Raw genomic sequence first — 72,089 nt, forward strand, 5'->3', positions numbered from 1 at the left:
ATCCAGGACCTTTTCTCCTGCTCTCTAAGTATCAAGCCAGATTTAGAGGAATAAGGGCAACTTAGGCAGTTCTGAATAAGGAAGCCTGCTTCCTTCCTTTATGGCATGAATTTTCAACATATTTCTCTGGATGAGGGAGGAGTCTTAGATAAGAGATATAATTGTAGAGCATTTGGGTAAGTTAAAAGACTTTGAAGACACCTGAAACAATCAGAGCTCACAATATTTCTTAGTGTGGCTGGGTTTTAAGATTGGGAATATGGTTCTTGAAACCACATTAAGATTGGGAATTGTGGTTCTAGTGAAAAGGCTCAAAACATCATTACAACATCAGGTACAACATTCCATAAGCTTGATGGTCTCTAAGTTTATTTTCTTTTTTTTTTCTTCAGTTTTTATTTTACGTCTAGTTAACATACAGTGCGATATTGGCTTCAGGAGTAGAATTCAGTGATTCCTCACTTACATACAACACCCAGTGCTCAACACCACAAGTGCCCTCCTTAATACCCATCAACCATTTAGTCCATTCCCCACCCACCTCCCTCCATCAACACTCAGTTTGTTCTCTTTGAGTCTCTTATGGTTTGTTTCCTTCTCTCCTTATTTTTTTCTTTCCCCCCATCTCGTATGTTCATCTGTATTGTTTCTTAAATTCCACATATGAATGAAATCATATGGTATTTGTCTTTCTCTGACTGACTTATTTCGCTTAACATCATACACCCTAGCTCCATCCACATCATTGCAAATGGCAAAATTTCATTCTTTTTGATGGACGAATAATATTCCATTATGTATATATACCATATTTTCTTTATCCATTCATCAGTCAATGGACATTTGGGCTCTTTCCATAATTTAGCTATTGTTGATAATGAACACTGGGGAGCAGATACTCTTTTGAATCTGTATTTTTGTATCCCTTGGGAAAATACCTAGTAGTACAATTGCTGGGTCATAGGGTAGTTCTATGATTGATTCATTCCTCTGATTCATCCATTCTCATATTATGGCATCCATTCAGGTTTCCAATTCAGTTGTAGCATTTTTAATATTGGTCTGACTAGATTTTAGTTCTTTTATCTCTGCAGTAAGGGATTCTCTAGTGTTTCTATGCTTTTATCAAGCCCAGCTAGTATCCTTATAATTGTTGTTTTAAAAATTCTCATTAAGACATCTTACTTATATCTGTATTGATTAAATCCCTGTTAGTTCTACTTCCTGTTCTTTTTGTGGTGAATTCCTCTGTCTTGTCATTTTGTCCAGAAAATCAAAATAAAACAAAAGAATAGCAACAACAAAAAGCAAAACACCAGATCCTGGGTGTGTTTTGGTCTGCCTGTGAAAAGAAGCTAGATCCAAAAATATAAATAAAATAAAATAATAATAAAATAAAAATAATATATAAAAGATATACATAAAATAAAAAAGAATTAAAAATAAGAAAAAATAGGGCGCCTGGGTGGCTCAGTTGGTTAAGCGACTGCCTTCGGCTCAGGTCATGATCCTGGAGTCCCTGGATCGAGTCCTGCATTGGGCTCCCTGCTCGGCAGGGAGCCTGCTTCTCCCTCTGACCCTCCCCCCTCTCATGTGCTCTCTGTCTCTGTCATTCTCTCTGTCTCAAATAAATAAATAAAATCTTTAAAATAAATAAATAAATAAAAATAAGAAAAAATAAAGATTAATAATAAAAATAAAAAAAAAATTAAAGCTAGATCCTATTTCCCCTACAGCTGAAGCTTTGCAGCACTCTATGATCAGTGGACTTGGTGTGTGGGAGGTGTTTATGCCTGTTATCTGGGGGAGGGGCCTATTGCACTGATTCTCTGGTGGACTTGCCCTAGTGGAGATGTGCCTGTAGGGCACAGGAGGGCAAAGCTTGGTGTATGGGGCTCTGGCTTCCACTAGGTGGCACTGTTTTGCTCCCTGAAGTCTTTCAGTGCTGATGGGTTGGGTGAAAGCGGTGGTGCCGAGTCTTTAGCCCCAGAGCTGTGAGTTCACCCCTGCCATTCTTCAGGAAGCCCTCACCAGAGCAAAAAATCACCCCTCTTGTGTCCTCTGGTTTCTTGCGTCCCTGCTTTCACCCTGCCTGTGTCTGAGCTGTTTTATCACAGGCATGAGACTGGGTTTCAAAACTCCAAATTTAAGGGACTCCCGAAGTGTACACTCATGCTGATCCTCTGGGGGAGGGTCTCACCATGCTTTTGCCATTTGCTGGCCTGTGCCAGGAAAGCAGCCTTATGACCACACAGTGGTTCTGAGTTTATGGCAAGGTGGAGCAGAGAGCCAGCACCCAGGCTTGCAGCCGTCAGCTAGAGTCCCCACTCCTATGCCTGGAAACAGTGCAGCATGTTGGTGCCACCCATTCTTCCTGTGACCTGGGGGTCCTCAGACCACGCTGTCCACTCCCTGAGTCTCCACCCCCTTCCCCACCTGAGCCCCTTTAAGCCAGGTACCACCCTGGTGGTGACAGATTTCTAAAACCCCATGTTATGCACTCTGCTGATTATAATACCTTTCAGTAGTCTCTATACATAGGGACCCCTCCCCTTCACAGCACCCACAGTTCTTATCTACCCAAAATCAACTCACCACACCTCCTACTTTTCAGAAGGTGGTCGCTTTTCTACTCGTAGACTTGCAGTTTTGTTCTCTCAGTCGTCAGATTGATTTCTTGGGTGTTCCAGATGATTTGATAATTATCTAGCAGTGCTTGAGGAATGAGGAAAGTTTAGGGTCCACCACTCCTCTGCCATCTTAACTCCTCCAAGATTGTTATTTTCCTACTTGAAGTATGCTTCCAGCTCTTCTGTTAACATCTGCATTTGATATTTCCAGTATTTAATTTTGTTTCTTATTTCTTTTCTCAGTTTCTGCTTCAGTTCTCAGTTCTTTTTGTAGTTTTTCTGTTTTGTTTTTTACTTGGTCTTATCCTAGTTCTTTTTTTTTTTAATTTTATTATGTTATGTTAGTCACCAAACAATACATCATTAGTTTTTGATGTAGTGATCCACGATCCACTGTTTTCGTGTAACACCCAGTCCTCCATGCAGTACGTGCCCTCCTTAATACCCATCACCGGGCTAATCAATCTCCCCTCCCCCCGCCCCTCTAAAACCCTGTTTGTTTCTCAGAGTCCATAGTCTCTCATGGTTCATCTCTCCCTACGATTTCCCTCCCTTCATTTTCCCTTCCTTCTCCTAATTTCCTCCATGCTATTCCTTATGTTCCACAAATACATGAAACCATATGATAATTGACTTTCTCTGCTTGACTTATTTCACTTAACATAATCTCCTCCAGTCCCATCCATGTTGATGTAAAAGTTGGGTATTCATCCTTTCTGATGGCTGAGTCATATTCCATTGTATATATGGACCACATCTTCTTTATCCATTCATCTGTTGAAGGGCATCTCAGCTCTTTCCACAGTTGGCTATTGCAGACATTGCTGCTATGAACATTGGGGTGCATATGGCCCTTCTTTTCACTACATCTGCGTCTTTGGGGTAAATACCCAGGAATGTAATTGCTGGGTCAGAGGGTAGTTCTATTTTTAATTTTTTGAGGAACTTCCACACTGTTTTCCAAAGTGGCTGTACAAACTTGCATTCCCACCAACAGTGTAAGAGGGTTCCCCTTTCTCCACAACCTCTCCAACATTTGTTGTTTCTTTCCCTGTCCATTTTGGCCATTCTAACTGGTGTAAGGTGGTATCTCAATGTGGTTTTGATTTGAATTTCCCTGATGGCTAATGATGATGAACATTTTTTCATGTGTCATCCATTTGTATGTGATCTTCAGAGAAGTGTCTTTTCATATCTTCTGCCCATTTTTTGACTTGATTATTTGTTTTTTGGGCGTTGAGTTTGAGAAGTTTTTTATAGATCTTGGATACCAGCCCTTTATCTGTAGTGTCATTTGCAAATATCTTCTCCCATTCTGTGGGTTGCCTCTTTGTTTTGTTGACTGTTTCCTTTGCTGTGCAGAAGCTTTTTATCTTGATGAAGTCCCAAAAGTTCATTTTTGCTTTTGTTTCACTAGCTTTTGATGTATCTTGAAAGAAGTTGCTGTGGCCGATGTCAAAGACGTTACTGCCTATGTTCTCCTCTAGGATTTTGATGGATTCCTGTCTCACATTTAGGTCTTTCATCCATTTTGAGTTTATTTTTGTGTACGGTGTAAGAAAGTGGTCCAGTTTCATTCTTCTACATGTCGTTGTCCATTTTTCCAAACACCATTTGTTGAAGAGACTGTCTTTTTTCCATTGAATATTCTTTCCTGCTTTGTCAAAGATCAGTTGACCATAAAATATTATCTCTTAAGTGTAGGTTGTCTTTTATTTTTTATTGTTTCTTTTGCTGTGTAGTTGTTTATTTATCTGTTTGTTTAGTTTTATGTTGTCCCACTTGTTTATTTTTGCTTTTGTTGCATGATTTTTTGCTGTCATATCAAAAAGCTATGCTAAGGTCAATGTCAAGGAGGTTTTTGGCAATGTTTTCTTCTAGGAGTTTTATGGTGTCAGGTCTTACATTTAAATGTTTAATCTATTTTGAGTTGATTTTTGTGTAATCCAATATGAGCTTATTTTGTGCAAGATAAGGGTTAAATTGTATTCCTTTGAATGTAGATATCCAGTTTCCCAGACCCTTTGTTGAAGAGACTAGCCATTCCCTAATTCTGTATTCCCTGCATCTTTACTAAGGTTAGTGGAATATATATATAGTTTCACTTCTGGGCTCTCTATTCTGTTAAGTTGGTCTATGTGTCTATGTGTCTAATTTTATGCCAACAACATGCTATTTTAATTACTATAACTTTATAATACAGTTTAAGATCAGGAAGTATGTTGTGTCTAGTTTTGGTCTTTTTGCTCAAGATCACTTTGGCTATAGAAGACTTTTGTAGTACCATACAAACTTCAGAATTTTCTTTTCTTTTTTTTTAAGATTTTATTTATTTATTTGACAGAGAGAGACACAGCAAGAGAGGGAACAGAAGTGGGGGAGAGGTAGAGGGAGAAGCAGGCTTCCCACTGAGCAGAGAGCACAATGCAGGGCTCGATCCCAGGACCCTGGGATTCTGACCTGAGCCCAAGGCAGACACTTAACAACTGAGCCACCCAGGCACCCCTAGAATTTTGTCTTCTATTGCTGTGCAAAAGCCAAAGTTGTTACATTGAGGTTTGTGATCATGAATTAAAGTGAGACCTGCCAACCCAATTATGTGATTTCTATTTACCAAGGTTCTTTGGCTTAAGTTCTCACACAGAGAAGTCCTGAGATTGAGTTCAACCAGGATTGGGACTTTCCCAGGGAGAAATAGAGAGGGAAACAGGGGTAAGTGAGCCACATATATTTGTATCAAACTGATTATAATGAGTAAAGATGTATTTCACATTGGAAAAGGAAGAAAATAAAGATATTGAGGAGGAGGATTATCTTAGTTTAGGTTACCCCAGAAGCAAAGTATGAGACTAACACTTGTGTTCAAGCAGTTTTTTTTGGCCGATAATCCCAACAAACAAATGCCCAGGACTAGATGGCTTCATAGGTGAATTCTACCAAACATTTAAAAAAGAGTTAATACCTATTCTTCTCAAACTATTCCTAAAAACAGAATAAAAAGGAAAACTTCCAAATTCATTCTATGAGGCAAACATTACTCTGATTTCAAAACCAGATAAAGACACCACAAAAAAGAGCATTACAGGCAAATATCTCTGATGAACATAGATGTAAAAATCCTCAACAAAATACTAGCAAACAGAATCCAACAAGGCATTTAAAAAAATTATTCACTGCAATCAGGTGGGAATTATTCCTGTGTTGGAAGGGTAGTTCCATATTTTCAAACCAATTGTGAAACATCACACCAATAAGAAAAAGGATAAAAACTGCATGATACTTTCCATAGATGCAGAAAAAGGGTTTGCCAAAGTACAACATCTATTCATGATAAAAACCCTCAACAAAGTAGGTTTAAAGGGAACATACCTCAACATAATAAAGGCCACAGATTAAAAATACTCACAGCTGGAGGGGGGAAAGATGGCGGAGGAGTAGGGGACCCTATTTCAACTGGTCCCCGGAATTGAACTGGATACCTACCAGACCACTCTGAGCACCCATGAAACCAGCCTGAGATGTAAGAAGATCTGGATCTCTACAAGCAGAATATCGCAGGCGGTTGGTTTTGAGGTACGAAGCGGAGAGCCGTGATTCTGCGGGCAGATATCGGAGGATAAACGGCGGCGGGAGGGTGCCTGGATGTGGGGATCCTACACTGCCAGTGAGTGACAGCCTTGCGCACTGGGGACGGGCACAGACTCACAGACCAGTAGCATCGGGAAAGGACTTTAGGGCAGCCCCCAGGGTGGAAAACCAGACCAGCGGGGTCGCACGCACGCGAACCGCAGCCCCCCACCACCCCGGACAGACACCGGAGCAACGGTTGCACGCATGTGTACTGCAGCCTCCGAGACGGAAACCCGGTGCTCCAGGGTTGTGCCGGTGAACTGCAACCTCCAGGGTGGAAACCCCGAGCAGCGGGGTTGAGCACACACGAACTACAGTCCCCGGGACAGGACCCCAAGTGGCGGAGTCTCACGCGTGCACGCGAACTGCGAGTGGTTGGTGGTTTTAGAAGCAGAAAGGGCAGAGACGTGCCCCGACATGGAGGCAGGACTTGGGGCACTGCGGAGGGGCACACAACCCAGGAGGCTGCAGTTTATAGCAGCATGGACAGAAACGGAGATGGTGTGGCCTGAAGAGCTCACTGAAGAACAAACTGCGGTCTCTTTGCTCTGAGGCAGAGGGTTGGAAACGGTCTCTTCTGCTCTGACTCATGGAAGAGACACGGAAAGCCACCAGGGAAAGGCGCCAGAGAACAAAAGCCCCAAAGACTGATTCCCACTGAGCCCATTCCCCGCCACATGGGTGCAGGGCAACTCCACCCAAACAGGGTTGCCTGAGTAACAGCGCGCCAGGCCCCTCCCCCAGAAGACAGGCTGGGAAAACAAGAGGCCAGCAACCCTAAGGTCCCAAGAAAACAGGTGCATCTTGCTTGGGTTCTGGTCAATAATTTGGACTCTATACATTCCCTCAAACACCCATCAACAGAATGACTAGGAGGAGGAGCCCCCAAAACAGAAAAGACTTAGAGATTATGACTTATGCTGCAGATTTACAAATGGATGCAGATATAACCAAGATGTCAGAGATGGAATTCAGGCTGGCAATTGTGAAGACAATGGCTAGAATGGAGAAATCAATTAATGGCAACATAGAGTCTCTAAGGGCAGAAATGAACGCTGAATTGGCAGAATTTAAAAATGCGATCAATGAGATCCAATCCAATCTAGATAATCTAATAGGGTAACTGAGACAGAAGAGAGAATAAGTGATCTGGAAGACAGTATAATAGATAAAAAGGGAAAAGAGGAGGCCAGGGAAAAACAACTCAGAATCCATGAAAATAGAATCAGAGAAATAAGTGACACCATGAGGTGTTCCAATGTCAGAATCACTGGAATCCCAGAGGGAGTGGAGAGAGAGAGAGGACTAGAAGATGTATTTGAGGGGCGCCTGGGTGGCTCAGTTGGTTAAGCGACTGCCTTCGGCTCAGGTCATGATCCTGGAGTCCCGGGATCGAGTCCCGCATCAGGCTCCCTGCTCGGCGGGGAGTCTGCTTCTCCCTCTGACCCTCCTCCCTCTCATGCTCTCTGTATCTCATTCTCTCTGTCTCAAATAAATAAATAAAATCTTAAAAAAAAAAAGAAGTTGTATTTGAGCAAATCATAGCTGAGAATTTCCCTAATCCGGGGAATGAAACAAACATTCGAGTCCTAGAGGCAGAGAGGACCCCCCCTAAGATCAAGGAAAACAGGCCAACACCCCAACATGTAATAGTAAAACTTGCAAATCTTAGAACCAAGGAAACCATCTTAAGGGCAGTTAGCGGGAAGAGATTCCTTACCTACAGAGGGAGGAACATCAGAATAACGTCAGACCTATCCACAGAGACCTGGCAAGCCAGAAAGGCCTGGCAAGACATCTTCAGGGTACTAAATGAGAAGAACATGCAGCCAAGAATACTTTATCCGGCAAGGCTTTCATTTAGAATAGATGGAGTGATGCAGAGCTTCCACGACTGGCAGAAGTTGAAAGAATATGTGACCACTAAGCTGGCCCTGCAAGAAATATGAAGGGGGGTTCTATAAAAGGAGAAAGACCCCAAGAGTGATATACAACAGAAATTTACAGGGACAATCTATAAAAACAACGTCTTCACAGGCAACATGATGACAATTAATTCATATCTTTCAATAGTCACTCTCAACGTGAATGGCCTAAACGTTCCCATAAAACGGCACAGGGTTGCAGATTGGATTAAAAGATAGGACCCATCCATATGCTGTCTACAAGAGACTCATTTGGAACCTAAAGATACATCCAGACTGAAAGTGAAGGGGTGGAGATCCATCTTCCATGCCAGCAGACCTCAAAAGAAAGCTGGGGTAGCAATTCTTATATCGGACAAATTAGATTTTAAATTTAAAGTCTGTAATAAGAGACACAGAAGGACACTATATCATTCTTAAAGGGTCTATCCAACAAGAAGATCTAACAATTGTAAATATCTATGCCCCCAACATGGGAGCAGCCATCTACATAAGCCAACTGTTAACCAAAATAAAGAGTCATATTGATAACAATACGTTAATTGTAGGAGACCTCAGTACTCCACTCTCAGCAATGGACAGATCATCTAAGCAGAAAATCAACAAGGAAACAAGAGCTTTGAATGATACATTGGGCCAAATGGACCTCATAGATATTTACAGAACATTCCACCCTAAAACAACAGAATACTCATTCTTCTTGAGTGCACATGGAACTTTCTCCAGAATAGACCATATACTGGGTCACATATCAGGTCTCAACTGATACCAAAAGATTGAGATTATTTGCTGCATATTCTCAGACCACAATGCTCTGAAACTGGAACTCAATCACAAGAAAAAATTTGGCAGAAATTCAAACACTTGGAAGCTAAAGACCACTCTGCTCAAGAATGTTTGGGTCAACCAAGAAATCAAAGAAGAACTTAAACAATTCATGGAAATCAATGAGAACGAAAACACATTGGTCCAAAACCTATGGGATACTGCAAAGGCGGTCTTAAGGGGGAAATATATAGCCATCCAAGCCTCACTCAAAAAAAATAGAAAAATCCCGAATTCACCAACTAACTCTACACCTTAAAGAACTAGAGAAAAAGCAACAAATGATGCCTAAGCCACACATTAGAAGAGAAATAATTAAAATTAGAGCAGAAATCAATGAATTAGAAACCAGAAACACAGTAGATCAGATCAATGAAACTAGAAGTTGGTTCTTTGAAAGAATTAATAAGATTGATAAACCACTGGCCAGACTTATCCAAAAGAAGAGAGAAAGGACCCAAATTAATAAAATTATGAATGAAAGGGGAGAGATCACAACCAACACCAAGGAAATACAAACAATTATTAGAAATTATTATCAACAACTATATGCCAATAAACTGAGCAATCTGGATGAAATGGAGGCCTTCCTGGAAACCCATAAGCTGCCAAGACTGAAACAGGGAGAAATTGACAACCTGAATAGGCCAAGAACCAGTAACGAGATTGGAGCAGTGATCAAAAACCTCCCAAAAAACAGGAGTCCAGGGCCTGATTGATTCCCTGGGGAATTCTCCCAAACATTCAAAGAAGAAATAATACCTATTCTCCTGAAGCTGTTTCAAAAAATAGAAACAGAAGGAAAACTTCCAAACTCATTCTATGAGGCCAGCATTACCTTAATCCCCAAACCAGGCAAAGACCCCATCAAAAAGGAGAATTTCAGACCGATATCCCCAATGAATATGGATTCCAAAATCCTCAACAAAATCCTAGCTAATAGGATCCAACAATACATTAAAAGGATCATCTACCATGACCAAGTAGGATTTATCCCCGGGATGCAAGGGTGGTTCAACATTTGCAAATCAATCAATGTGATAGAACACATTAATAAGAGGAGGGAGAAGAACCATATGGTCCTCTCAATGGATGCAGAAAAAGCATTTGACAAAATATAACATCCTTTCCTGATTAAAACTCTCCAGAGTATAGGGATAGAAGGAACATTCCTCAAGCTCATAAAATCCATCTATGAAAAACCCACAGCGGATATCATCCTCAATGGGGAAAAGCTGAGAGCCTTTCCCTTAAGATCAGGAACACATCAAGTGTGCCCACTTTCACCACTGTTTTTCAACATAGTACTAGAAATCCTAGCAACAGCAATCAGACAACAAAAAGAAATAAAAGGTATTCAAATTGGCAAAGAACACGTCAAACTCTCTCTTTTCACAGACGACATGATACTTTCTGTGGAAAACCCAAAAGACTCCACCCCCAAATTACTAGAACTCATCCAGCAATTCAGTAATGTGGCAGGATACAAAATCAATGCACAGAAATCCGTTGCTTTCTTATACACTAACAACGCAACTGTAGAAAGAGAAATTAAAGAAACGATTCCATTTACAATAGCACCAAAAAACATAAGATACCTCGGAATAAACCTAACCAAAGAAGTAAAGGATCTATACTCTAGGAACTACAAAACACTCATGAAAGAAATTGAAGAAGACACAAAAAGATGGAAAAATATTCCATGCTCATGGATCGGAAGAATAAACATTGTTAAAATGTCTATGCTACCCAGAGCAATTTATACCTTCACTGCCATCCCGATCAAAATTCCAATGACATTTTTCAAAGTGCCGGAACAAACAATCCTCAAATTTGTATGGAATCAGAAAAGACCCCGAATCACCAAGGAGATGTTGAAAAAGAAAAACAAAGCTGGGGGCATCACGTTGCCCGATTTCAAGCTATATTACAAAGCAGTAATCACCAAGACAGCATGGTACTGGCACAAAAACAGACATACAGACCAATGGAACAGAATAGAGAACCCAGATATGGACCCTCAACTCTATGGTCAAATAATCTTTGACAAAGCAGGAAAAAACATGCAATGGAAAAAAGACAGTCTCTTCAATAAATGGTGCTGGGAAAATTGGACAGCCACATGCAGAAGAATGAAACTCGACCATTCTCTAACACTGTTCACAAAGATAAACTCAAAGTGGATGAAAGATCTCAATGTGAGACAGGAATCCATCAAAATCCTAGAGGAGAACATAGGCAGTAACGTCTTTGACATCGGCCACAGCAACTTCTTTCAAGATACATCAAAAGCTAGTGAAACAAAAGCAAAAATGAACTTTTGGGACTTCATCAAGATAAAAAGCTTCTGCACAGCAAAGGAAACAGTCAACAAAACAAAGAGGCAACCCACAGAATGGGAGAAGATATTTGCAAATGACACTACAGATAAAGGGCTGGTATCCAAGATCTATAAAGAACTTCTCAACTCAACGCCCAAAAAACAAATAATCAAGTCAAAAAATGGGCAGAAGATATGAAAAGACACTTCTCTGAAGAAGACATACAAATGGCTAACAGACACATGAAAAAATGTTCATCATCATTAGCCATCAGGGAAATCCAAATCAAAACCACATTGAGATACCACCTTACACCAGTTAGAATGGCCAAAATGGACAGGGAAAGAAACAACAAATGTTGGAGAGGTTGTGGAGAAAGGGGAACCCTCTTACACTGTTGGTGGGAATGCAAGTTGGTACAGCCACTTTGGAAAACAGTGTGGAGGTTCCTCAAAATTTTAAAAATAGAGCTACCCTATGACCCAGCAATTGCACTCCTGGGTATTTACCCCAAAGACACAGATTTAGTGAAAAGAAGGGCCATATGCACCCCAATGTTCATAGCAGCAATGTCCGCAATAGCCAAACTGTGGAAAGAGCTGAGATGCCCTTCAACAGATGAATGGATAAAGAAGATATATTTAAAGAAGTAATATATATATAAAGAAGTAATATTCCATATATACAATGGAATATTACTCAGCCATCAGAAAAGATGAATACCCAACTTTTACATCAACATGGATGGGACTGGAGGAGATTATGTTAAGTGAAATAAGTCAAGCAGAGAAAGTCAATTATCATATGGTTTCTTATTTGTGGAACATAAGGAATAACATGGAGGACATTAAGAGAAGGAAGGGAAAAATGGGCGGGGGGAATTGGAGGGAGAGATGAACCATGAGAGACTATGGACCTGAGAAACAAACAGGGTTTTAGAGGGGAGGGGGGAGGGGGGATTGGTTAGCCCGGTGATGGGTATTAAGGAGGGCACGTACTGCATGGAGCACTGGGTGTTATACGAAAACAATGGATTGTGGATCACTACATGAAAAACTAATGATGTATTGTTTGGTGACTAACATAACATAATAAAATTAAAAAAAAAAATACTCACAGCTAACATCGTCCTTAATGGGGAAAAACAGAGATTTTCCTCTGTGGTCCGGACCAAGACAAGAATGTCCACTCTCACCAATGTTCTTTAACATAGTACTGGAAATCCTAACCACAGAAATCAGACAAGGAAATAAAAGACATCCAAATTGGTAAGGAAGAAGTAAAATTTTCACTCTTTGCAGATGACATGATAGTATATATGGAAAACCTGAAAGACTCCACCAAAAAAAAAAAAAATGCTAGAATTGATAAACAAATTCAATTAAGTTGCAGGATGCAAAATCAATGTACAGAAATCTGCTGTATCTCTATACACCAATAATGAAGCTGCTGAAAATGAAAGTCATTCCATGGTTTTTTCAAGCCAGCTGCTTCAGAATGGAAGAAAACATGCCTAACAGATGAAGGAGCATACCTCCAATAGAGAAATTTAGTATACTGTTTAAGCTCTAGAGTGTTTATTAAAATAAAGTTACCAGTACAATACTACCAAATACGTTTGACCCTTGAATAATATAGGGGTTAGGGATACTAACCTCCTGTGAACTAAAAAATCCTTGTGTAACTTTTGACTTCCCCAAACCATAACTGCAAATAGCCTACAGGTGAGCAGAAGCCTTACCAATAACATAAAGTAAATTAACACATATTTTGTATGTTATATATTATATAAAATTTATCTTACAATAAAGTAAGGAAGAAATAAGAAAATGTTATCAGGAAAATTGGAAAGAAAATAAATTTACAGTATTGTATAGTATTTATCAATATTAGAAATGTATATTGTTTACAAAATAAATCATCTGTCAGTACCTACATTGATATCATCTTATATGATAGAAAAAATGTAGACATTACATGTAGTACTAACAGTAGACATCAAAAATGTAAAGACAATGTGAAAAATTCATAGTTATTCATATATATAATGACTTATACAATTAAAGGATTATGGTTGCTTTATGATAGCCTAGAGTAGTTGATACAATTGCTGCAGGATGGTCTAGCCTAGACACCAATGAATTAATCATTATAACATTTTACCGCATATAGAATTACAATAATATCCATAATCAATTATTGGAAATATTGTTACACACACAAAAAACACCTGTTATAACAGGCTGATATGCAGTTTCTCCAGCTGTGAGAGAGGCATACTATATGGAAATGTATTGTCATACACTGGTTTTTTGTTTGTTGGTTTGTCTTTGTTTTTACTTTGGCTTTTGTTTCTTCTTTCAAGTTGTTCTTTAAATTCCAGTTAGTAAACATACAGTGTAATATTAGTTTCAGGTATAGGATTTAGTGATTCATCATTTACATACAACACCCAGTGCTCATCACAATATGTGCCATACTTAATACCCATAACCACTCAACCCATTCCCCTGCCCCCCTCCAGCAATCCTCAGTGTTTTCTATAGATAAGGGTCTGGTTTATGGTTTGTCTCTCTTTTTCCCCTATGTTCATCTGTTTTGTTTTTTAAATTCCACATATGAGTGAAGTCATATGGTATTTGCCTTTCTCTGACAGATTTTGCATAGCATAATACATTCTAGGTCCACCCACGTCATTGCAAATGGCAAGATTTCATTCTTTTTCAAGGCAGAGTAATATTCCATTATATGTGTGTGTGTGTGTGTGTGTAGGTGTTACATGTAGTACTAACAATAGACATCAAAAAAGTAAAGATGTGAAAAATTCATATTTACTCACATATATAATGACTTACACAATTAAAGGATTATGGTTGCTTTATGATAGCCTAGAGTAATTGATACAATTGCTGCATGATAGCCTAGCCTAGACACCAATGAATTAATCATTATAATATTTTGTTATATTATATATATAATATATATATAAATATAAAATATATATAAATATAAATATATAAAATATATATATAAATATATGAATATATAATATGTTATATATATAACACATTTTCTTTATCCATTAATCAATCGATGGACCTTTGGGCTTTTTCCATAGTTTAACTATTGCTGATAATGCTGCTATGAACATCAGGGTACAAGTATCCCTTTGAATCAGTATTTTTGTATCCTCTGTAAATACCTAGTAGTGCAATTTTTAGGTTGAAGGGTACTTCTATTTTTAACTTTTTGAGGAACTTCCATACTGTTTTCCAGAGCAGCTGCACCAGTTTGCATTCCCACCAACAGTGTAAGAGGGCTTCCCTTCCTCTGCATCCTTGCCAACACCTGTTGTTTCCTCTGTTGTTAATTTTAGACATTCTCAAAGGTATAAGATTTCATCACGATTTTGATTTGTATTTCCCTGATGATGAGTGATGTTGAGCATCTTTTCATGTGTCTGTTAGCCATCTGACTGCCTTCTTTGGAAAAATGTCTATTTAAGTCTTCTGCTCATTTCTTAACTGGATTTTTTGGTTTTGGGGTGTTGAGTTTGATAAGTCCGTTATAGATTTTGCATACTAATGCTTTATCAGATAAATCATTTGCAAATATCTTCTCCCATCCCATAGGCTGCCTTTCAGTTTTGTTGATTGTTACCTTCACTGTGTGCAGAAGATTTTTATCCTGATGAAGTCCAATCATTCATTTTTGCTTTTGTTTCCCTTGCTTCTGGTGACATGTCTAGTAAGAAGTTGCTACAGCCGAGGTCAAAGAGGTTGCTGCCTGTGTTCTTCTCTAGGATTTTGATGGATTCCTGTCTCACATTTAGGTCTTTCATCCATTTTGAGTTTATTTTTGTGTATGGTGTAAGAAAGTGGTCTAGTTTCATTCTTCTGCACATTGTTGTCCAGTTTCCCCAACACAATTTGCTGAACATACTGTCTTTTTTCCACTGGATGTTCGTTCCTTTTTGTCAAAGATTAATTGACCTTATAGTTGTGGGGTTCTTTTCTGGGTTTTCTATTCTGTCCCATTGACTTATGTGTGTTTTTGTGCCAGTACCATACTGTCTTGATGATTACAGCTTTGTCATATAGCTTGAAGTCTGGAATCATATCACCTGCTTTGCTTTTCTTTTTCAAGATTACTTTGGCTATTCAGGGTCTTTCGTGGTTCCATACAAATTCTAGGATTCTTTGTTCCAGCACTGTGAAAAATGCTGGTGCTATTTTCATAGGAATTGCATCAAATGTGTAGAATGCTTCAGGTAGTATAGACATTTTAGCAATGTTTGTTCTTTTTCCATTTCTTTATGTCTTCTTCAGTTTATTTCATAAGTGTTCTATAGTTTCAGAGTACAGATCTTTTACCTCTTTTGTTAGGTTTACTCCTAGTTGTCTTATGGTTTTTTGTGCAATTACAAATGGGATCAATTCCTTGATTTATTTTTCTGCTGCTTCATTATTGGTGTATAGAAATGCCACAGATTTACATATGTTGATTTTATATCATGCAACTTTGCTGAACTCATGCATTGGTTCTAGGGATTTTTTTTTTTTTTTTTTTTGGTGGAGGCTTTCATGTTTTCTACATAGAGCATCATTTCGTATGCAAATAGTGAATGTTTGACTTCTTCCTTCCTGTTTTGGATACCTTTTATTTCTTTTTGTTGTCTGATTACTGAGGCTAGGATTACCAGCACTATGTTAAATAGGAATGGTGAGAGGACATCCCTGTCTGTTCCTAACCATAGAGGAAAAGCTCTCAGTTTTTCCCCATTGAGCATATTAGCAGTGGGTCTTTCATATATGGCCTTCATGATGTTGAGGTATGTTCTATCTGTACCTACTTCATTGAAGGTTTTTGTTAAGAATGGATGCTGTACTTTGCCAAACGCTTTTTCTGCATCAATTGAAGAGAAACATATGGTTCTTACCCCCTGTCTTTTATTAATGCAATGCATTCATGTTGAATGATTTGCAAACATTGAAGCACACTTGCAGCCCAGGAATAAATCCCAATTGATGGTGGTGAATAATTATTTTAATGTACTGTTGGATTCAGTTTGCTAGTATCTTCTTGAGAATTTTTGCATCCATGTTCATCAGCAATATTGGTCTGCATTTTCCTTATAGTGGGGTCTTTTTCTGGTTTTGGGACCAAGGTAATGGTGGTGTAGTGGAATGAGTTTGTAAGTTTTACTTCCATTTCTTTTTTTTTTTTCCTTTTTTTTTTTTTTTTTGGAATAGTTTGAGAAAGATAGGTATTAACTCTTCTTTAAATGTCTGATAGAGGGATGCCTGGGTGGCTCAGTTGGTTAAGCAGCTCAGGTCATGACCCCAGGGTTCTGTGATCGAGTCCCCCATCAGGCTCCTTGCTCAGCAGGGAGACTGATTCTCCCTCTGCCTGCTGCTCCCCCTGCTTGTGCTTGTTCTTTCTCTCTCGCTGACAAATAATTAATTAACTAATTATTTAAAGTTTAAAAAAAAATAAATGTCTGGTAGAATTCCCCTGGGAGGCCATCTGGTCCTGGACTTTTGTTTGTTGGGAGATTTTTGATTTTTTTTTTAAGATTTTATTTATTTTTTGACAGAGAGAGAGACAGTGAGAGAGGGAACACAAGCAGGGGGAGTGGGAGAGGGAGAAGCAGACTTCCCGCTGAGCAGGGAGCCCGATGCGGAGCTCGATCACAGGACCCTGGGATCATGACCTGAGCTGAAGGCAGACACTTAACGACTGAGCCACCCAGGCGCCCCGGGAGATTTTTGATTATTGATTCAATTTTGTTGGTAGGTATGGATCCATTTAAATTTTCTATGTCTTCCTGTTTAATTTTTGGTAGTTTCTAAGTTTCTAGGAATTTATCCATTTCTTCCAGACTACCCAGTTTTTTGGCATATATATTTTCCTAATATTCTCTTATGATTGTATTTCTGTGCTGTTAGTTGTAATCTCTCCTCTTTCATGAGATTTTGTTTATTTGGGTCCTTTCTCATTTTTTTTAATAAGTCTGACTAGGGATATATATATATGTATATATGTATATATAATTTTTTCAAAGAACCTTCTCTTAGTTTCATTGATCTATTGTTATTTTTGTGTGTGTGTATGTGTGTATTTCTATATCATTTATTTCTCATTTATTATTTCTCTTTTCTACTGGCTTTATGTTTTATTTGTTTCCTTTTTCTAGCTGTTTTTGATGTAAGGTTTTATTGTGTATTTGAGATCTTCTTGCTTTTTGAGGTAGGCCTGTATGTCTATATACTTCCCTTTTAGGACCACCTTTGTTGCATCCCAAAGGTTTTGGACCATCATGTTTCCATTTTCATTTCTTTCCGTGTATTTTTTATTTCTTCATTTATTCTTTGGTAGGATGTTCTTTAACCTCCATGTATTTATTGTATTTCCAATTTTATTCTTTTTTTTATAGATTTTATTTATTTATTTGACAGAGAGAGACACAGCAAGAGAGGGAATACAAGCAGGGGAAGTGGGAGAGGGAGAAGCAGGCTACCAGCTGAGCAGGGAGCCTGATGTGGGGCTTGATCCCTGGACCCTGGGATCATTACCTGAGCCCAAGGCAGATGTTTAATGACTGAGCCACCCAGGCGCCCCTCCCATTTTATTCTTTTGGTTGACTTCAAGTTTCATAGCATTGTGATCTGGAAATATGCATGGTATGGTCTCATTTTTTCTGAAATGGTTGAGGCCTGATTTGTGGGCCAGTTTGTGATATATCCTGGAGAATGTTCCATGCACACTTGAAAAGAATGTGTATTCTGGTGTTTTAGGATAAAATGTTTGGAATATGTGTTAAGTCCATCTGGCCCAGTGTTTCATTGAAAGCTGTTGTTTCTTTGTTGATTTTCTGCTTAAATGATCTCTCCATTGCTGTAAGTAGAGTGTTAAAGCCCCTACTTTTATTGTATCATTATCAATGAGTTTCTTTATGTTTGTTATTAATTGATTTATATATTTGGGTGCTCCCAAGTTGGGGCCCAAAATAATTGAAATTGTTAGATCTTGAGGGATAGACCCCTTAATTATGATATCATGCCCTTCTTCATCTCTTATTACAGTATTTCATTTAAAATCTAGTTTGCCTGATATAAGAATGGGTACTTAAACTTTCTTTTAATGTCTATTAGCAGGATAGAGCATTCTCCTCCCCTCACTTTCAATCTTCAGGTGTATTTACAGTTAAAAATGAGCCTCTTGTAGGCAGCATATAGATGGATCTTGTTTTTTTTTTTTTTTTTCATCCATTCTGATACTCTGTGTCTTTTGACTGGGCCTTTAGTTCACTTATATTCAGAGTGCTTATTGATAGATATGAATTTAGTGCCATTGTGTTACCTGTAGAGTTGGTGTTTCTGGTGATGTGGTCTTTTCCTTTCTAGTCTTTGTTGTTTTTCATCTTTGTTTCCCACTCAAAGAGTCCCCTTTAATATTTCTTGCAAGGCTTCTTTAGTGGTCAAAACCCCTTTAGTATTTGTTTGTCATGGAAATTCTTTATCTCTCCTTCGATTCTGAATGACAAACTTGTTTGATAAAATACTTCTGGCTGCATATTTTTCCCACTCAGCATGTTGAATATATCATTCCACTCCCTGCCAAGTTTCTGTGTACCAATATACTGTAAACCTGATTTGTCTTCCCTTGTGGTTAAGGACTTTTCCCCATTACTGCTTAGAACTATTTTCTTGTCTGTGTATTTTGTGAATTTGACTATAATAGGTCTTGGTGTGGGCCAGCTTTTGTTGAATTTGACAGGAGTTCCTGTGCCTCTTGAATTTTGATGTCTGTTTCTTTCCCAAGTTGTGGGGCATTTTCAGCTATAATTTGCTCAAATAAACCTTCTGCCCTCTTTTCTTTCTCTTTTTCTTCTGGGACTCCTTTGATATGAATGTTATTATGTTTTAAGGAGTCGCTGAGTTCCCTGTGTCTACATTCATGATCCAATACTTTTCTTTTCCTCTTCTTTTTAGCTTCATTATTTCCATAATTTTATCTTCTATATCACTGATTCATTTATCTGCTTTGTTTATCCTCATTGTCATTGCATCCAGTCAGTTTTACATGTCAGTTACAGCATTTTTTATTTTGGCTTGAATAGTTTTTAGTTCTTTCATCTCTGCCATAGGGATTCTCTAGTGTCTTCTCTGCTTTTCTCAAACCCAGGTAGTATACTCATGGTTGCTGTTTTAAACTCTGGTTCATGCATCTTACTTATATCAGCTTTGATTAAATCCCTGGAAATAATTTCTTCCTGTTCTTTTGGTGTGAATTCCTCTGTCTTGTCATTGTCTAGTTCACTGTTTTTGTTGTTGTTGTTGTTGTTTTTCTTTTTGTGTGTGAGTGATTGTTAGGAAAGCCTGTTATATTCCTGCTCCTGAGGGTAATGGCTATATTAAGAAAAGGTCCTACACTGTCTTGGGCCTGGTGCTTCAGGAGGTGTTTCGGAGTGTGCACTGTGCTGTTGTGTTTTGGCTGCATTTTGCCTCCAGTCAATCCTCTGCAGAGTTTCTTCTTGCCTGTAGTGGGGGGTTTATGGACCTTGTCAACTGGGTGGCAAGTTTTAACTAGGTGTATTTTGGTCTGCTTGTTAAAATAAGCTATATCCTTCCACAATGTGGCCATTTTCTACCTGTAGCTGTGTAGTTTGTTCTCTCAGTCCTTGGGTCGATTTCTTGGGTGTTCAGAATGATTTATGTTAATCTAGTTGTGTTTGAGGGACAAGGCAACATTAGGGCCCCCCTACTCCTCTGCCATCTTAACTCTTCCCTCCAGAACATTTCACCCTACAGCCACAGAACACATTCTTTTCAAGTGGACATGGAACATTCTCCAGAATAGATCACATCCTGAAATCACAAATCAGCCCTCAAAAAGAACTAAAAGATTAAGATCATACCATGCATATTTGCAGTCCTCAACACTATGAAACTTGAAGTCAACCACAAGAAAAGTTTGGAAAAACCACAAAAACATGGAGGTTAAAGAACATCTTACTAAAGAATTAGTGGGTTAACTTGGAAATTAAAGAGAAATTAAAAAAAAAAACAATGGAAACAAATGAAAATGAAAACATGATGGTCCAAAACCTTTGGGAAGCAGCAAAGGCAGTCCTAAGATGGAAGTATATAGCAATATAGGTGTACCTCAAGAAGCAAGAAAAATCTCAAATACACAGTCTAACATTACACCTAAAGGATATAGAAGAAGAACAGCAAATGAAGCCTGAAACCAACAGAAGAAAGGAAATAATAATTAGAGCAGAAATAAATAATATAGAAACAACCACAACAACAAAAAACCACAATGAGAAACAGTAGAACAGATCAATGAAACTACGAGTTTCTTCTTGGAAGGAATTAATAAAATTGATAACCCCCTAGCCAGACTTATCAAAAAGAAAAGAGAAAGGACCCAAATAAATGAAATGAGGAATGAGAGAGGAGAGATCACAACGAATACCACAGAAATACAAACAATTATAAGAGAATATTATGAAAAATTATATGCCAAAAAATGGGGCAATCTGGAAGAAATGGATAAATTCCTAGAAACTTAGAAACAACCAAAACTGAAACAGGATGAAATAGAAAATTTGAACAGACCACTAACCAGCAAAGAAACTGAATTAGAATGAAAAATTTTCCCAAAAAACAAAATTCCAGGACCAGATGGCTTCCCAGGGCAATACTACCAGACATTTAAAGAAGATTTAATACCTACCTTTCTCAAACTATTCCAAAAAATAGAAATGGACTGAAAAACTTCCAAACTCCTTCTATGAAGCCACCATTACCTTGATCCTAAAAACTGACAAAGACCTTCACTAAAAAGGAGAATTACAGGCCAATATCTCTCATGCACATGGATGCAAAAATTTTCGAGAAGATACTAACAAATTGAATCCAACAGTACATTAAGAGAACTATTCACTCAAATCAAGTGGGATTTATTCCTGGGCTGCAAGTGTGCTTCAATATTTGTAAATCATTCAACGTGATGCACCACATTAATAAAATAAAGGATAGGAACCATATGTTCTTCTCAATAGATTCAGAAAAGATTCAAGTATAGCATCATTTCTTGATAAAAACCCTCAACAACGTAGGTATAGATGGAACATACCTCAACATCATAAAGGCTGTATATGAAAGACCCACAGCTAATATCATCCTCAATGGGGAAAAACAAAGAGCTTTTCCCCTAAGGTCAGGAACATGACAGGGATGTCCACTCTCACCACTGTTATTCAGCATAGTACTGGAGGTCCTAGCCTCAATAATCATACATCAAAAAGCAATAAAAAGATATCCAAATCAGGAAGGAAGAATTCAAATTTTCACTATTTGCAGATGATGTGATACTGTATATAGAAAACCAGAGGGTTGTCTGCATGGCACAGTTGGTTAAGTGTCTGGCTCTTAGTTTTGGCTCAGATCATGATCTTAAGGTTGTGAGATCAAGCCCTGCATTGGGCTCCAAACTCAGCATGGAATCTGCTTGAGATTCTCTCTCCCTTTCCCTTTGCCCCTTTCCCCACCCGTGCTCTCTCTCAAATAAATAAATAAGTAAATACTTTAAAAAAAGAGAAAAAAAAAGAAAACCAGAAAGACTCCACCAAAAAGTGCTACAACTGATACATGAATTCATTAAAGTCACAAGTTACAAAATCAACTTATAAAAATCTGTTGCATTTGGGAAAAAAAAATACTCTGTTGCATTTCTATACACCAGTAATGAAGCAGCAGAACGAGAGGTCAAGGAATTGATCCAATTTATGATTACACCAAAAACCATAAGTTACCTAGGAATAAACCTAACCAAAGATATAAAAGATCTGTACTCTGAGACCTATAGAATACTTATGGAAGAAATTGAAGAGGACACAAAGAAATGGTAAAGAATGCTATGCTAATAGATTGGAAGTACAAATGTTGTTGAAATGTCTATGCTATCCAAAGTGATCCACACATTTAGTGCAATTCCTATCAAAATACCACCAGCATTTTTCACAGAGCTAGAACAATTTTCACATTTGAATGGAATCACAAAAGATCCCCAATAACCATAGCAGTCTTGAAAAAGAAAATCAAAGCTGGAGGCATCAGAATTCTGGATTTCAAACTATATTACAAAGCTGTAGTCATCAAGGCAATATGGTATGGCACAAATACAGACATATAGATCAATGGAACAGAATAGAAAAACCAGAAATGGACTCACAACTATATGACCTACTAACCTTTGACAAAGCAGGAAAAAATATACAGTGAAGAAGAGAGAGTTCTTCAGCAAATGGTGTTGGGAAAACTGGACAGCCACATGCAGAAGAATGAAACTGGACCACTTTCTTACACCATACACAAAAATAAATTCAAAATGGATGAAAGACCTTAATGTGAGATAGGAATCTATAAAAATTCTAGAGGAGAACAAAGGCAGCAATCTTTTTGAACTTAGCCATAGCAACTTTTTACTAGACATGTCACCAGAGGCAAGGGAAACAAAAACAAAAATGAATGATTGGGACTTCATCAAAATTAAAAGCTTCTGCACAGTGAAGGAAACAATCAACAAGACTAAAAGGCTTCCTGTGGGATGGGAGAAGATATTTGCAAATGACATATCTGATAAAAAGTTAGTATTCAAAATCTATAATGAACTTTTCAAAGTCAACACCCAAAAAACAAATAATCCAGCTAAGAAATGACAGAAGATACAAATTTTTCCAAAGAAGGCAGTCAGATGGCTAACAGACACATGAAAAATGCTCAACATCACTCATCATCAGGGAAATACAAATAAAAAGTACAATGAGATACCGTCTCACACCTTTGTGAGGCTAAAATTAACAGCACAGGACACAGATGTTGGCAAGGATGCAGAGAAAGGGGAACCCTCTTACACTGTTGGTGAGAATGCAAACTGGTGCAGCTACTCTGGAAAACAATAGGGAGGTTCCTCAAAAAGTTAAAAATAGAAATACCCTATGACCTACAATTGCACTACTAGTTATTTATCCAAAGGACACAAACATTAATTTGAAGGGGCACATGCACCCCTATGTTTATAGCAGCAATGTCCACAATTGCCAAAATATGGAAAGAGCCCAGATGGCCATCCACAGATGAATGGATAAAGAGGAGGTGAGATATATATATATATACACACATATATACACTCAGCCATCAAAAGAATGAAATCTTGCCATTTTCAACAACATGGATGAACTAGAGTGTATTATTCTAAATGAAATAAGTCAGTCAGAGAAAGACAAATACCATATGATTTCATTCATATGTAGAATTTAAGAAACAAAACAGATGAACACAGGGAAAGTGAAGAAAAAAAAAAGATGAAAGCAGAGAGGGAAGAAAACCATAAGAGACTCTTAACTACAGGGAATAAACTAGTGTTGTTGGACGGGAGGTGGGTAAGGAAGGGGCTGGGGTAACTGGGTATCGGGCATTAAAGAGTGCACTTGAAGAAATGAGCACTGGGTGTTGTACGCAACTGATGAACATACAGTATATGTTAATTAAATTGAATTTAAATAAAAAATTAAAACCTCAATAATAGGAAAACAAACAACTCAATTAAAAATGGCAAAAGATCTGAACTTCACCAAACACATAAAGGTGGCAAACAAGCATGTGAAGATATGCTTGCCATTATATGTCATTAGGAAAATGGAAGTCAAAACTATAGTAGATATTACTACATATCTATCGGGATGATTTTTTATTTCTTAATTTTTTTAAAGATTTTATTTATTTATTTGACAGAAAGATAGAGAGCACAAGTAGGCAGAGCAGCAGGCAGAGGGAGAGGGAGAAGCAGGCTCCCTGCGAAGTAAGGAGCCCGATGCGGGGCTCGATCCCAAGACCTTGGGATCATGACCTGAACTGAAGGCAGACACTTAACCGACCGAGCCACCTAGGCGCCCCCAGGATGATTTTTTTAAATCAAGATAATACTGCACACCTATTCACATGGCTGACATTTTAAAAAAAAAATGACAATGCTAACTTCTGTAAGGATGCATTACAGAAGGAAATCTTATTTATTTTGGGTGAGAATTAAAAATGTTCAACCAGTTTGGAAAATATTTTGGCAGTTTCTTATAAAGCTAAACACAAACTTGCCATAGGTGCCACAATCATGCTCCTGGGTAAACTTACCCAACTGATTTGAAAACTTCTGTCCATATCAAATACCTTCATGCAAAAGTTTTTACAATTTTCACTCATGACCATCCAAAATTGGAAAAAACAAAGGTTGTTTTTTTAACAGGTGAAAAGATAAACCAAGAAAGAACAAATATTCAGCAATAAAAATAAATGTTATTAATAAATACAATGTGCATGACACTTAAATGCATATTGATAAATGAAAGAAGCCAGTCTAAAGTTACATGCCATATGTTTACATTTATACAACTCTTTAGAAACATCAAAACTAGAGAAGGAAAAAAGATTAATGTTTGCCAGGAATTTGGGGAGGGAAGGGAGTTTGACTACATGAAACATAGGGAATATTTTAGAGCTGGGAATCTAGTTTGTGTGGTATGTGATGATGGGTTCATTACTCTGTACATTTGTTAAATACATAGAACTTTATAGCAAAATTAATGAACATAAGTGAATATATTTTTTACAAATAAACTCAGAGGTTAGAAGTACCCAAGATAGAATACAGACTGTGAAAACTCTATCTATATTACAAATGTAAGGCATAACCTCTGAAGGGGGTAGGACAAAAGAAGTGTTGATTTAAATAACTTTCAAAATGACTAGATTTTGTAAGTCTAAAAAGAAAATTAACTAGCTGCACATAAGTAGTTGATAAAATTGTTTCTCACAGAGGTACAAATTAATAATTCTGAAATTATGGTTACTTGTCACTGGAACTGAACAAATATGTAAAAGGATGGCAGGCAGTATGAAATAGATTTCTCATTTTTGGAGTGGGAGGTTATAGAAATACAGGAGTTAAAGCTAGAAAGAACCATGTGATATTGGATTAAAGTTGGAGATATCATTAGATAAATGAATATAGACTTCTTATATTTAACTTAATACAGATACAAATGAATGCATTCATACACATGCATGTATACAGATGTAGGGAATGTGCAGTATAATCCTGGAGCATATTGTAGAGCTAGAAAGTAAGAAAAAGCTTAAAAAAATACCACAATTATAAGGGCATATTAAAGGGACAAAGGAGTCAACAGGAAAAACTCATAATAACCAAAGCTGGAAACATTTGAGCAAGAATATTAAAAAATAATATAATAATACATAACTCCAAATAATTTATGTATATCCTTCTTTCAAGGAAGTGGAGCATAATTCTGAACCCCTTAAATATGAGTTACATTTACTGACTTGTTGACAAAGATTAGAGTGTGAAAAAAGGGGGAAGGAAAGAAAACAAGAAGGAAGGTAGATGGGTGGGAGGGAGCAAGAGAAGTAAATTCATAGTAGGAATAACCTAGCCATGTGGTCAAGGTAACATCACCAGTGATGAAAATGGGTCTTTATCTGTGGTTTTCCTCCAAAAAATCCTAATCTCAATTTATCATGAGAAAAAATCTTCAGACAAATCTCAATTGAGGAAAAGCATGCAGCTGGAGTTATATGGACTAAAAGGACACATAGATGAGTGAAAACAGTAGAGAAGTGGAATTACTTGGGCCATTTAGTCTCCAGACAAGCTGCTTTAGATACATCCTATGCAGTAATTGAATTGCAATAGATGTAAGGTCTGGAATATTTTTGTAATTTCCATATATAAACATATTTCTGTAAGCTCCGTTATGTAAACATAATAGACAACTTTTGATTCAGTGTCTTCTCTAACTTTATTATACTCCAAAGAGTATTTCTATGCATTCTTTAAGTGATTACCATATACCAACAAATTCAATTTGCTGAATGGCAAGAGCATTCACTTTTCTTAGGTGTATTCAACTATTCAAAAAGAAAAAACAAAATGAATGCCAATAAGTGATACCTAAAGTCTTTAGGTTCTTTTCAGTCTTAAGAAACATCCTGGAAGAGGCATATAGGTATTTGCACAATTATCTTATTACATAAAGTCACTTCATATTTGTTCAAATAATATTTGAAAAAATACATGTAGGGCACGTAATTTATAAAACGATTAAAAAAAATAAAAACCTTCCAGTTAGCAAATGTTTCCATATGGTATAAATGCATTTTCCGTATAATGAAAAAAATAATTTTATGCTGTTATTTCTTTTCTTAATTATAGAATGTTTGATCAGATAAATGTGTCTGGTTGGAGCTATAGATAAAACAGGTCCAGAGAAATCCATCTGGCAAGAAAGCAAAACTCTTTCACAACAGAGAAGCTCAACTGTAGACCTGCATTTTATGAGCCTATGGCCTTCATGCTAAATCCTGCCTTTGTTTTCACTTACTTATTTTCACTTATACTTTGGTGACTATTGTACAAATGATCTATACACTTAAACTTTTTAAAAATTTAATTGCCATGGAAATTTGATAATTTTATCCTAAAGAAGGGTTGAGGAAAACTCAGGAAGAGCTCCAATTACTGAAAACTGGAAAAAATTAATCTTGATTAAAGCACTTCCCCTACAAAAATAGAACCTCCTGAACTTTGTAAGGGCTGATTACAGGAAGCTGTTCTTTGGGGAATGAATTACTGTACTTATTCCAGGATTTTCCAGGAATGTTAAAGTGAAATAGTGGAAACATCAAAAAAGATCTTTAAAGGTGTAATTTAGTGGAATGTTGGCAACAACTTACATCAGTTCCTTTCTAGAATAAAGTGCCAAAATATGCAAACTACTTTCCAAAACAATAATGGTTGTTAGGAATGCCTGTCAACTGTCATCACCAATAAGGCTTTCCATGTGAGGGAAAAAAAAAAGAAACTGGAAGACTACAGGAGATTTATTGTTCCCTTAAATATCATATATTTATCATTAGGAATCTGGTGGGTTCCTTTCCTTTACTTAATTTCAAACTAAGACCTGGAAGGAATTTGCAAAGATTGGATTCCTTGTAATTTCTGTTTTTTATGACTTATTATCTTTACTACATAAATCAGCTTATGTAACCTCAAATGTCTTATTATTTTAACCCAGTATTATAAACGTGCTTTTCATGTGACAAAAAAATGTTAATCTATTGCAGCTCTCAATGCTGAAATGATCTGAATAAATTTAATTTGATTGTAAATGTCTCCTCTTCACTTTATAGAGCAATGAAAATACAAGGAGTAAACATTTTCAATGTCTGAAGTTATTTTAAATGATTCTGCAGTGGTTTAAACCTGTATGTGCATTGAGTCCTTTAATTTCAGCATGTGACACGAATGACAGGAAGATTTTCTATTTCAATGCCATTTATATCATTTCCTACCGTGTTCTTCCCAGAAAATTGGAAGCTCTACATCACCTTCATTAAGTTTAAATAATAAATGTAAATATTAAGTATATTGTAAACATTTGGTATACAGAGGATGGACACTATAATACTGTTTGGATATATCAATTATTATTGACTCTACTTCCTTGATAAGTGGAAAGTATTTTTGTATAAATCCATTATTGGTAGTCAATGCAGGAGAAGGAATGGCAGTCTGACCCAGGGTGTTTTCACATTGCCAGTTTCCATGAAAGATTTCAAAAAGATTTCAAAAGTTACTTTGGAACATGCAACTAATAATGTACACAATGCTACTAGAGCAAACTGAGCAGTTAAGTATTTGAACCAAGCTCTATCCTACTGGAAAAGAGAATTTAAGAAGACTCAAGAAGTGTTTTTCTTCTATCATGTGATATCAGAAAGCCTATGCCTCTCCAGGACACAAACACACACACACACACACACACACACAGATTCAACATCTCTATACATTATGCTATGCTCATCGTAGTGTCCCTATCATCTGTCACCATACAACTCTATTAAAATATCATTGAGTATATTCCCTATGCTCTATTTTTATCCCTATGATTTATTCATTCAATAACTGGAAACCTGCATCTCCCACGTCCCTTATTTTGCTCATCCTTCCAACCCCTTCCCTCTGGCAACTATGGAATAAAAAAAAATAATAAACAAAAAACAGAATCAGACCATCTGTCTTTGCAGAGAAAACTGCTGAAGTCAAAGAGGGTATGAGAAAAGCAGAAATCTCTGATCTTCACATTTCACTGCAGTGAGATTATATACAGAACACAAAAATGTAGGGAAGAGGTCCAACTTCAGAATTTCTGAGAGTCACATCCTTATTTCAACTATGTAAAAGTAGAAATTGATTTCTCTTGAATGTTTCTTAGTCACTAGGTGTTAGAAAGAACAAGTGATATTTAGATAGGAAAATGCCCTAGGTTGTGGGAATAGCAAGAGCAAAGGTATTAAGTAGAGAATGTGCTTTGAAGACCCAGCTTGGTTGGAGAGAGTCTAAGTGGGAAAGTATGATCAGAAACAGAAGTTAAGAGCAGATTGTGGAAGGCCATATGCCAGAGTAAAGATTTTAGACAATTACCTGTACTTTAAGGGACCAAAATTTTCTTAGATCTAAATCATGAAAAATCTGCCTGCTGAGGGTATGTAATAGTAATTCTATATACTGCCTATCACATAATTTCCTTCCTTTTCTCTTCAGCCAGGTCCTTTGTGGACTTGCCAAACATGAGAGCTTTCTCTCTTCTTTACCACAACTTTCCAACAGCAACCTGAGATCAACTTTATAGTATCAGAGGATAATATGGGGCAAATGGAAATGTCAACAGAAGTGGGGCAGATCGCATTTATCTGCTAAGTTTACATATATTCTAAAAGTCATTGACTTAACCAACAGGAAAAAAAAAAGAGCATAGAGATGGAGAAGATGAAGAAAGCAAATTCCAGAGATGTTGATGACTTGGTCAAATTACACAGTCGCTACTGGAGGTAGCTGAAGAGGGGAAATATCTGGGCTCAGCTTTCTTTGAACTATATAAGATTGACTCCTCTTGATGAAGACATTCAGTAATGGCAAAAATAAGCCCAAAGAAGAAACAAAAATTCTCAGTATTTCCTTCATCTCTTCTTTTTTGATATGCCAATCCAAAATATATCATGGGGTGGGGCTAAAGACTATAACAGATTGTCACATACTATATTAAGCCAAGTCTACACAGGTGCAATGGAACCAGATAATGAATATTGCCATTCTGAATCACAATAGAGAGCTGGCATTGGACATGAGTTTTTCTTTATTGCTTTGCGGAATATGTGGTAAACAAAGGTATGAACATAGTTTCTGGCAAAGCGAAATAACAAAACATTAAACTGTGCTTAATTATAGCTCAGTCTCTTGAGTCTGTTTAAAAAGATGACAATGGGTGGCCATTGTGTTAAAGTCCATGCCAAACACTTTTGTTTCTCAAGGCAGGGACAGCTGTGGGGTTGTTTCTACCTATTTTATCATGGTTCTGTACATAAGCAACCTAGGATTAAAATAAGCTGGTGAAAATCAAACATTTTTAGAGACCATGATAACTATTTGGGGCAGTGGTAATACTGTGCTGGAAGATATTTTTGTCACACTGATTAATTTATTTCTGTTAGCCTTTAACTTTTATTGTATGGAAGTTATTCAGCAAAAAGAGAGTGGTCTCATTAGTTTGTAGGAGATATATACATTTGGTATTTTAAAGGCATGGTATCTGTTCAAACCCTCAATTAGACTCCACCCCATGTGGAATTTCATCAAAAGTGGCCATTACTTATGAGGCATTTCATTAATTTTAAGAGGCTATTTTATCTCAGCATGCTGCTAAATGCATTACATAGACATTTTAAAAATAAAGGCATCTATTTTAGTTTGACTTGAGGTTATTTGTCAATTAAAAACTGACGTTAAATATTACTCATTAAGATAACTTATCAATCAAGATTTCTCATCATTGGGTTTGTCTCTTTTTAAACACTCAATGTTGTTCATCAATGGATTAATTCCCATAAACATGACTTGTATGTTGCAGCCTCTTCAAAAAGTAGACCATTTACCTTAAATAAAAGATAAATGATAATATAAAAACAAATCACAACTTAAAAAATATTGATCAACTTAAATGATAATGACATTGGGACAGAAACAGTATTATCTAGTAGTTATTTAAAAACTACCATTTGTCATTTGGTCAAAATGTAATCATCTATAAAATTGAACCTATTGCACTAGATTAGATCATATCTAAAGTGATTTCCAATTGTAGTATATGATACTAAAAAAATAAATAGGTAAATTGAATCTTATACAAGATTGTATTACTTTTTTTTTTAAGATTTTATTAACTTATTTGACAGAGAGATACACAACGAGAGAGGGAACACAAGCAGGGGAAGTGGGAAAGGGAGAAGCAGGCTTCCAGCTGAGCAGGAAGCCCGATGCGGGGCTCCATCCCAGGACCCTGAGATCATGACCTGAGCCGAAGGCAGACGCTTAATGACTGAGCCACCCAGGCACCCCTATCCTATATTTCTTTTCTTAGTACTAGTTAATAAACCAACTTTCGCCATGATCCTTTCTTTGTGTTCTTTATAATATGGTAGAGCTTTTCTTGCCAATAAACAGTATTCACCTGATCCAGGATAGGATAAAATATAATGTATATTCTTAATACTGTTGAGCTATTCCTCTTTAACTACTGTTGAAGTCTGTCATAAACAGTTACTATTCTTAAGCCAGAAAACAATAACAATCCTTTGTATTTCCATATGATTTCAACTTTCCAAAGGACCTTTGTTTACCTATATGTTATCCTCACAACCATCAATCTTAAGGAAGGAGAAATAATATTAGCTCCATTTGCCAGATGTCTGAACTGAAGTGTAGAGCAGTTTAATGACTTTTCTCCAGCACGTAGTTAATGAGAGAAACAAGTCTGGAACCCAGCCCTATTTATTTCCATCCCTTTGTACTTTTCACTGTATTATTACCCAGCCGTTGATAATTGATAATTCTGCTGCTTTTAAAAAAAAATTATTTATTTATTTATTTTTATTTTTTTATTCTTATGTTAATCCCCATACATTACATCATTAGTTTTAGATGAAGTGTTCCATGATTCATTGTTTGTGCATAACACCCAGTGCTCCATGATAATTCTGCTGCTTTTAACTAAATCAGTCAGGATAGGTTATGTTATGCTGCCCAGCAACTACCCCCAAATCTTAGTGGTTCAAAACAAGTTGGTTTGTCACCCATGCTACATATCTAACATGGATCAGCAGGGAGCTCTGTTTCTTATTCAGTTCATTCATTGACCAAACTGGCAGAGGCTCTACCATATTATAACTATATTATCTAGAACACATGGCCTCCTTGATCAACAGGGCAGAGAAGCAGAAGAGCATGAATAATTCATCTCTACCTTTCTAGGTTTTGATCCAGAAGTTAAACACATTACTTTCACTTACAGTTTATGGGCCAAAACATTTAATACAATACAGCTTCACCTAACTATAATGGGACTGGGAAATGTGGAATAGTACATAGATTTTTGGTAAACAGTAAATGACTCTGCCAATGATAGCTAATATTTATTGAGTTCTAGTACATGCCAGGCACTGTGCTAAGCATGTTGTGTCACTACTTCATTCAATTCCCATTTAGTCCTGTACTCTAAATACAACCATTATACTGATGAAAAAACAGAGTTTGAGAGTGATAATCTACACAACGTTTCACAGACAGTAAATAACAGAGCCAGGATTAAAACCCAGATTGTTCAGATTCTAGAGCCAACTGCAAGTTAATTTATACGAGTCCAAATCTGTTTCATATGTCTTTCCTTTAGCCATCTTAAGATCTTTTAAGGTAAAGTATAGTTCTTACCTACTTCCTCCCTCACTTGACTTTTATTTTCACTTTTATTTTCATTCTAAATATATAAAGTATGATGAATGAGATAAGGTAGATGGATGAATGATAAAGAGATCCCTTTTGTTGTGTTTTTCATCCTTCCCTACAGTAGTACAATTTTTTCTTTCTTTTTTTATTAAAGATTTTATTTATTTATTTATTTATTTGAGAGAGAGAGCATGAGAAGAGGTAGGGGCAGAGGGAGAAGCAGACTCCCCGCTGAGCAGGGAGTAAGATGTGGGGCTCAATCCTGGGACTCCAGGATCATGACCTGAACTGAAGGCAGATGCTTAATCGACAGAGTCACCCAGGTGCCCCAGTACAATTTTTTTTTCTTTGAGGCCTTCAAAACTAGTCAGCAAGGGTATTTAATTACTTGTACCTGCTTACTTTTGCCCCAATACATACCAGTCATCCCTCTTTTTGACTTTTCCTTAAATATAAAACAATGCCTATTATCTGCTTTGTATCTTCTATAGGAAGACAGTCTTTATAATGTAGAATATGTCTTATATAAGACACCTCCTTTTGTAGCTATTTACAACTAAAGCCACTAAACTATCCTTGAAATTAAAGAGAGGTCAACTCAGTTATATATAAAATGATAATTTTCCACAGAAAGAATTAAAATGAAAGTTTTTAGATAGTTCTCTTGTCCCAAAACTCAATTATCCAGAAATTCACATATCTTTCTAGAAAATTCCAGATAAATTTGTGAATTGAAATTTAACACACTTACAAGGTTCTAGCTAATGTGGAAAGTATTAACTTAATAGATACATTTTACTAAATAGTATCTTATTAGTGTCTCATAGACTCATTTAATTTGGAAACTGAAAGTGACCTTCCTCATTTTGCCAACGAAGAAATAGGAGTCTGAGAGATGTTATTTATTTACAATCAGGCAAATAGTTAGAAGCAACACAAAGGTAAGAATCTAGGCCTCCTCTGATTCTCAGTCTAGGCTGATTTAAAATAGTAGCCATAGTTATAAAATCTTGCTTCTGGAAAGTTAAAATCCCTCTTTTTATTGAATTATAGTTAACACACAATATTATATTAGTTTCAGGTGTACAACATAGTGATTTGACAACTCTAGATGTTATGCTATGCTCACCACAAGTGTAGTTACCATCTGTCACCATACACTATTATAATACTATTAACTATATCCCCTATGCTGTACTTCTCATCCCTGTAACTTACTCATTATGTAACTGGAAGTCTGTATCTCCTATTTCCCTTTACCCAGTTTTCCCATCCCTCTCTCCCCAAGCAACCATCAGTTTGTTCTTATATTTATGGGTCTGTTTCTGCTCATTGTTATTGTTGTTGTTAAAATCACTCTTAGAACATTATAAATGTTTATATTAAGTAAGGTAATACATTTCTATGAACTTATTTATAACTTGTACCTTAGAAAATACATTAAAATTTTGTCATTGGTTACTAGGAAATAGCTGAGGATCTATTCAAAACCGGTTTAGAAAGACAACAGGTACAGAAATATAATTAGAATATCTGCATCATTAATTGGTAACATATGTGTTTACTGGGGTATCAGCGATTTTTAAATATATCTCTGTGCCATTTGACTTATATAATGAGCATGGATTGCTTTTATAATTTAAAAACTACAAGTTATTTTTAATTTGCTTTTATTTGAGTATAGTTGATATAAAATGTTACATTAGTTTCAGGTGTACAACATAGTAATTCAACTTCTCTATATGTTATGCTATGCTCACTACTAGCGTAGCTAACATCTATCATGATACAATACTATTACAATATCACTATAAATTCTACAAATGAGCAATTTAACTTGTTTTTTAAAATCTGACTGTAGTTGACACACAGTGTTACATAAGTTTCAGGTGTACAACATAGTGATTCAACAAGTTCATGTTATTCTACTCTCACCACAACTATCATATGTCACCATACAATGCTATTACAATATCATTGACTATATTCCCAATGCTGTGTCTTTCTTTCCTGTGACTTATTTCATAAGTGGAAGCCTGTGTCTCCCACTCCCCTTCACCCATTTTGCACATCACCCACCCCCTTCCCTCTGCCAATCATCAGTTTGTTCTCTGTATTTACAGGTGAAATTCTGCTTTTTGTTTGTTAGTTTATTATCTGTTTTCATTTCATTTGCAACAATCTGGATGGAATTAGAGGGTATTATGCTAAGTGAAATAAGTCAGACTGAGAAAGACAAATATCACATTATTTCACCTATATGTGGAATCAAAAAATTTTATAAGGTTTTAAAACACAATAGTACTTTGTGTTTGTTTAAAATCTTTCACCTGGTAATCTCAATGTACTTTCTTGAATTGCAAGGACAAAAATAGTAATTTTATGCAAAGCCAAAAAGATGCTGTGTGGAGTATAAGAAAGCATCACACATTTAAGATGTGTCACTTTGTTATAATAAAGCAGTAGATTACCTGAATTATTGTCTTAGTTGTATGAACTTGGGCAAGCAGGAAATAAGCAATTCAATACTTTTCTTCATTTGGCAAATAGGGATAAAAATGCCTGCCCTGCAAACATCACAGGTTTGTTGTGTGGAATACATAATTTAAAGTTTGTGAAAGCTCTTGGGAAAATGAAAATTAATTTATAAATTTAAGGTTCAATATTGTGTTAATATACATAAACTAATATTTCCTTCATGTGCATCAGTATACTTATATCAATATTTACTCCAGTCCATAGATTGCTATTTTATTCACTTTCACAGAAGACAAACAAAGGCCAAGAAGTTTGATTATTTGTGCTAAGATGAATAACAAATTTTAAGAGTTATTAGTCTTTGGGCCATCCATGTGCTTGTATGCCAGGCACCACAGCACTAGATACCTTACATATATGTTGTTATTCCCTCATTTTTGGTCTAACCCTGTGGGATAAGGGAAATATATTTAATATATATATAAAACAAAGACCATGAAGCTTGAGTAAACTGTTCAAGGTCACACAGCTGGTGAGTAGCAGAGCCAGAATTTATATCCAAGTTTGTCAGACTCAAAAGCTCTCCTTTATTTTGTGTTATCTTTCAGAGATAGTCACCTATCTCTCATAGTCACCAGCTTAGAAACATTTACTTTCTTTTGGCATGTATACATGTTCTCCAGACATTGGAAGTGGTACAGAATAGTAGTTTCCTTTTTCTTTTTTTTAACTCACTTGCATTCTCTAACAAAAATAAATGGTTCTGTTCTAACGTCTGATCTCTTGATTTTGTGCCTCTCTGTTGAAAATCTTTTTTTCTAACTTGCCCTTTCTGAAAGACTGAAATGTGTCTGATTGGATTTATCACAGTTCAGAAATATGGGGACTTTCTAAGTTTAAAGTGTTTACAAGGATAGCATTTTTCCCTGGATTTGATTATATCATTGACAGCAGTTGATATCTTCATGCATAGGAATGTATTTACTTATAAGCACGTAAGTAATTCATTTATAAAATTGAATTATATGACTAGGAGATTGTGTGTTTTGATTGTGTAGCAGTTCTTCTAAACCTGACTTACAATTGATAAAAGCCAGATGGAAAGCGGAAACTGTCCATTTCATGACTCTTTAAATGTTTAAGTTTGTTAACCCTTGAACTTCACATTTTTTGAAGTTCAGTGGTAGGGTGGAAACAATTTGTTGGTGAGTTTTTAATATGCAAAATGGCCAGTAAGCGCTTATAACATTCTGTATCAGGGGAAAGAGTTTGGGCTTTAGAAGAGTTTCAAGGACAACATTAATGGCTTGTCATTAAATTCATTTCTTGCTCCTTATTTTCTTTTTTATATTTTTATCAAAATTATTTATTTTTCATATGTATATTGTCTGCTAGTCCCTCTTAGGTGAGCAAGAATTGATTCTTAGTATCTCCAAAATATCTGTAGTATTATATAATTATTTAAATGTTAGTTAATATCATAAGCAGTCTTATAGATTATAACTTAATCCTTGTGGCAACATTCTGAGGTAGGTACTATTATTTTCAACACTCATTTTTCAGACTGAGGAAACCAAAACTTGGAGAGTTTGCACAACTTTCCTATGATCACAAAACTAGGAAGCAGTGGAACAAGGATTTGACCCCAGACAATCCGACTTCAGAGTCCATGCTATTAACTACTACCCTATATTGTTTATTTATTAAGAAACTAGTCAAGCATGATGGTATAATAAGCACCATAAAAAGAAAACAGACTGTACCCTTTTTTTTTTATTCTTAATAATAGCACCACCATGGGCGCCTGGGTGGCTCAGTTGGTTAAGCAACTGCCTTCGGCTCAGGTCACGATCCTGGAGTCCCGGGATCGAGTCCCGCATTGGGCTCCCTGCTCAGCAGGGAGTCTGCTTCTCCCTCTGACCCTCCCCCTCTCATGCTCTCTCTCTCTATCTCATTCTCTCTCTCAAATAAATAAATAAATAAATAAAATCTTAAAAAAAAAATAATAGCACCACCATTCCCCGACCTTCTCTAGCACAAAATGAGAGCATCTCTCACTCACTCATTCCTCACATGGAATAACTTGTCAAGATCCACAAATTCTACATCTACAATGACTAAGTTCATCATCTCTGCTACCATACCAGTTCAAGCTTTAATCCTGTGTCACCTCTAGACTATTACTGCTTCTCTCTGTGTTTAATTATCTCCCAGAGATGTTTTACATATCACTACCAGAGACATCTTCTTAGTGTAGTTATAATTATGACACTGTTCAAAAACACTCTCATTATTTTCATAATTAAGTCCTAAATATTCAGTTTGACATTCAGAGTGTTTAATAATCTGGACTCAGTGTTTCTTTCTATGCTCATTTCTTAGCTTTCATACACATGCCCTATGCTCCAAGATAAAAGAAACTACTCCCAATTCCCTAAGCACAGCATTTTTTTTTCTGTTTCCATGCTTTTGTTTAATAGTGTCTCCTCTACAACAATTCCCTTCCTTGTCATTTTTGCCTGTTGATATTCTACTCAATATTTAAAAGCCCATCTAAAATTGTACTTCATCTATAATTTTATTCTCAGTCCCCAAATATACAATCTTTATTTACTTCCCTCAGTTGAAGACTCATCAGATTGTTTTGTACCGTCCCTTGGCTCTCTTCATAGTATGATATGATAGTTATTTCTGCCCTTTCTTTACTTTCCTTTTTAGATGGTAAATTATTAAGGTCAAGAGATATGCCCACTTTGTCTTCATATACTACACAGACCTAATTAAATTCATGGGACTTAGTAGGTACGTAATATTTATTGAAGTGCATAGAGATGCCCCAAATATTTCCTAATGATTTTTCATCTCTGAACAAAAATTATTATGATGGCATGTTCTAAATCAGTACAGAATGCAGCGATATAAGCTTAAAATGCAAGTATTTCTGGAAGTAGATCATCAGGGAGTGGAAAAGAAAATAGTATCCCAGTATACAATAATTCAAATGAGGAATAATCCTTCTATTCCTGTGGAACTTCTGGGAAATATTGTCTGTCTGTCACTTGGCTACTATAGAATTAGTTCATGTATGAAGCCCAGAGTAATTATATGACTCCACCAACAAAGCATTGGCTTTCTCTTTTATCAAGCGTGCAAGAGAAAGGATGAAGTAGATTCAGGTTTAGCAAAGTTTCTGTCTGGCTTAAGATTTGAAAGTTACTCCATTCCACATCCAGAAGAGCCTATATCTTCTAAGTCCAAAATGCAATAGAATCTGATACAAAATTGAACACTCACTGAAGAACTGGGGTAATTATTTGGGAAGAGCATTATTATGACAATCAATAGACCTTGTGAACTAGACTTGGTTTATTACCAACTAGGTGCTTGAGACTGAGTCTCCTTATCTTTTCGTGAAATGAGTGATTAGACTAAAAATATTTCTTTCTTAAATAAATCTCTTATGAGTCAAACTGTATGTATTAATGCCTATCAGAAAGATGACACACTGATGCAAGTTATTCCTGGGAGAGGTATTTAAAATATTTGTAATAAGGAGTGCCTGCATAGCTCAGACATTTAAGCATTCATCTCTTGATTTTGGATCAGGTCATGATCTCAGGGTCATGGGATCAAGTCCCATTTTGGGCTCTACACTGGGCATAGAGCCTGATTGAGATTCTCTCTCCCTCTACCCCTCCCCATCCCAACTCATGCTCTCTCTCAAAAACAATTAAAATATTTGTAATAATAGTTACTAATACTTACTATGTGCCAGGTATTTTCATAAATGTTTTATGCAAAAATACCTTTATATAAGATATCTTTACATAAATTCCATGAAGTAAGTATTATTACAATCATCCTCATTTTACAGATGAGGAAACTAAAGTACAGAAAGGTTATGTAACTTGCCAGAAGTGCCACAGATAGTAAGTTTGGCAGAAATGGAATTTGACCCATGGAGTTTGACTCCAGTCTGTGGTCTCAACCACCACTTTTTATTGTTTCTTCTGCTATTCTTCCATTCTTTCTATATATTCTAGACACTCAAACCTTTTCTCTGTTGCTCAGTTAAGTACTCGATTATCACCTCAGTGTCTCTGGACATAATGTTAATCTTCCTGGAATGTTATGACCATCTAACTCTACTTATTTTTCAGGTCTCAACATATATATCACTTTTACAGAAAGACCTTTTATCATATCTCAATCTTGACTAGGTGTCCCTCTCATATAAATACAGTCAAAAGACTGTATTTAATTCCTTCCTAGCATATCACATAGTTATAATATGAATTATTATAATTAATTCTATATATATGTGCATATATGTTTATATACTTATTTTCAGTTTCTTCTTCTAGAATTTCAGCTTTATGAGCCCAAGAACTTTGATTTGTTTACAGCTATATCCATTGTGCATAGAATGGTTCCAGACACAAAATGGGTGCTCATAACACTTGTTGAATATATCAATAAATATATAAATACATGCTTGTAGACACTACGTTTATGTTTAGAGGAAAAAAATCACTACTTTTTGTTTGAGGAAAATATTTCTTGTGGTAATAATTATCTGCATTCACAGACAGACCTGGCATATAGAGAGAGAAAGAAGGAAAATGCAATTCTGGCCAGACCTCATTACTAAAAACATTCCCCATATCTTCTACAGTGGGTTCAATACTTATACAAGGAAATTTCATTCTATTTTGTCTTGAAGGACTTTTAACCCCCAGAGAACTGTAACTACTTGCTAAGAACAAGGTCTTTGATGAAGGAGGTATAGGATGGAATCATGCCAGTAAGGAAGGAGAAAAAGGAAAAAGGTGAGAGAAGAGCAAAAATAAAAATAATCATCCCAAGGACAAACAGAACCATCCTGTGACAAGCCACAGACATGGCACTTTTTATTTATTTTATTTTTTTATTTTTTAAAGATTTTATTTAATTATTTGATGGAGAGAGACACAGTGAGAGAGGGAACACAAGCAGAGGGACTGGGAGAGGGAGAAGCAGGCTTCCCACTGAGCAGGGAGCCTGATGTGGGACTCGAACCCAAGACCCCAAGATCATGACCTGAGCCGAAGGCAGATGCTTAATGACTGAGCCACCCAGGCGCCCCAACATGGCACTTTTTAAATCCCCCTTATTAGAGTAAATCCTACAATTCCCCGTATAGCAATTCCTGAGGAAGCAAACAACTTGATTGCCTCCATCAAAAGTGTAGTATCAAGGTCATAGCTCCATCAACTTGGATTTAATTATAAAATTGTTATGAAGAGAATATAATTATTCATAATACATTTAAGGTAGAAAATTTATCATTTATTCTCATATTTATAATTATTTATGAGTTAACTTCCTATTATATTTTCAGCAAGTTTAGGTTTTTCTAAATGTCAGAATATGTTTATAAGTGGGAAAGTATTAGAGTTGTTCTCCAAAGAAGTTCTTCTGAGGGTAAGTTACTGAAAATAATGACTAAAATAGATAACTGAATTACAGAAAAGTGGTCAAATACTTCATAATGTTGAAGAAAGCAGACACTGAGTTCTGGTACATTTTTTTGTAAATGACCTAAGGCTGAGCTTCCTAAAATAATCCTACGTTTAATCCTGAAACCTGATACGAGTTGTCAAAATTTTTAATTAAATAGTTAGATAGAATTTATAGGGTATTCTACGATTCATAAAGTGCTTTGATATACATTGACTAGTTTAATTTAATTTAAAATGTCATCAAGTGCCAGGAGCACCAAGAATATTCAACTTATATTTTCATTTCCTCATTTCCTTAATGCCAACCATTTAGGGAAAGCTATACTTGCAGAGTCCACTATTCAAAAGAAAAGTATTGATGTGATTTTTTAAATTATACACATATCTTATTAATGTCCCAAAATAAATTTGGGCAGTTTAATAGATGTGTGAGGAAAGCAGATACTTTTACACTGTGGGATGGTTGAGGCAAATGTAAATTCAAGCAAAATAGCCAAATTAAGAGAGGCACTGAAATAAAAATCAAATCATAAGGTATATCCAAAAGCAGAAGGGACTAAATTGATTAATTAGATAATACAGAATTTTAAAAAATTCAATGGAAAAATCCCAGCCTAAACCAAATAAAAACAGAGAGGGAGGCAAATGTTAAGAGAGTCTTAACTATAAGGAACAAACTGAGGGTGGTTGGAGGGAAGGTGGGTGGGGAGATGGAATAATTAGGTGATGGGCATTGAGGAGGGCACTTGATGTAATGAGCACTGGATATTACATGCAGCTGATGAATCACTAAGTTTTACCCCTGAAACTAATAATCCCCACTATATGTTAACTAAATTGAAATTAAACATATTTCTTAAAGGCAATACCAAAAAATATCACAAGCCCCCCCCAAAAAAAAATACAACCTAAGGGAAATATTTGTACTCCATTAATTTATGAAGAGCTATTTCAACTAAATAAGATATATTTAAAAAACACAGAAAAATAGGCAAACCAATGGAGAGGAAATTCACAGAACAAAAGACAATATAGCTAATAAGCCTGTAAAAATGCTCAGTTTCACTTATAATTATAAATAAATTATAATTTAAAACAGCTAAAGGATAATATCCAACGTTTGTGAGGTTGTGGAGAAATAAGCTGCTTGAGTCACTCAAGGCCTGTGTTATATTTCCTTTATCCATTTTGCTCCCATAATGTTTGCTTTACTTGTGTTCTTTCAAAGTGATCTTTATTCACTATGACATAATTGAAGAAATCAAGAAGGTAAATATCCAAATATGTCATTTTCAAACAAATTTTCCCATACTCCTTGAAAAACAGTTTCTGAAAATATAGAACTAAAAAAGATATCTTTGGTACTATTCAAGTTTGTTCAATCCTTGATAGGTGTGTTAGTGTGATCCCTGGAATGGAATCCTTTGGAATCACACAGTGGAACAGTTTTTATTCTTTATAGACAGCCACAGTTAGAATATATCAAAAAGTAGAAAGTGGGTTTAATATTTTATCTCACTACTTTTTTATTCTATGATCATTGTTTTCTTGAAATAAACAGAATGTGAAATAGAGCTTTAGAGAAGGAATCTGTAAACTTTTGTTTACCTTTCTTCCCTCTTCTTCCATTTTTCCTTTCTTCCAAAATCCACTCTGATATAATTTATTTTAATGATTCCAAGTCTTTTAGATTTTAAAACTTAGCAATATTTTGGGGAATCTGGGTGTGCTCAGTCAGTTAAGTATCTGACTCTTGATTTCGGCTCAGGTCATGATCTCAGAGTTGTGAGATAGAGCCCCACATTGGGCTCTGCACTGGGCATGGACCCTGCTTAAGATTCTCTCTCCCTCTCCCTCTGCCCCTCCCTCTCTGCTCATGCTCTCTTTCTCTAAAAAAAAAAAAAAAAAGGAAAGTTTAGCAACATTTAAAAAAATACATTGTAGAGAATAACATAATGACGCCAACTTTCTATTTTGTCAAGAAAATAGAATTTTAAAACACCAACTACCAAGTACTATCCCCATAATTTCATAAAAGGAATGACCATATTTTGTTGTTGGCACTATGTTTTAAAACTTTTGATTTTAAAATAATTACAGATTTATAGGAAGTTTTTTTTTTTAATACAGAGATTCTATATATCCTTCAACAAATTCCACCTAATGGTAAGATCTTGCAAAAATATAATATAATAGTAAAACCATAAAACCAACATTGATGAAACCCACTGACCTTATTTAGATATCATTAGCTTTACATACTGTCACTTGTGTGTGTGTGTGTGATTTTATCACAATTTTAATCACAATTTTATCACTATTGTAAGTTTGTATAACTAACACCACAATCAATATATTAACACTACCATCGCCTTAAGGATCCCTTGTGTTGCCCATTTTTAAACACAGCCAACCCTCTACTGCATCTGTAACCCCTGGCAACCATTAATCTGTACTCCACATCCATAATTTTGATACTTTGAATCATTATATAAATTTAAGGATATAGTTTGTGACCTATTGTCTTTGGCTTTTTTCATACAACATAATGTCCTTAAGATCCATCCAAGTTCTTGTGTGTAGCAATATTTTGTTATTTTCCATTTTTGAGTATGGATGTACCACAGTTTATGTAACCACTCACTTATTGAAGTATATTTTGGTAGTTTTCAGTTTGGGGCTACTACAAATAAAGCTTCTATAAAGGTTTGTGTAAGGTTTTTGTGTGAACAGGTTTTAATTTATCAAGGATAAATGCCCATGAGTGCAATTCTTAGGTCATATGGTAGTTGTAGATTTAGTTTTTCTGTTTGTTTGCTTGATTTTATTATTTTTTTTGTAATTCCTGAAGAATATTTTTGCTGGATATAAATTTATAGTTGGCAGTGCTTTTATTTCAGTACTTGAAAAATGTTCTTTCTGGTCTTCAGGGTTTTGTATGAGAAATCTCCTGTTAATAAAATTTGTGTTTCCAGGGCGCCTGGGTGGCTCAGTTGGTTAAGCCTTCAGCTCAGGTCATGATCCTGGAGTCCCGGGATCGAGTCCCACATCGGGCTCCCTGCTCGGCGGGGAGTCTGCTTCTCCCTCTGACCCTCCTCCCTCTCATGCTGTCTCTCATTCTGTCTCTCTCAAATAAATAAATAAAATCTTAAAAAAAAAATTGTGTTTCCAGATAAGTAATGCATTAATCCTCCCAGGCTGCTTACAAGATATTTTCTATATTTTGGTGTTTCAGAAGTTTAATTCTGATGTGTTTTGGCATAGATTTATTTTGGTTTATCCTAGTTAGGGCTTTCTCAACTTCTTGAGTCAGTATGTTTATGACTTTTGCCAAATTAGAAATGTTTTCAGCCATTGTTTTTTTTTTTTTTTTGAAAAATTTTTAAGTTTTATTTTCTCTTTCTTCTTCTGAGATTCAGATGATATAAATTTTACCTCTTTCATGGTATTCCCATTAGTCCCCTAGATTCTGTTTTTTTCCCCCACTTTATTTTCTCTCTGTTGTTCACACTGGGTAAATTCTATTGCTCTGTCTTAAAATTTACTGATTTTATCCTCTGTTGTTTTCACTGTACTATTAGTCCCATTCAGTGATTTTTAAAAAATATTCAGTTACCTTATTTCTACTTTTGTAATTTACTTCTCATATTTTTTATATCTTCTAATTATTTGCTAATTTTCTATGTTTTCATTTGTTTTGAATTTGTTCATCATTACTCATGAAAACTGTTTTTTAAACAAATGGATTAAATTCCTTGTCAGAAAATTTTAACATCTGCCATGTAAGTATCAGCATCTACTGACATTCTTTTCTTTTTCAAGTTGCTATTGTCCTAGTTCTTAATAAACCAAGTGGTTTCTATTGTATCCTGGGTGTTTTGGGTATTTTTTTTTGAGACTTTGGGTCTTATTTAATCTTTTTTTAGCAGGGGTTCATCTTATTTAGGTGTAGCACACAGGTCTGGGGAGGGCGGATAGAAGCTGTTTTCACTTGGACTCCACTGATAACACACCATAAAAAAGTGTAGTGCTCACTCACACCATCTCACTGAAGATTTGTGAGTTATATGTTCAGTTCCCTTGCCTAAACCAGGGACTAGAGTAGTAGTATATCACCCAGCCCACTTCCCACAGCCTTTTCCACCTTGTTGGTGTTGGGTGATAATGAAAGTTCAGCTCACACCTGGACTATGCTGACAGAATAGAGGCATGAAATCGAGTGCCAGCTACCAGTCCTTAATAGCACTTTATTCACTTCCACTGATGCTGAATGTGGGTGGAGACTCATCTCCTTTTAATACCCTGCTGACACTGGGGAAGTGAGGAAGCACAAAGCCAACTAGCCGGCCTTATCTTAAGTTTTATTGTGGGGTTGATGTGAAGGCCAAAGTTCATTGCTAGATCCCATTGAGATTACCAAGATGAGGGAATTGAAGCACTGCTTGCTACAATCACGTGGTGGATGGAAAATTAACTTCCTGCTCAGTCCTGCCAACATTACTTTGGTGGGAAATTTGAGAGAGGCATGGGATGGGGATGGAAATCAGATCCTTGCTTGGCCCCCTCAACACCACCAGGCAGGGGAAATAAAACACCAGCCCTTGTTTCTACAGGAAAGATGAGGCAGGCAGATAAGGTCTTCACTCACCCTACCTTGATTTGTGTGGGTGGGGGGGAATGACATTTTCTCCATTGGTGTTTGGCAGGAGTAAGTTGTACTAAAAAAAGTTTTTTTTCTGTTCTGTTAGGCTACCCTTTTACCAGTATTTTGGCTAAAAGTAACAGGCTTTTTAATTTTTTTCAACTATGCTAATTGGTGGTTTTGGGATGGGGGTTTATCCATCTTTCCATTCAAAATATATAAAAAGCAAAAGGAAATCTACCACATGCTTATTAAAGCCTTATGTCCCTACCCACCTTAACCTCTTCTTCTCATCATTCAGTCTTCTTATAATTCTTGTCTTTTTTTACAACCAGGAAATTTTAGTTGTAAAAGGGAGGACTGAGAGAAATAGGATTCCATATAGGCAAAACTGGAAGTTAGAAAGGAAAAAAAAAGGAATAAGGAAGTAGAACATACTCTCAAAATAAGAATTAGTCATTCTGATGAAGATAGCAAGAAATCTTATACTAAAATATAAAATTAACATGTTCTATATTTTTTTTAAAGATTTTATTTATTTGTGAGAGAGAGAATGAGAGAGAGCACATGAGAGGGGGGAGGGTCAGAGGGAGAAGCAGACTCCCTGCCGAGCAGGGAGCCTGATGCGGGACTCGATCCAGGGACTCCGGGATCATGACCTGAGCCGAAGGCAGTTGCTTAACCAACTGAGCCACCCAGGCACCCTACTTTTTTACATTATCAAGGACTACCAAAATTCAAGTAACTTACCAGCAAGCAGCTTTATGATTGACAAGATTGACACAAAATATATCACATGTGTTTATATAAGTTTATCTTTTAAGCTGTTTAAATGGGTTAGATGATTTGTGGATTGTAGCTAAAAGGACTATCTATGTAAAAATGTTTCCCCTGCTAACTGCAGAGTGGGAACCTGGATGATAGATAGATACATTGATAAATTGTAAATATATATACACCCAAAATGGGAGCACCTGAATACATAAAACAGTTAATAACAAACAAAAAGGAATTAATTGATAGTAATACAATAATAGTATGGGACTTTAACACCCCACTTACATCAATGGACAGCTCATACAAACAAAATCAATAAGGAAAAAGGGGCTTTGAGTGACACACTTGACCAGATAGATTTAAGTGATATATTCAGAACATTCCATCCTAAAACAGCAGAATCAGTTGTTTCAAGTGCACATGGAACATTCTTTGGGACAGATCACATATTAAGGCACAACACAAGTCTCAACATATTCAGAAAAATTGAAGTCATACCATAAATCTTTTCTGACCACAATGCAATGAAACTAGAAACCAACCACAAGAAAAAATCTGGAAAGAACCACAAATATATGGAGGTTAAATAACATACTACTAAACAATGAATGGGTCAAACAAGAAATAAAAGAATTAAGAAAGTAGATGGAAACAAATGAAAATGAAAACCCAACAGGCTAAAATCTTTATGATGCAATAAAGCAGTACTCAGAGAGAACTTATAGCAATACTGGTCCACCTCAAGAAGTGAGAAAAATCTCAGAAACAAAACTAATTAACCTTATGCCTAAAGGAGGTAGAAAAGGAAGAATAAACAAAGCCCAAAACCAGCAAAAGGAAGGAAATAATAAAGATTACAGCAGGGAAAAAAAAGTATGAAAGCTAAAAAAAAAAAAAAAAAAAGAAATAATAATAGAACAGACTAATGAAACCAGAAGCTGTTTCTTTGAAATAATAAACAAAATTGATAAAGCCCGACTAACCTAAATAAATAAATAAATAAATAAATAAATAAATAAATAAATAAATAAATAATAAGGGAGAGAGACAGAGGGAGAAAGAGAGGGAGAGAGAAAAGACTCAAAATGACAAATGAAAGAGGAGAAATAATAACCAACAGCACAGATTAAAAAAAATTGTAAGAGAATATTATGAAAAATTATATGCCAACAAATTGGACAAGCTAGAAGTAATGGATAAACTCCTAGACACATATAACCTACCAAAACAGAAGCAGGAAGAGTCAGAAAATTTTAACAGACCAATTACCAGCAAGGGAATTCAATCAGTAATCAAAAAACTCCCAGCAAAGAAATGTCTAGGACCAGAGAGTTTCACAGGTGAATTCTACCAAACATGTAAAGAAGAGTTAATACATATTCTTCTCAAACTATTCCAAAAAATAGAAGAAGGAAAACCTCCCAATTTATTCTATGAGGTCAGAATTACTCTGATACTAAACCAGATGAAGACACCACAAAAAGAGAACTACAGGCCAATAATTCTGATGAACATAGATTCAAAAATCCTCAGCAAAATGCTAGCAAACTGAATAGAGCATACATAAAAAAATCATTCATCATGATCAAATGGAATATATTCCCAGGATTAAAGAGTGATCTAACATTCTCAAATCAATCAACATGATACATCACACCAATAGGAGTATAAAAGCCACATGATCATTTCAATAGATGCCAAAAAAGCATTGACAAAGTATAACATCCACTCATGATAAAAACCCTCAATGAAGTAGATTAAGAGGGAATATAACTCAACATAATAAAGGCAATATATGGAAACCTCACAATAAATATATTCAATGGAGAAAAACAGAGAATTTCCCCTAAGGTCAGGAGCAAAACAAGGATGTCCACTCTCACCACTTTTACTCAACATAGTACTGGAAATCCCAGGCACAAGCAATCAGACAAAAGAAAAAAAAAAAGAAAAAGAAAGAAAAAGAAAGAGATAAAAGGCATCCAAATCAGTAAGGAAGAAGTAAAACTTTCACTATTTTCAGGTGACATGATACAATATTTAGAAAACCTGAAAGACTCCATGAGAAAACTACTAGAAATGATAAACAAATTCAGTAAAATCACAGGATAGAGTCAATGTACAGAAATCTGATGCATTTCTATACACTAATAAAGATGCAGGAGAAAGAAAAATCAAGAAAATAATCCCATTTACAACTGCACTAAACAGAATAAAGTACCTAGGAATAAATCTAACCAAAGAGGTGAAAGAGCTGTACTCTGAAATCTATAAAACATAGATGGAAGAAATTTAAGATGACACAAGGAAATGAAAAGACACTCCATGCTAATGAATTGGAAGGATAAACACTGTTAAAGTGTCTATACTACCCAAAGCAATCTACACATTTAATGCAATCCCTAACAAAACACCAACAGTATTTTTTACATAAATGGAAAAAAAAATCATAAAATTCATATGGAACCACACAAGACCCCAAATAGCCAAAGCAATCTTGAAATAGAAGTACAAAACTGGAAGTATCACAATTCCAGACTTCAAGTTTTATTACAAAGCTATAGTAATCAAAACAGTTTGGGGTATCTGGGTGGCTCAGTGGGTTGAGTATCTGCCTTTGACTTGGGTCATGATCCCAGGGACCTGGTATGGAGCACCACATCAGGCTCCCTGCTCAGCAGGGAATCTGCTTCTCCCTCTCCTTCCTCTCCTCCCCATGCTCATTTTCTCTTTTTCCCTTGCTCTCTCTCGCTCTCTCTTAAATAAATAAATAAAACAAAAACAGTTTGGTACTGGCACAAAAATAGATGCATAGATCAATAAAACAGAATAAAAAACCCATAAATAAACCCACCCACAATTATATGGTCAATTAATCTTTGACAAAGGAGGAAAGAATATGCAATGATAAAAGGAGAGTTTCTTCAAAAAATGATGTTGGGAAAACCAGACAGCTACATGCAAAACAATGAAACTGGACCATTTTCTTACACCATATACAAATATAAATTCAAAGTGGATTAGAGTACTAAATTACATTTAGTACTCTTGAATTTCCCTGATGGCTAATGATGATGAACATTTTTTCATGTGTCTGTTAGCCATTTGTATGTCTTCTTTGGAGAAGTGTCTGTTCATGTCTTCTGCCCATTTTTTTACTTGATTATTTGTTTTTTGGGCGTTGAGTTTGAGAAGTTCTTTATAGATCTTGGAAATCAGCCCTTTGTCTGTAGTGTCATTTGGAAATATCTTCTCCCATTCTGTGGGTTGCCTCTTTGTTTTGTTGACTGTTTCCTTTGCTGTGCAGAAGCTTTTTATCTTAATGAAGTCCCAAAAGTTCATTTTTGCTTTAGTTTCACTAGACTTTGGAGATGAATCTTGAAAGAAGTTGCTGTGGCTGACGTCAAAGAGGTTACTGCTTATGTTCTCCCCTAGGATTTTGATGGATTCCTGTCTCACATTGAGTCTTTCATCCATTTTGAGTTTATCTTTGTGTATTGTGTTAGAGAATGGTCGAGTTTCATTCTTCTGTATATAACTGTCCAATTTTCCCAGCACCATTTATTGAAGAGACTTTTTTCCATTGCATATTTTTCCTGCTTTGTTGAAGATTAGTTGACCATAAAGTTGAGGGTCCATATCTGGGCTGTCTGCAATAGCCAAACTGTGGAAAGAGCCGAGATGCCGTTCAATGGATGAATGGATAAAGAAGATGTGGTCCATATATACAATGGAATATTACTCAGCCATCAGAAAGGATGAATACCCAACTTTTGCATCAACATGGACGGGACGAGAGGAGATTATGCTAAGTGAAATAAGTCAAGCAGAAAAAGTCAATTGTCATACGGTTTCACTTATTTGTGGAACATAAGGGATAGCATGGAGGCTATTAGGAGAAGGAAGGGAAAAATGAAGTGGGGGAATTGGAGGGGGAGATGAACTATGAGAGACTATGGATTCCGATAACAAACTGAGGGTTTTAGAGAGGTGGGGTGTGGGGGGATGGGTTAGCCTGGTGATGGGTATTAAGGAGGGCACATACTACATGGAGCACTGGGTGTTATATGAAAACAATAAATCGTGGATCACTACATCAAAAACTAATGATGTATTATATCATGACTAACATAACATAATAAAATTAAATTAAATTGAAAAAATGTAACACCTGAAATCATAAAAATCCTAAAATAGAGCACAGGCAGTAATGTCTCTGACATTGGTCATAGCAACATTTTTCTTTCTTTTAATCTCAATTCAATTAACATATGGTGTATTATTAGTTTCAGAGATAGAGTTCAGTGAATCATCAGTTGTATAGAACACTCAGTGCTCATTACATCACAGATCCCTCTTAATTCCCATCACCCTGTTACCATATCTTATAACCCGCTCCCCTCCAGCTACCCTCATTTTGTTTCCTATGTTTAAAAGACTCTATGGTTTGTCTCCCTCTTTGATTACATCTTGTTTTATTTTTCCCTCCATTCCACTATGCTCCTCTGTTTTGATTTTTCAAGTCCACATATGAGTGAAATCATATGATAATTGTTTTTCTCTGATTGACTTTGCTTAGCATAATACTAGTTCCATCCATGTCTTTTCAAATGGAAAGATTTCGTTTTTCTTTTGATGTCTGAGTAATATTCAATTGTATATGTATATATATAATTATTCTCACATTATATATATAATATATAGAGTCAATTATATATATATATATATATAATATATATATATATATATATATATATATATATATATATAATCTTTATCCATTCATCTGTTGATGGAAATCTGGGCTCTTTCCATAGTTTGGCTATTGTAGACCTTGTTGCTATAAACATTGGGATGCAGGTGCCCCTTCGGATCACTACATTTGTATCTTTGGGGTAAATACCTAATAGTGTAATTGCTGGGCCCTAGGGTAACTCTATATTTAACTTTTTGAGGAACCTCCATACTGTTTTCCAGAGTTGCTGCATCAGCTTGCATTCCCACCAACAGTTTAAGAGGGTTCCCCTTTCTCCATATCCTCACCAATATTTGTTGTTTTCAACATTGTTAATTTTAGTAATTCTGAAACATGTGAGGTGGTATTTCATTGTGGTTTTGATTTGAATTTCCCTGATGCCAAGTGATATGGACCATTTTATCATGTGTCTGTTGGCCATTTGTAGGTCTTCTTTGGAGAAGTGTCTTTTCATGTCTTCTGCCCATTTCTTGACTGGAATATTTGTTCTTAGGGTGTTGAGTTTGATAAGTTCTTTATACATCTTGGATACCAGCCCTTTATCTGTAAGTCATTTGTGAATGTATTCTCCCATTCTGTAGGTTGTCTTTTGATTTTGTCAACTGTTTCCTTTGCTGTGGAAAAGGTTTTTATCTTGATGGAGTCCCAAAAGCTCATTTTTGCCTTTGTTTCCCTTGTCTTTGGAGATGTATCTAGCCAGAAGTTGCTGCAGCCAAGGAAGAAGAGGTTGCTGCCTGTGTTCTCTTCAAGGATTTTGATGGATTCCTGTCTTATATTTAGGGCTTTCATCCATTTTGAGTTTGTTTTTGTGTATGGTGTAAGAAAATGATCCAGCTTCATTGTTCTGCATGTGGCTGTCCAAATTTCTCAATACCATTTGTTGAAGAGAATGTCTTTTTTCCATTGGATATTCTTTCATGCTTTGACGAGGATTAGTTGACCATTGAGTTCAGGGTCCATTTCTGGGTTCTCTATTCTTTTCCATTGATCTATGTGTCTATTTTTGTGCCAGTACCACACTGTCTTGATGATTACAGCCTTGTTATATAGCTTGAATTCTGACATTGTAATGCCACCAGCTGTGTTTTCTTTCTTTCTTTTTCAAATTTCCTTTGGCTATTCGGTGTCTTTTCTTGTTCCATAAACTTTTAGGTTTACTTGTCCCAGCTCTGCGAACAATGTTGATGGTATTTTGATAGGTATTGCATTGAATGTATAGACTGTTCTGAAAAGCATAACATTTTTACAATATTTGGTTTTCAAATCTGTGAGCAAGGAAAGTTTTTCTATGTCTTTCTTTCTTCCTCAAATTCTGTCATGAGTGTTGTAGTTTTCAGAGTATAGATCCTTTACCTATTTCATTAGGTTTACTCCTAGGGATCTCATGGTTTTGGGTGCAATTGTAAATGGGATCAGTTCCTTAATTTCTCCTTCTTCTCTCTCGTTGCTAATGTATAGAAATGCAACTGATTTCTGTGCATTGGTTTTGTATCTTGCCACATTGCTGAATTCCTGTATGAGTTCTGGCAATTTTTTGGTGTAGTCTTTGGATTTTCCACGTAGAGTATCATGTCATCTGTGAAGAGTCAGAGTTTGACTTCTTTGCCTATTCAGATGCCTTTTATTTCTTTTTGTTGTCGGTTTGCTGTGGCTAGGACTTCTAGTACTTTGCTGAACAACAGTGATAAGAGTGGAAATCCCTGTGGTGTTCCTGATCTTAGGGAAAAAGCTCTCAGTTTTTCCCCATTGAGAATGATATTCACTGTGAGCTTTTTGTATATGGCTTTTGTGATATTGAGGTATGTTCCTTAAATTTATACACTGTGAAGAGTTTTAATCAAAAAAGGATGCTGTATTTTGTCAATTGCTTTTTCTGCAACTATTTAGAGGATCATGTGGGTCCTGTCCCTTCTTTTATTGAAGTAACATATCACATCGATTGCTTTGTGACTGTTGAACCAACCCTACAGCCCAGTAATAAATCCCACTTGGTTGTGGTGAATAATCCTTTCAATGTACTGTTGGAGCCTATTGGCTAGCATCTTGGGGAGAATTTTGTCATTCATGTTCATCAGGGATATTGGTCTGTAATTCTTTTTGGTGGGGTCTTTGGTTTTGGGATCAAGGTAATGTTGGCCTCATAGAATGAGTTTGGAAGTTTTCCTTCCATTTCTATTTTTTTGGAAACAGCTTCAGAAGAGTAGGTATTAATTTTTCCTTAAATGTTTGGCAGAATTCCCCTGGGAAGCCATCTGGTCCTGTACTCTTGTTTTTAGGAGATTTTTGATTACTGCTTCATTATCCTTCCTGGTTATGGGTCTGTTCGGGTTTTCTATTTCTTCCTGTTTGTTTTGGTACTTTATGTTTCTAGGAATTCATACATTTCTTTCAGATTGCTTAATTTGTTGGCATATAGTTGATTATGATATGTTCTTATAATTGTTTGTATTTCTTTAGTGTCACTGTGATCTCTCCTCTTTCATTCATGATTTTGTTAATTTGGGTCTTTTTTCTTTTTGATAAGTTTGGCTATGGCTTTATCGATCTTATTCTTTCAAAGGAATAGCTCCTAGTTTCATTGATGTTCTGTTCTTTTTGTTTCTATTTCATAGATTTCTGCTCTAAGCTTTATTAATTCTCATCTCCTGCTTAGTTTAGCCTTTATTTGCTGTTCTTTCTCCAGCTCCTTTAAGTGTATGGTTAGGTTGTATATTTGAGACTTTTCTTGTTTCTTGAGAAAGTCTTGTATTGCTATGTAATTACCTTTAGGACTGCCTTTGCTGCATCTCAAAGTTTTGAACAGTCGTGTTTTCATTTTCATTTGTTTCCATGAATTTTTAAAATTCTTCATTAATTTCCTGGTTGACCCATTCATTCTTTACTGAGATGCTCTTTAACATCCTAGTATTTGAGTTCCTTCCAAAATTCCTCTTGTGATTGAGTTCAAGTTCTAAAGCACTGTAGTCTGAAAATATGCAGGGAATATTCTCAAACTTTTAGTTTTAGTTGAGACCTGATTTGTGACCCAGTATATGATCTATTCTGGAGAATTTTCCATGTGCACTAGAGAAGAATGTTTATTCTGCGCTTTCAGATGAAATGCTCTGAATAGATCTGTGAAGTCCATCAGGTCCAGTGTGTCATTCAAGGCCCTTGTTTCCTTGTTGATCTTCTGCTTAGATCATCTGTCCATTGCTATGAGTGGGGTGTTAAAGTCCCCTAATATTATTGTATTATTTTCAATTTGTTTATTTAATTTTGTTATTAATTGGTTTATATAATTGGCTGCTCCCAAGTTGGGGGCATAAATATTTACAATTGCTAGATCTTGTTGGATAGACCTTTTAAACTATAATATAATGTCCTTTCTCTTATTACAGTCTTTGGTTTAAAATCTAATTTGTCTGATATAAAGATGGCTACCCCAGCTTACTTTTGATGTCCATTAGCATGATAAATTTTTCTCCACCACCTCACTTTTAATCTGGAGGTGACTTTGGGTCTGAAATTAGTCTCTTGTAGACAGCATATCGATGGTTCTTGCTTTTTTTTAATCCAATCTGATACCCTGTGCCTTTTGATAGGAGCATTTAGCCCATTTACATTCAGAGTAACTATTGAATGATATGAATTTAGTGCCATTGTTTTACTGGTAAAGTCACTGTTTCTGTATATAGTCTCTGTTCCTTTCTAGTCTGTTACTTATGGGCTCTCTCTTTGCTTAAAGGATCCCCCTTAATATTTCTTGCAGAGCTGGTTTAGTGATCACAAATTCTTTTAGTTTCTCTTTTACCTGGAAGCTCTTTATCTCTCCTATTCTGAATGATAGCCTTGCAAGATAAAGTATTCTTGGCTGCATATTTTTGTCATTTAGCATCCAGAATATATCATCCCAGTCCTTTCTGGCCTGCCAGGTATCTGTGGATTAGTCTGCTGCCAGCCTTATGTTTCTACTCTGTAGTTTAAGGACCTCTTGTCCTGAGGTGCTTTCAGGATTTTCTCTTTGTCTCTGAAATTTGCAAGCTTTACTATTATATGTTAAGGTGTTGACTTATTTTTTATTGATCCATAGGGGTGTTCTCTGTGCCTCATGGACTTGAATGCTTGTTTCCTTTCCCAGATTAGGGACTTCTCAGCTATAATTTGCTCAAATACCTTCCTCCCCCTCTTTTTCTCTTTCCTCTTCCTCTGGGGCCCCCATTATTATTATATTGTTTTGTTTTATGGTATTGCTGATCTCTCAAATCCTCCCTTTTTGATCCAGTAGTTGTTTATATCTCTTTTCCTCAGTTTCTTTATTCTCCTTCATTTTGTCTTCTATGTCACTGATTCTCTCTTCTGACTCACTTATCCTAGCAGTGAGAGCCTCCATTTTTATTGCATCTCAGTAATACCTTTTTTGATTCAAACTGAATAGATTTTAGTTCTTTTATTTCTCCAGAAAGGGATTCTCTAGTTTGTTCTATGCTTTTTTTCTAGCTCAGCTAGTATCTTTATAATCATTATTCTGAATCCTAGCTCCAACATTTTACTATTATCCATATTTATTAAGTCTCTGGTTGTTAGTACTACCTCTTGTTCTTTTTTCTGGGGTGAGTTTTTACATCTTATCATTTTGTCCAGAGAAGAATAGATGAATTAGAGAACAAAATACAAAAATATCAACCACAACCCCAGGAAAATATACACTAAACAAATCAGAAGAGATCACAAACCGAAAAAGAAAAAAAAAAATGGAGAAAAAGAGAATATAATCAAACAGGTGGACAGAAAAGGGCAATACACTATGTGCTGGGTGTATTTCGGTCTGCTTGTTAGAACAAACTAGATCCCAAAATTGTAAAGAAAGAAAAAAACATGTATATATGTACAAAAATAAAATTGAATACAATGAAAAATGAAGAATATATATATAATACATATATATAATGTAAATATATATAATATAAATGTAAAAATGAAAATTGAAAAGACTTAAAAATGTTGCTAAAATAAGAAACTAGTTGAAAAGGAAAAAAAGAAAAATGAAAACTGAATTAGATTTTAAACTGAAGGACTAAAAAATCACAAGAAAAAAACCTCAAATTCTATATACTATTTTCCCCTAGCACTGAAGTTTTTAAGTTTTGTGTGATCAGTAAACTTGGTATTAGCTGGATGTTCCTGCTGGTCTTTTGGTGGAGGGGCCTGTTGCACTGATTCTCAGGTGTCTTTGCCTGGATGAAGTTACACCACCCTTGCCAGAGGGCTGGGCTCAGTGTAAGCTACTCCGGATTGCTCTATGTGGCTTTTGTTCCTTGAAGGCTTTCTGCACTGCTTCAGAGGATAAAAATAAAAATGGAAGGGCCTGTTCTCCAGCCCTGGAGCTGAAAGTTTGCAGCCCCTACTCTTCAGTGTGCCCTCAGGGAAAAGTAAACACTTTTATCTCCCTGGTTTCTATCCACATTCTGTGTTCTAGCAGCCTGTAACCAAGCATTTTTATCTCAGGCATGTGACCCCCTTTCAAGTCTCCAAACCCTGTAGATTCCTGTGGTGTGCACCTGTGTTGCTCCTCCTAGAGGAAGGAGGAGGATTTTGCCACAGTTCTGCCTCTTGCTGGGCCCCTGCTCAGAGAGCAGTCACTTCATCGTGCAGCATTTCACAATTTATGGCAACACTGAGCTGAAAGCCCACTCCTGGGCTCACTGATTGCAGCCGGCTCCCTGTTTCTTTCTTTCTTTTTTTTTTTTTAAAGATTTTATTTATTTATTTGAGAGAGAGAATGAGAGAGAGAGCACATGAGAGGGGGGAGGGCCAGAGGGAGAAGCAGACTCCCTGCCGAGCAGGGAGCCCGATGCGGGACTCGATCCTGGGACTCCAGGATCATGACCTGAGCCGAAGGCAGTCACCTAACCAACTGAGCCACCCAGGCGCCCAGGCTTCCTGTTTCTGATGCTTGGGAACTCTGTCACACTCAGACACTCTCATTCTTTTTGTGTCCCTGGGAATCTTGAGACCACACTGTCCGACCTAGGATGCTGCCCTGATGCACCATCTGAGTGCCTTTCCAGCAGGGACTTCCCTTACTGGAGCAGACTTCTAAAAGTTCTGATTTTGTGTTCCACTGCTATTATCACTTTTCAGGAGCCATTTTTTGGAGGATCCCTCCCCTCATGGTTTATCTTCTGATGTATCTCCTCAGATTCACTTCTCCACACCTCCTACCTTGCAAAAAGTGGTTGCTTTTTCTATTTGTAGAATTGCAGCTATTCTTTTCTTAGATCTCAGGTTGAGTTCACAGGTTTTCAAAATTATTTGATAGCTATCTAACTGCATTCCAGAGGCAGCTGAAACTAGGGTCCCCTATTCCTCCACCATCTTCCTCCTTGGACATAGTAACATTTTTCTAGATATGTCTCCTGAGGCAAGTGAAACAAAAGCAAGAATAAACTATTGAGACTACATGAAAATAAAAACCTTCTGCACAGTGAAGGAAACAATCAACAAAACTAAAAGACAGCATACTGAATGGAAAACAATATTTGCAAGTGGCATATATGATAAAGAGTTTAGTATACAAAATATATAAAAACATATACAATGAACACCAAAAAAATCAAATAATCCAATTAAGAAATGGGCAGAAGACATGAACAGAAAATTCTCCAAAGAAGATATTAGATGGCAATAGACACATGAAAAGGTGCTCAACATCACTCATCATCAAAAAAATCCAAATCAAAACTAGAATGAGATATCACCTCACACCCGTCAGGATGGCTAAAATAAAAAACACATGAAACAAGTGTTGGCAAGACTATGGAGAAAAAGAAACCTTCCCACACTGTAGGGAAAGTAAACTGGTGCAGCCACTGTGTAAAATGGTAAAGAGGTTCCTCAGAAATTTAAAAATAGAATTACCATATGATTCAGTAATCTCATTAATGGATATTTACCAAGAAAATATGAAAATACTAGTTCAAAGGGATACATGCACCCCTATGTTTTTTACAGCATTATGTATAATAGCCAAATTATGGAAACAGGCCAATTGTCCATAGATAGATGAATAGATATATCAGATGTACCATATACACACACACACAAGGGTATATTACTCAGCCATAAAAAATGAATGAAATTTTCCATTTTCAATAGCATGGATGGAACTAGAGAATGTAATGCTAAGAAAAATAAGTCATTCAGAGAAAGAAAAATATCATGATTTTGGGGTCCCTGGATGGCTCAGTCAGTTAAGGGTCCTGGGATCGAGCCTTGTATCAGGCTCAGTGGGGAGCCTGCTTCTCCCTTTTCCACTCCCCCTGCTTGCACTTTTTCTCTCTTTCTGACAAATAAATAAATAAAATCTTAAAATAAGAAAAATATCATGATTTCACTAATATGAAGAATTTAAGAAACAAAACAACAAGCAAAAGGGAAAAAAAGATAGACACAAACCAAGAAACAACTCTTAACTATAGAGAACAAACTGATGGTTACTACAGGGGAGGTGGTGGGAGGATGTATAAAATAAGTGACAGAGATTAAGGATGTGGTGATGAACACTGGGTGATGTGTGGAATTATTGAATCACTATATTGTATAACTGAAACTAATATAACACTGTATGTTAACTATAGTGGAATTAAAATAAAAACAATAATATAGATAAGTAGATGGAAGATAGATAGATAGATAGGTACCATTAAATTATATCACTTCCATGCATCCTATATTGTATGGTAAGAATATTCTATAAAATATAAAACAGAACTAGCTACACAATAAGTGATTTAAAATAAACTTTTTTTTTATTTTTTTGCTTTTAAAAGGGCATCTGGGTGGCTCAGTTGGCCAAGCATCTGACTCTTGGTTTTGGATCAGGTCATAATCTCAGGATTGTGGGATCAAGCCATTTATGGTGCTCCATGCTCAGTGTGGAGTCTGCTTGAGATTCTCTCTCTCTCTCCTCCCTCTGCCCTTCCCCTCACTCGTGCTCTCTCTCTCTCCATCTCTCAAATAAATGAATCTTAAAAAAAAGATTGAACTTTTTCTTAAATTAGGAAGCTACATAATCTCAGAAATTATTAGGAAAAATAGAAGAATAACACATAACCCAGGTGAATCTCTTCATATTTTTTTTTCCAGTAATATGCAACTAACCCTTGAACAACATGGGTTTGAACTGCACAGGTCACTTACATGCAGATTTTTCACAGTACAGTACTATAAATATATTTTCATTTACTTACGATTTTTATTTTTATTATTTTTTAAAGATTTTATTTATTTATTTGACAGAGAGAGACACAGCGAGAGAGGGAACACAAGCAGGGGGAGTGGGAGAGGGAGAAGCAGGCTCCCCGCAGAGCAGGGAGCCTGATGCGGGACTCGATCCCAGGACCCTGGGATCATGACCTGAGCTGAAGGCAGTCGCTTAACCAACTGAGCCACCCAGGCGCCCTACTTACGATTTTTAAATAATACTTTTATCTATTTATTGTAAGAATATAGTATTATAGAATTATAATTCTATAGAATTTTACAGAATTATAGAATTATAATTCATAAAACATACAAAATATGTGTTGACTGTTTATGTTACCACTAAGGCTTCTTGTCAATAGTAAGCTATTGGTAGTTAAGTTTTGAGGGAGTCAAAAGATATATGTGGATTTTCAACTGTGCTGGAAGTCAGCAACACTACCCCCCATGTTGCTCAAGGGTCAACTGTCATTCCTTCAATTACAATCTCCAGGGACCTTTGGTATTTTATATCACTTGCTAACCACAAGCTGTATTTTTTTTCAGAAATTTAATGATAAATAGTATTAAGTGATAATACAGGAAATTAGTGTTTATTAATCAAAACAAAGAAGAAAATAAACAGAGCTATATTCTTGCAGTTGTATGCTGAATATTTCAGAAGACATAAAGTAATTTCTCTACTACAAACACACAGGAAATCTAAAATAAAAATAAATTATATAAACAATCTGAACCCCATAAGGAAAATATTTATGGGAACTTACTGATTTTTCACGGAAAGGAGTTAGGGGATAAAAATTTTTAGTATTGACCTCTGAGAAGATGGCAGAGTAGGAGAATCCTAGCTCACTCCTTCCCACAAATACACATAGATAACAGCCACATTAGAACATCCAACCAAGAAAACAACCCAAAGTTTGACAGAATGGGCTTTCCACAGTTAATCATAGAGAGGAGGACACATCAAAAAGTGTAGGACAAGTGGAAACACGTTTGGGAACCAATCCCCAGTTACTGTACCCACAAATGGGAGGGACACAACAAGCACAGAAAAAGAAAAGTGGCAGACCCCACACCAGGCACCCCAGACATAGGAGATCTTCACTGGGAAGATGAGTCTCCATAAAATTTTGCTTTGAAAACTAATGGGACCAAGTTTTGTAAGTTTTTACAGCCAGTGGGGCTTAATTAGGAGTACTTAGAAAATTACCAGGCTCCACTCTGGAAGAGCCAGAGGGTGATAGAAAACTGAGTCCCCACCCTTATAAAGAAACAACATAGCAAACAACCCCACTGAGTTACAGCATAGAAGCAGCAGTTTAAAAAGTCATATTTACTTAATTATTTAGAAAACTTTTAATTAATTAAGCAATTAATTAGCTAATTGCTTAATTGATTAATGTAGAAACTTCTCCAAGAAAAAAGAACTGTCAGGCACCATTTCTCTGCACCCCTCAGCCTAGATAGCCAGACAGCTGCAGAAAACAGCATGAACACTCTCCACTTAACTTGCTAACACTGCATGCCCTGTCACCACATTCTCCTGCTGATCCACCCCATCCAACCCATTTCACCAGGCAGGAGGTCCATCCAAACTGACTCCTGCCATATTTCATCCTGAAAGTAGCCTCAGCAGGGACCAGTATCACTCCAAAGTGACTTCTTTGAAGAGAGGGTAAGATGACCCACACACCAGTACACTCACAGTCTCAGCCCCAGAACCTTACAGCCCACAGTAAAGACAGAGTATTCAGACTATCAGTGCATCTGCAGCCCCCAAAGACATCTGACCTGTCAACACCACCCACCAACAGAAGGGAGAACACTCTGCATCCATTATTACTGCAGCTTCAATAGTCTGACTGGGGGCAGATATTGGGATTGTATGAAAGATCCACCCACCAACAAATGCCTCTCAGGGGACAAGGCAGGGATAGCACCCTGCAGTTTGGTGTAACCAAGCACCAGCAAAAGGCCTAAAGGCAGGCATCTGGACTGACTGCTGACACCACCCAACTACAAGTCCAGGGTGGCACCAGAGTAGGCCCTTAATAGCACAAGGATCAAACCCTGCTGACAATAGGCAAAGTGAATCTCTGTAGCTGACTGAACTAAAGGCACACAGCTCAGACACAACAGTAGTATGCACACAACCCACACAGAGGGCACCCCTGAGTCTCCTGGTTCTGGTGAAGAGGGAACATTGTGCTATACGACACCACAGTACCTCTTCTTATAAGGCTACAACTTTCAATATCAGGAGATGTAACCAACTTTCCTAATATATAGAAATAAACACAGAAAGATAGGCAAATGAAGACAGGGTTATGTTCCAAATAAAAGAATAGGATAAAACCACAACAAAATAATTACATGAAATGGGGATAAGCATATATACAATGGAATATTACTCAGCCATCAGAAAAGATGAATACCCAACTTTCGCATCAACATGGATGGGACTGGAGGAGATTATGCTAAGTGAAATAAGTCAAGCAGAGAAAGTCAATTATCATATGGTTTCACTTATTTGTAGAACATAAGGAATAGCATGGAGGACATTAGCAGAAGGAAGGGGAAAATGAAGGGGGGGAATCGCAGGGAGAGATGAACCATGAGAGACTATGGACTCCAAGAAACAAACTGAGGGTTTTAAAGGGGAGGGGGTGGGGGATGGGTTAGCATGGTGATGGGTATTAAGGAGGGCTAGTATTGCATGGAGCATTGGGTGTTATACGCAAACAATGAATCATGGAACACTACATTAAAAACTAATGATATACTGTATGGTGACTAACATAACATAATAAAATTAAAAAACAAACAAAACAAAACAAAACAAAAACAAAAAGAAAACTGGGGATAAGCAATATGCCTAATGAAGAACTCAAATAATTGTCATAAAGATACTTACTTTACTTGGAAAAAAAGTGGAAGATCTCTGTAAGACCTTTAATAAAGAGAGATAATTTTTTTAAAAAAGAACCAATCAGAAATGAAGAACTCAATAACTGATATTAAAAAATACACTAGAGGAAAACAATGGTAAAGCAGAGGAGGCAGAAGAATGGATTAGCGATCTGGAAGACAGAATATTGGAGAGAAACCAAGCTGAACAACAAATAATAGTATTAGTAGAAGTAGTAATAATAATACATAAGATTAGGTTAAGAAACTCAGTTACATTATCCAGTGTAATAGCGCTTGCATTATAAGAGTCCCACAAGAAGAGAGCAAAAAGGAGGTAGAAAGTTTGCTTGAAGAAAAATAATAGCTAAATATTTTCCTAACCAGGGAAAGGAAACAGACATCAAGATCCAGGAGGCACAGAAAGTTCCCAACAAAAACAACCCAAGAAGAACCACACCAATACACATAATAATTAAAATAGCAAAAGGTAGTGATAATGTGATAATGAGAGAATTTTAAAAGCAGCAAAAGAAAATATCATCCTCAATGGGGAAAACTGAGAGCTTTTCCCCTAAGTTCAGGAACATGACAGGGTTGTCCACTCTCACCACTGCTGTTCAACATAGTACTAGAAGTCCTAGCCTCAGGAAACAGACAACAAAAAGAAATAAAAGGCATCCAGATAGGCAAAGAAGAAGTCAAAATCTCACTCTTTGCAGATGACATGATACTCTATGTAGAAAACCCCAAAGACTCCACCAAAAAATTGCTCGACTGATACAGGAATTCAGAAAAGTCGCAGCATATCCAATCAATGCACAGACGTTTCTCGCATTTCTATACACTAATGATGAAGCAGCAGAAAGAGAAATCAAGGAATTAATCCCACTTAAAACTGCACCAAGAACCATAAGCTACCTAAGAATAAACCTAACAAAAGAGGTAAAGGATCGGTACTATGAAAAATAGGTATGAAATAAATTGAGGAAGACACAAAGAAATGGAAAAACATTCCATGCTCATGGATTGGAAGAACAAATACAGTTAAAATGTCTATGCTACCAAAACAATCTCAACACTCAATACAATCCCTATCAAAATACCACCAGCATTTTCCACACAGTTATAACAATCCTAAAATTTGTATGGACCCAGAAAAGACCCTGAATACCCAAAGGGATGTTGAAAAAGAAAACCAAAGCTGGAGGTATCACAATCCCGGACTTCAAGCTGTCTTACAAAGCTGTAATAATCAGGAGTCTATGGGACTGGCACAAAAACAGACCTATTGATCAATGAAACAGAATAGAGAACCCAGAAATGAACCCTCAACTCTATGGTCAACTAATCTTCAACAAAGGAGGAAAGAATATCCAATGGAAAAGTGATAGTCTTTTCAACAAATGGTGTTGAGGTAATTGGACAGCCCAATGCAGAAGAATGAAACTGGACCATTTCCTTACACGATGCACAAAGATAAACTCAAAATGGATGAAAGACCTGAATGTGAGATGGGAATCTATCAAAATCCTGGAGGAGAACACAGGCAGCAACCTCTCTGAGCTCAGCCACAGCAACTTCTTGCTAGACACATCTACAAAGGCAAAGGAAACAAAAGTAAAAATTAACTCCTGGGACTTCATCAAAATAAAAACTTCTACACAGCAAAGGAAACAGTAAAAAAAAAAAAAAAGCTGAACGGCAACCTATGGAATGGGAGAAGAGAAGATATTCACAAATGACTTATCAGATAAAGTCCTACTATCCAAAATCAATAAAGAACTTATCAAACTCAACACCCAAAAAACAAACAAACAAATAAAAATCCAGTCAAGAAATGGGCAGAAGACATGAATAGACAATTCTCCTAAGAAGGCATGCAAATGGCTAACAGACACATGAAAAAAATGTTCAACAGCACTTGGCATCAGGAAATTACAAATCAAAACCACAATGGGATACCACCTCACACTGCTCAGAATGGATGAAATGAACAACTCAGGAAACAACAGATGTTGGCAAGGATGTGAAGAAAGGACAACACTCTTACACTTTGGGTGGGAAGGCAAAGTGGTGTAGCCACTCTGGAAAACAGTATGGAGGTTCCTCAGAAGGTGAAAAATAGAACTACATTATGACCCAGCAATTGCACTACTAGACATTTATCTAAAGGATACAAACATAGTGACTTGAAGGGGCACATGCACCCCAATGTTTATGGCAGCAATGTCCACAATAGCCAAACTATGGAAAGAGCCCAGATGGTGTGATATATATATATATATAACTCAGGCATCAAAAAGAATGAAATCTTGCCATTTGCAACAATGTGGATGGAACTAGAGGGTATTATGCTAAGCAAAATAAGTCAGTCAGAGAAAGACAAATACCATACGATTTCACTCATACATGGAATTTAAGAAACAAAACAGATGAACATAGAAGGGAAGGAAAGTTAAAATAAGATAAAAACAGAGAGAGAGGCAAAACATAAAAGACTCTTAACTATAGGAAACAAACTGAGGGTTGCTGGAGGGAGGTGGATGGGGGATGGGGTAATTAGGTGATGGGCATTATGTAGGGCACTTGATGTAATGAGCACTGGGTGTTACACGCAACTGAAGAATCACTTAATTTTACTCCTGAAACTAATAATACACCATATGTTAACTCAATTGAATTTCAATTAAAACAAATTAAAAAAAAAAAAAGCTGTTACATATAAGGGAAACTCATTAACTTAGCTGATTTTTCAGCATAAATTTTGTAGTTCAGAAAGTAGTGGCATGATATATTCAAAGTGCTGGAAAGAAAAGAACCTACAATCAAAAATACTTTACCCATCAATGTTATCATTCAAAATAGGATAGATGAGGAATTTTTCAAACAAAACTTAAAGGAGTTCATTAACACTAAGCCAGTCTTACAAGAACTGTTAAGGGGAATTCTTGGAGTGAAAAGAAAAGTCCAAAATCAAGAAAATTATGAAAGGAAAATAAATTCACAGGTAAATTAAGACATACTAAAAGTAGTAGAATAATCACTTATAATACCAGTATAGGTTTAAAATACAAAAACAGTAAAAATAAATTATATTTATAAAATGAATCATGGGATTCACAAAATCAAAGGATGTAAAAGTATGACATCATCCAGAAATGTGGGTGGAGAAGAGTAAACATTTGTTGCTTTTAAAATGAGTTCAAACTTAAACAACTATCAAATTAATATGGACTGCTATAGGCATAAAATGTTATATATGAGCCTAATGTTAAAAACAAATCAGAAACCTGTAATAAATGCAAAAAATAAAAATGAAAGGAATCCAAACATATCACTAAAGGAAGCCATCAAATCACAGGGGAAGAGAGCAAGAGAAGAAAGTAACAGAGAACTACAATATGACCATAAAACAGGTAATAAAATGAGAATAAGTACATACTTATCAATAATTACTTTGAATGTAAGCAGATTATGTGTTACAATCAAAAGATAAAGAGTGAGTGAATGGATTAAAAAAAAAAGCAAGACCCACATATATGCTGTCTACAAGAGACTCACTTCAGACTTAAAGGCACATAAGAATTGAAAGTTAAGGGATGGAAAAAGATTTACCATGCAAATGGAAGCAAAAAGAAAGCAGAAGTAACAATACTTATATCAGACAGTATAGACTATAAAACAAAAACTGTAACAAGAATCAAAAGAGGACACTATATAATGATAAAGGGAAATATTAAACTGGAGGATATAGCAATTGAAAATATTTATGCATCCAGCAGAGGAACAACTAAATACAAAAAGCAACTATTAACAAACACAAAGGCATAAATTGACAGTAATACAATGGTAGTACAGGACTTTAACACTCCACTTACATGAATGGATGGATCATCCAAACAGAAAATCAACAAGGAAATAGTGGTTTTGAGCGACACATTGGACCAGATGGACCTAACAGATATATGTAGAACATTCCATCCCAAACCAGGAGAATACACATTATTTTCAAGATCACGTGGAACATTCTCCAGAACAGACCACATTGTAGGTCACAAAACAAGCCTCAATAAATTCAGAAAGATTGAGATCATACCATGCATCTTTTTGATGACAATGGTATGAAACTAAAAGTTAATCATAAGACAAAATCTGGAAAGAACACAAATACATGGAAGCTAAAGAACAGGCTACTAAACAATGAATGGGTCAACCAAGAAATCAAAAAGGAAATAAAAAAAAATACATCAAGACAAAGGAAAATGAAAACACAATGGTCCAAGACCTTTGGGATGCAGCAGAAGTTGTTCTAATTGAAAAGGTTATAGCAATACAAGCCTCACTCAGAAAGCAAGAAGAATCTCAACAACCTAACATTACACCTAACAGAGCTGGAAAAAAGAAGAATAAATAAAGCTCAAAACCAGTAAAAGAAAAAAATATATATATAATAAAGATCAGAGCAGAAATAAATAAAATAGAGACTAAATAAAATAGAACAGACCAATGAAACCAGGAGCTGTTTTGTTGAAAAGATTAACAAAACCAATAAAACTTAGACAGACTCTCATAAAAAAAGGAGAGAGGCCTCAAATAAAATGAGAAATGAAGGAAGAGAAATAACCACCAACATAACAGAAACACAAAAGATTTATAGAGAATATTGTGAAAAAATATATGCCATCAAATTGACAACCTAGAAAAAATGGATTAATTAATAGAAACAGATAATCTTTCAAAACTGAATCAGGAAGCAATAGAAAATTTGCACAGACTAATTACTAGCAATGAAATTTATCCAGTAATCAAAGAAACTACCAACAAATAAAAGTCCAAGACCAGATGGCTTCATGGGTGAATTTTACCAAACATTTAAAGAAAAGGAAATACCTGTTCCTAAAACAGATGAACATGGAGGAACAGAAGGAAAAATAAAATAAGATAAAAACAGAGAGGGAGGCAAAACATAAGAGACTCTTAACTACAGGGAACAAATTGAGGCTTGCTGGAGGGAAAGTGAGGGGGGGGATGGGGTAAGTGGGTGATGAGCATTAAGGAAGTCACTTGTAATCAGCACTGGGTGTTAAATTCACATGATTAATCACTAAATTCTGCTCCTGAAACTAATAATATATGTTAACTAACTTGAATTTAAATAAAATCTTAGAAAAATAGAAGAGTAAAGAAAGCTTCCAAATTCATTCTATGAGGCCAGCATTAACCTGATACCAAAACCAGATAAAGACACCAAAACAAAAGAAAACTACAGGACAACATCTTTGATGAACATAGATACAAGAACCCCCACCAAATATTAGCAAATAAAATCAAAAATACATTTAAACAACCATTCATTACAATCAAGTGTGATTTATTCTAGAGATGCAAGGTTGGTTCAATATTTGCAAATCAATCAACATGATACATCACATTCACAAGTGAAAGGATAAAAATTATATGATCATCTCAGTAGATGCAGAGAATACATTTGACCAAGTACAACATCCATTCATGATAAAACTCACAACAAAGTAGGATTGGAGGGAACATACCTCAAAATAATAAAGGCCATATATGAAATATCCACAGCTAATACCATGCTGAATGGTGTACAACTGAGAGTTTTCCATTTAAGATCAGGAACAAAACAAGGATATACACTCACCACTTATATTCAACAGATTGCTGGAAGTCCTAGCCACAGCAATCAGGAAGTAAAAACAAATAAAAAGCTTATATATTTGTAAGAAAAAAATTAAAACTTTCACTATTAGTAGATGGCAGGATACTATATATAGAAAATCCTAAAGAATCCACCAGAAAACTCAAGGATGGATATATGAGTTCAGTAAAGTCTCAGGATACAAAATTAATAAACAGAAATTTGTTGCATTTGTATACACTAATAAAGAAATAGCAGAAAGTGAAATTAAGAAAACAATCACATTTACAATTGCACCCAAAAGAATAAAATACTGTGGAATGCATTTAACCTAGGAGGTGAAATGCTTTTAGCTTAAAAACTATAAAACAATAAAATACATTGAAAATAACACAAAAAAGAAAGATATTCCATGCTTATGAACTGGAGGAATAAATATTTTTAAAAAGTCCATACTACCCAAAGCAATCTACATATTTAATGCAATCCTTACCAAAACAGCAACATTTTTTACATAACTAGAATAAATAATCCTAAAATGTGTATGGAACCACTAAAGACCCCAAATAGAGCAATCTTGAAAAAGAACAAAGCTGGAGGTATCACAATCTTAGATTTCAAGATATACAACAAAACTGTAATAATCAGAATAGATTGGTAATAGCATAAAAAAAGACAAATAGATCAGTAAAGCAGAATCGACTCCAGAAAAAAAAAAAAAAAAAAAACAGACTTCTATGTTCAATTAATCTATGACAAAGGAACAAAGAATATGCAATGGGAAAAAGACAGACTCTTCAACAAAAGGTGTTGGGAAAACTGGACAGCAACAAGCAAAAGAGTGAAACTAGACACTTTCTTATACTATACAAAAAACAAACAAAGAAAAAACCCTTACAATGGATTAAAGACCTAAATGTGAGACCTGAAACTATAAAATTCTTAGAAGAAAACAGGCTGCATGTAATTCCTTTGATATGAATCTTAGCAACATTTTTCTAAATGTTTCCTCAGGCAAAGAAAACAAAAACAACATTAAAGTATTGGGGATACACCAAAATAAAAAGCTTTTGCACAGCAGAAGAAATTATCAAAAAAAGACAACCTACCAAATGAGAAAAGAAATTTGCAAGTGATATATTGAATAAGGGGTTCAGTCAATCCATTTCTTGTCTGTTCAGCATTAAACAAGTTAAACTCATTTATAAAACTATTTTCACATTTTAAAACTGAGTTCACTAAATTAGTCAAGTATTTTGTATCTTTTTTTAGTCACAAATGACAGAGTTTATTAGAATAGATAAACCTCAACATTATTGTATTATTAAAGAATAAATAATTTTATAAATCAAAAGAAAATTTCATAACAAGCATTTTAAGCAGATTTGTAGAGATAAAAATTTGCATATCATAAAAGTCACACATTTAAGGTATACAATTCAATGTTTTGAGTATATTCAAAGAGTTGTGTGACCATCAGCACTGTTGAATTTTAGAACATATTCATCACTCTAAAAAGAAATCCTGTACCCATAAGCAGTTACTGTCCATTCCCTTAGACTTCCCTGACAGCAGTGGGCAAGTAATAATCTACTTTCTGTCTCTGTCTGCTTATTCTGAACATTTCATATACACAGAATCATACAAAATGTGGTGTTATGTGACTGGATTCATTCACTTAGAACGTTTTCAAGGTTCATCCATATTGTAGCATGTATCATTACTTCATTCATTTTGAAGTGGGATATCATATAGATAACCCATAATTTATCCATTTTTCAATTTCATGGACAATGGATGCATTTCCACTTTTTAGCTATTGAGAATATTGCCACTATGAGCACTTGTACAAACTTTTTTGTGGGCATAAGTTTTTTTTTTAATTTTTATTCCCTATGTACCTAGGCAAGGAATTGCTGAGTTATATAATTATATGTTTAATATTTCTAGGAACTTTATATTTTCAGAAGAGTCTTCATGATTTAACATTTCCACCAGCACTGTTATGATTTCAGTTACTCTACATTCTTATCAAACTTATTATTGACTAACTTTTTGTTTAAAGTCATCCTACTAAGTGGTAAGTGTATCTTCTCTTAGTAATTTTGAATTGCATTACCCTGATGACTAATGACATTGAACATCTTTTGTGTCCTTAATGACCATTTGTATGCCTGCTGTGGAAAACTATCTATTCAAATTCCTTACCCATTTTTAAATTCAGTTATTTGCATTTTTGTTGCTGACTTGGTTCTATATTACTAAATAATAATATAGAAATTTTTCTTTCATATAATGTATTCAAGATACTTACCGTATATACAATGTGAATATAATCTCTCCCACTCTGTAGATTGTCTTATTACTCTTTTTAATTTAGTTTTTATTTAAATCCCAGTTAGTTAACATATGGTGTAATATTAGTTTCAGGTGTACAATTTAGTGATTCAAAATGTCCATACAACACCCTGTACTCATCACAACAAGTGCACTCCTTAATCCTTATCACCTATTTAACCCATTCCCTGCCCACCTCTTCTTCAGTAACCCTCAGGTTGTTCTCTATAGTTGAGTATGTTTCTTCCTTTGCTTCTCTCTCTCTTTTTTCCCCCTATGCTCATTTGTTTTGTTTCTTAAATTCCACATATGGCTGAAATGATATGTTATTTCTCTTTCTATTGCTGACTGATTTCACTTAGAAAAATACTCTCTAGTTCCATTCACAATGTTGCAAATGGCAAAATTTTATTCTTTTTATGGATGAGTAATATATATATTCATATATATATATATATATATATATATGTATATATATATATATATATATATATATATATATATACCACTTCTAACTTACCCATTCATCAGTCAATGGACATTTAGGCTCTTTCCATAAGTTGGTTATTGTTGATAATGCTGCTATAAATATTAGGGTGCATGTATACCTTGAATGAGCACTTTTTGTATTCTTTGGTAAATACCTAGTAGTGTGATTGCTGGATCTTAGGGTAGTTCTCCTTTTAATTTTTTGAGGAACCTCCATAGTGTTTTAAAGAATGGCTACACTAGGGGCAGGGGGGAGAAGCAAGATGGTGAAGGAGTAGGAGACCTAAATTTTGTCCGGTCCCAGGAATTCAGCTAGATAGGGATCAAACCATTCTGAACACCTACGAACTCAACAGGAGATTGAAGGAAAGAATAGCAGCAACTCTCTGAACAGAAAAGTGACCACTTTCTGGAAGGTAGGATGTGTGAAGAAATGAATCCGAGGAGATATTCAGGAAGATAGACAGCGGGGGAAGGGGCCTCCATTAGCTGCTACTGGCAAGTGATAGAGCAGCAGAGCACAAAATCAGAAATTTTAGAAGTAGGCTCTGCTGAGGGACGTCGCTCCAGTGGCTAAGTGGGGGGTGGAACCCTTGCTGGGACAGTGTGGTCTCAGGACCCTCGGGGTCACAGAAAGACCGGGGGTGCCTGAGTGTGGCAGAGCTCCCAGGTATCAGAGCAGGGAAGCCGGCTGCAGAGACAGCCAAAGAGTGGGCTTTCAGCTTGGGGTTGCCATAAACTGTGATCCACAGCACAATCAGGCCACTGCTCTTCCAGCAGGGACCCAAAAAGTGGCAGATCCGAGGAGATTCCCCTTCCTCCCCATGTAAGGAGTGGCATGGGAGCACACCACAGGAATCTGCTGGGTTTGGAGACTCAAAATGGGGTCATGTGCCAGAGATAGAAATGCTCAGTCACAGGCCAGGTGAGCACAGAGTGCACCCGGAGACTGGGGAGATGGGAGTGATTGACTGCTTGTCTCCGGGGACTCATTGAGGAGTGGGGCCCTGAGTTCTTGGCTCCTCTGGGGCGGAGATTGGGAAGCCAACATTTTCACTCTCATCCTCCAAAGCTGTAAGGAAAGCTTTCAGGGAACAAAAGCTACCGAGAGTAAACCCAAGCAGATTACTTAGCCTGGCCCCCAGCAAGGGTGGGACAATTCTGCCTCTGGCAAAGACATTTGAGAACTACTGCAACAGGCCCCTCCCCCATAAGATCAGCAAGAACAGTCAGCCAAGACCAAGTTTAACAATCAATGAGAAAGGCACAACTCTAGCACTAGGGGAATACTGCACATAGAATTCATGGCTTTTTTCCCATGATTCTTTAGTCTTTCAAAGTTAATTTTTTTAATTTTCTTTTTTTCTTTTTCTTTTTCTTTTTTTGAATTTTTCTTTTTCCCTTTTTCAACCAACATCTTCTCACTTTTTAAAAAAAATCTTTTTATTTTTCATTTTAAAATCATATTCTATTTTTTCATAGTAGTTAACCGTATTTTTGATATATATATATATGTTGTTCTCTCTTTAAAATTTTGGGATACAGTTTCTTCTAACAGACCAAAATATACCCTAAATGTCTAGTGTATGACTTTGTTCTAGTCTCTTGCCTGATCACATTCTCTCCTTTTGTTTTTTAATCCTCTTCTTTCTTTTTTTGAACAACTTCTTATCAATTCCTTTTATAAAATATTTTATAATTCTCCATCTTTACAGTCATATTCCATCCCTTCATCATTATTACCCTTATTTTTGTACATATATAAGTTTTTCTTTCTTTAAAATTTTGGGAGGCACTTTCTTCTAACAGACCAAAATACGCCCAAAATCTAGTGTGTGGCACTGATCTATGCACCAGCCTGATCATATTTGATCATATTCTGTTTTTGTTTGTTTGTTTTTATCTTTCTCTTTTTCTTTTTTTTTTTCTTTTTTTCATTCTTTCTTTTCCCCCAGTTTCAGGTCTCTTCTGATTTGTTTAGTGTATATTTTTCTGGGGTCATTGCTACCCTGTTAGCATTTTGTTCTCGCATTC

This window comes from Mirounga angustirostris, unplaced genomic scaffold, assembly GCF_029215605.1.
Source record: "Mirounga angustirostris isolate CCGP_5_RB_7025 unplaced genomic scaffold, mMirAng1.0.hap1 SCAF_11, whole genome shotgun sequence".
Classification (NCBI taxonomy): domain Eukaryota; kingdom Metazoa; phylum Chordata; class Mammalia; order Carnivora; family Phocidae; genus Mirounga; species Mirounga angustirostris.